The 72089-nt window shown below is 33.2% G+C and overlaps 5 protein-coding genes and 3 pseudogenes across 5 annotated transcripts; 3 read left to right on the forward strand and 5 right to left on the reverse strand.

The window, feature by feature from the left end:
* Window positions 1–4794: 4794 nt before the first annotated feature.
* Window positions 4795–12089, forward strand: LOC145605806 (putative folate-biopterin transporter 4). Its single transcript, XM_081661870.1, has 7 exons — window positions 4795–5047; window positions 7399–7526; window positions 8649–8870; window positions 9077–9535; window positions 10379–10576; window positions 10702–10839; window positions 11535–12089. Exons 1-7 carry the CDS (start codon window positions 4967–4969, stop codon window positions 11794–11796), a joined length of 1488 nt encoding a protein of 495 aa, XP_081517996.1. The 5' UTR covers window positions 4795–4966; the 3' UTR covers window positions 11797–12089.
* Window positions 12090–13627: 1538 nt separating this feature from the next.
* On the forward strand, window positions 13628–20883 carry LOC145603497 (vacuolar protein sorting-associated protein 22 homolog 1-like). The gene is made up of 7 exons (XM_081659412.1): window positions 13628–13799; window positions 13886–13996; window positions 15202–15337; window positions 15511–15665; window positions 16066–16173; window positions 20215–20304; window positions 20396–20883. Exons 1-7 carry the CDS (start codon window positions 13749–13751, stop codon window positions 20504–20506), a joined length of 762 nt encoding a protein of 253 aa, XP_081515538.1. The 5' UTR covers window positions 13628–13748; the 3' UTR covers window positions 20507–20883.
* A 1333-nt stretch (window positions 20884–22216) lies between these two features.
* On the forward strand, window positions 22217–26990 carry LOC145603496 (tobamovirus multiplication protein 1-like). Its single transcript, XM_081659411.1, has 11 exons — window positions 22217–22529; window positions 22884–22974; window positions 23058–23110; window positions 23729–23821; window positions 24206–24277; window positions 25390–25462; window positions 25563–25608; window positions 25695–25758; window positions 26107–26160; window positions 26416–26493; window positions 26580–26990. Exons 1-11 carry the CDS (start codon window positions 22371–22373, stop codon window positions 26670–26672), a joined length of 876 nt encoding a protein of 291 aa, XP_081515537.1. The 5' UTR covers window positions 22217–22370; the 3' UTR covers window positions 26673–26990.
* Window positions 26991–37491: 10501 nt separating this feature from the next.
* On the reverse strand, window positions 37492–38391 carry LOC145603513 (uncharacterized). Its single transcript, XM_081659429.1, has 2 exons — window positions 38279–38391; window positions 37492–37904 (listed from the first exon to the last, which is right to left on the reverse strand). Exons 1-2 carry the CDS (start codon window positions 38325–38327, stop codon window positions 37621–37623), a joined length of 333 nt encoding a protein of 110 aa, XP_081515555.1. The 5' UTR covers window positions 38328–38391; the 3' UTR covers window positions 37492–37620.
* Window positions 38392–42960: 4569 nt separating this feature from the next.
* LOC145606312 (fatty acid desaturase 4-like 1, chloroplastic pseudogene) lies at window positions 42961–43869 on the reverse strand (annotated as a pseudogene).
* A 1814-nt stretch (window positions 43870–45683) lies between these two features.
* LOC145604354 (fatty acid desaturase 4, chloroplastic pseudogene) lies at window positions 45684–47691 on the reverse strand (annotated as a pseudogene).
* An 11464-nt stretch (window positions 47692–59155) lies between these two features.
* Window positions 59156–59947, reverse strand: LOC145604355 (fatty acid desaturase 4, chloroplastic pseudogene; annotated as a pseudogene).
* Window positions 59948–66403: 6456 nt separating this feature from the next.
* Window positions 66404–67559, reverse strand: LOC145605064 (fatty acid desaturase 4, chloroplastic-like). The gene has a single exon (XM_081661079.1). The coding sequence runs from the start codon at window positions 67479–67481 to the stop codon at window positions 66558–66560; it is 924 nt and encodes a 307-aa protein (XP_081517205.1). The 5' UTR covers window positions 67482–67559; the 3' UTR covers window positions 66404–66557.
* Window positions 67560–72089: the final 4530 nt, after the last annotated feature.

Genomic DNA, 72089 nt, shown 5'->3' on the forward strand with positions numbered 1-72089 from the left:
TAAAAAAAAGGGGGTCACTTTTATAAGAAAAAAGGGTACTTTTCGCAAAATGTTCGATATACAATAAAATTATTGTAAACCGGGTGCATGCAAAAGGTTTTGAAATTATTAACCCCACTATTTTAATACTCCAACTACAACTTATCTCTTCTTTTATTTAACTTAATTAAATTGCCTAAAACTATGTGTCAGTCAAACTGTAACATTTAAAAATAACAAGGAGGGAGTAACTTTTAACGATTTTTTTTAGTGGAGCAAAAAGTGAAAATAGTAAACATCCATGATCAATGATCTACCAGTAAAAGGCTAGGGGTACACTTAGTGTACAATATACTTTTGTACACCACTAATCACATTTTGCCAAGTCACTATGTCCCACTAAGTAATAGGAGGGAAACTAAAATTAAGAGAGGGAAATATGAGCGGCAAAGTCTTTGGCATTAGGCGGGAACAAGAGAGTGTAAGCGGGAAACTTAAGCATTGGGAAATGTATTAGGAGAGAGAAAATTATGATCCTCCATTTTTGTTGCTAACCAACAATCAGATTAGCTTCAACTTCAAATCATATTCAATGGTTTCCACCTTTTTCCTAAATTAATCAAATTAATCAACAATTCTTTAATTTTTCTGGGAATTCATTTTTTTTGGGTAATTTTGTTTGTTGTTTTTTGATATTTTTTAAACCAGAAATATGATAGATTGAGCGCTAATTATGTTTATAGCAAAAGCTAATCGGAGACAATGGAAATGTTTATAGAAAAACCTAATTCCTTCTCCACAATTTTCATTTCTAAACCTCAGAATTATTTATTTTGCTGCTGTTGAAGTACTTCTTAATACTCCTTTACCTTCGGATCTGTCATTGTCACAATTGCAACAATTATTGGTATTCAGTCCGTTGGGCGTATCGTGCTATTTTTGACTACTATATAAAGCAGGGGAATAGTTCTTCTCTATGCTACCATATCTAAGCTTTTAATTACAAATTTTTGATTGAATAATTTAGCATAAAGTATAGTATTTTTTTAGAATGTTTTATGATTAAAAAAACATGATTTGGAAATCACCATTTAATAATATGTATAAATTAATGATGATGCACTGATGATCAAAGAGGTGAAAATGTGCTTCAGAGTGGTTGTCAAAGATGCCCGACAGTACATTACAATTCAAGTTTGTGAGAAATGGGAGATTCATGTTGCAGAAGCTAATCGTCAAAGTGACGGTCAAGCTTATATGTTGTACTTCGTATAATTGTATTAAGAATTAAAGGGCTAAAAACAATTTTAAATGTAATTTAAACAAACAAAATTGTTAATGTTTGACATAGCCTTAATTTTTTATTTCTATTTTATAAGCCACGTGTTTATCGCCTATAACTTTAAAATTTTAAAATTTTTGAAATCAAAATTTAAAAAAACATGTATTAGAATTGGTATACAATTGTGACAATATTTAAAGAATCATTAAACACCTTTTAGGAGCATTTTTGTATTTTCTATAGAGATGCTACTGATTTTGAACTTAGCTTTTCTTTTTAACTAGTATCATTTTTAATTTTTTTTTCATCACCCTCCGCTACCTTTACATAACTTTGGTGTATCGTTTAATAACCCTTAATATTAATGGATTAGTTGTCCTATCTTTTATAAAAAATAATTTTGTACCAATAATATATCATGTGGTATAAAATTTATATTTGCAACGTGATGTCATCAACTCAATACATAATTAGCTCAATATATCAAGTGACATAAGAGGCAATGTGAACCATAACTTAGTAGAGAATGAAGCAATGATATGTATATATTGCTAATTTTATTTTCACTTATTTCATATCTAATAAGTTTAAATAAGTTTAGTTAAATACTAAGAAAAATAATTTTTTGTAAAGGTTACCTAAATACAAATTACAATTACTAGTAAAATAAGTTATAATAAGGTCTAATAAATTAAGACTGATTTCATTTACTTTTTTCCTAACATAAATAAACGGTGTTGCTACGTAATTCATAATCACCACCTATAACTTTGAAACGTCATATTTTGAAAATAAATTAATTCTACATCATCAACCTAATTATATATATATATACATATATATATATATATATACACATATATATATATATATATATATATATTTTATATATATATATAACCAATTATAATGAGAACCAAGGCTATAGTAAGAACTAGGAACTAGGAACTAGCTTAGTCTAGGCCCTTAGATCATGTTAATCGGACGGTCAACATGCTTCCCGTATCATTAATGGAATTTTCGTAATATTTCAACTTTACAAAGTGATTTCCAGTTACATTTCTACAAAGTAAATGAAAAGTTAGTAAAGGTAAATGAAACCAGTCATAAAGTAAATGAAATTGCCTTAAAAGTTAAAAAACTGGGAAAATTTTAAAAATTTGCAAAATTACAAAAATGCCATTAATGAATGCGGGTGAGATGTGAGCCGTCGGATGTAGCGCGATTAAAGGCTGAGATTGGTTCCTAGTTCCTATTATTCACTTTGGTTCTCATATGATCTCAATTTATATATATACTTGAGTTTTTCAAGAGCTTGAAGAGAGAATAAACAAATAAAATATATTTGATTTTATCTTTTTTGTCATTTAAACGAAAATATATATTATATTTTTTATATTTTATTTTCAAAATATAAAACAATATGTGTATCGCATGAGCTTCATCTAGTTGATCTATAATTCGACTACATTTACAATAAAGTACTTTATATATACGGTCATTTTTGGACTTAACCTCTCTTTTTAATTAGTATCATGTTGAATAATTTATAACCCTAGTTACCTTTTTGTAACTCTTGATGAATTGCTTGTAATCCTTCACTACCATTTGTATTAATGGATCAATTGACACATCTCATCGCGATCTTACACTTGAAAATTATTTTGTCGCACCTTATGCAATGTGAACTGTTATTAATTTATATACCTTATAAATTTAAAAGTTTATAAGTTGAAATCCAAATTTTAAATTTTGGGCTATTAATTGATCCACAATCTATATCTATACTTATATATTAAAAAACGTTCCTAAAACGGAATACGTGTCACGTGGCACTCTTCACATGTATTAGATATATGCCACATCACCTTTCACAAGTATTATATGCCACATCATCCATCGTACTATAAACATGTTTTAATTTTATTAGGTTTGAACACAAGACCAATAAGAAATAATCTAATGTTCTAACCATCTTTGCTATCTTTTAATTATGTTTCATATTCAATTAAAATATACTAAATACTTTGTATTAAACATCAATATGAGAGAACTTATTTAGTTATATAGTTATTATTGTTCACTTTTATTTTAATTATATGGTTTATTTATTATAGGTCAAATAATATTTGTTAATATTCAAAGTAAAACCCGGTGCATCGCCCGGGATACACACTAGTTGTAACATTATTTAAAGGTTCATTAAACATTTTTTAAGAACATTTTTGTATTTGCAGTATTCATAAGATGTTAAATTAGATTTAAGGCTTGTATAGTTCATCTTGCTCATTTCCGGTTATATTACATGTTTAATTATCTCCTTGCTTATATTTTTTTTATTGTATTAATATATTTCATACTTTTCAATACTTAATGAGTCGATTCATTATATTTCATGTCTATTTTATAAAACTTCATGAATATCATCAAATCAATTCATTTCCGTTACGCATAATGTAGGCGTTTGATTAGTATTTGCTAATTAGAAAAATTAACAATACTTGTCGGCCATAGTCATACCTTAATCATGACAAAAAAAAAAAAAAAAAAAAAAAGAAAGGATATACTATTTGTATTTTACTCCGTATATCTTATCATTTTATCAAAATATTATCTAATCTTAAGGTTATCACAAATATATCAAAGTATCAATTACCGCAACATTCAATATACTCATAAGAGTCATAACATTAGATACTGTTAAGATAAGCATAAAACCCATTCGACTCCAACATACGAAAATCAAGAATAATATGAAGTTACATAATACAGGATACATCCCATAACATAATTTCATCATGAATCCTAGACATTCAATACACATTTTAAGTCGTTTTGGAAGATTTTATATCTACCGAAATTATTATTTTGATGAAACTTATGGATAGATTACACCTATCACCATTTTTGCAATTGGTTGGAGCTCACGCTCAAGTGCTTAACCATAATTTTGTTTATGTTTAATCTCTAATTTAAAACTCATTAACCTAAAAATTTAAAGTAGACGAATTAAAAAAATGAAGCTTTTTTGGAAAGTTGAAAGGAAATGAAATTTTATACGTAGTACATCATACTGGTTTTCATGAAAAATACATGGACAAAATTAATTAATTAAAATTAAATTATTGGAAACAGTAAAATCATTAATAGATGGTTGAGACTTTTGGAATCCAATTAAATTTGAAATTTAAATTTGAAATTTTCAGAAATTGGTATTAAAATTTAAATGAAAATTTAGATATTCCACCAAAAAAAATTCCATTTTAACCAATATAATTAATGGTGTACAAATTTTTTTGTAAACTTAGTGTACCCCAAATTGCTCCCCATAATGTCAATATGTTAGTTCTCAAGTTTTCACGAAGTTGGACCGTAATCCGTATTCGTAACAAATACTTTATGCAACAAACCAATGAAAGTGAGAGAACAACTAACAACACCCAATGATTATCCGCCACGTAATGTTCTTACAACTCTTTTCCCTTTTTATAAAAATAAAAACTAACTTCGCTCGTTATATCGCCAGAAAACAGTTCGCACCAGAAAAACTTCAAATGCTGATGAATTTGACGAGTTTATGAAAAGAATTGTTAAAAAAAATCCCAGTAATTATTACTCGTATTGTTTAATTTTAACTTCTGGGGTTCATGCAGTTATAATCAAAGGTCTAGACACTGATCATTTGGCGCAAAAATAAAATCGACGATGATAGATTGGTCGAAGCAGCTCAAATCCGCCTTTGGGGCTTCTTTCATATGGCTCATTTGTTTGATCTACTTTACCCAGGTTAATATTTTCTATGATTTTCATCATTTTATTCTGGGTTGATTATTTTTTTGGGAAATTTGATTGTTATTTTAACTGGGTATGAATGTATGATGACATTTTAGTTTTAAGAAATGGGGTATGGTTTTATTTTATTTATTTATTTATTTTTTATATTGTTGTTAAATTTAGATATATCTGGGGTAAAGTTGCGATTATGTGGTTCTGGGTTTGTGTTTTAGACTTAGGATTGATAATGTTCATTGTTATTGCTACTTGATTATTAAAGTTGCCAATTTATAGGAAAAGTCGTTGTGATTTAATGATTTTGGCTTGAAGTAGTATGTAGTTGGAGTTGTGAAGTGACATACTTATATTAAGATCATAGTAGATGGCTTATCTACTATAGTTGGCCTATTTGAATTGGTTAAAGTTAAGCAAATCACAGTTAAATCGGCCAATCTTGAGATGGGGTAGAAGAATATATTTTTAATGATTTAGAAAGTATAGGGGTTCAGGAGGTAGAGAGATTCCCACTTCAATTCCCAATTTCCCATGCAACCGCCGTGTTTCTAAAAAATTACCATGGTGGATGTTGTTGGTGGATGGTGGTACTTTTAAATTTTGATGGGAATGTTTGGTTGCTTTTAGATGGGATCAAGACTAGTGGAGATGCATATTCATAGCCTTGTAGGAATATGTATGAAATTGTTTTGAGTCTTGTAGAAGAATTTTGGTTGGTACTTCAATTTAGCATGCTACAATGTTATGTTATTCCATAGCATGTAGAGGGTGGGATGTAATGTTTACAAATGGATACAGTGACTTGTAAACTTAATCATCCTTTGATACTTATGTTCTCACAAAAGTAGTTGCTGGGGTGATAGCTTCTAATATTCTTCTGAAATGAATTAGATTAGACCTTAGGTGATTCCAATATATAGGACTCAACATTTTATGCTTGACTTGGTGACACATTGATGCTTTGGAAGGGCGAGAAATTAGCTGTGAACGGAGGACATTGGCACTGGTAGCTTTGATGTATCAACTATGAAGTGTTGAAGGATTTCAATGATTTGAAAATTTTGATAAGGTTTTAGATGTTTAGTGAGTCATCATAGGGCTTGGTGCATATGTAAGTGTGGCTTGTGGTATATGTCCATTTTTTTTAATCTAGAAACTAATAAAGCTTAGATAGGCTACCCAAATGGGCAAGCTTGTAGTATATGTAAGTCGGTATTGGATTTTACAACCAAGAGAGATGTTGTCATTGGCGTGAGGGTGAAGATGTTGAAGAAAAAGTCATCCTAAGCCAGTTTAGAGGGTGATATTAGGAAATGCAAAAATGATTAATTAAGGCCAGCCCTTGTGTTTGCGAGCACTTAATCTTATTAAGCAGGTTCCTCACTTAATGTTAGTGATGATTAATATATTTTCCCAATTGTTTAATGGTTATAATGTCAATTAGGCCTCATATTTCTATTTGCTTGATAGTTGGCAGAGCTTTGATAATTATAAAAAAAATCTGTATGTATGTAAGGAGATAGTTACTGGGTGTTTGCTCCCTTCTACTAGTGTCCTTGTGGACATAGGTCTGTTGAGATACATATCCCTTTAATTTTCAAGTGTTTTTCACTCTGTCCTTTTATTGTTGCCGTAGCTAGCTCCGCAACACCAGCAATTAGTTGTTAATAACAATATTGAGGCGGTCAAATCCTTTCTTAGTCTGCTCTTGTATGTTGGTTCAGAAGACGACATGAATTTTTTTCACTAATACCAGTTATTGAATAAAGCATGAGCAGATATTTTTTAAAACTTTCTGCTGGTGAGTGTAACCTTTTTGTGAGGGGTACATATTTCTTCTAGGATGATGCCAGTAAACAATTTACACTAATTGCTGATATCTGATGTTTTATTTTGCAGTAGACTTATTTAAAGGTGATATAATGTATATATTTTCTCTCCTTAAGAGTGCAGTTAAGTTGCTTTTCGTTTTTGCTAAATTGATGGTTTTATCAGTTATCAACCTTTTACTCTTTGTATGTCTTCCACTTAGACACAAGAAAGAATGGTGAATTATGTTCTGACAGGAGTGTTCTTTTTAAGCATTGGAAAATAGAGGAAATACAAATTCCTCTTCCCGTTTGTCTGTTTATGTGATTTTGGTTTTCCCTTTTTTTTTTTATTATTATTTTTTTTTTATTTTTAAATTGTGTGTGTGGGTGTGGGGGGATCTTGTAATGTTGGGGCCTGGGACTTCTGCGGGAATGCTGCTGAATCATCTTTGTTGTTATTTATGATCGACTTTTGTCATGTTTCTAAATCCTACAGTTCCTGGTTTTTAAAATATGTCCTTGAAAATGTAAATGCAGGGTTTTAGATCCTTTGTGTGGACAGCAGCTTCTTATCATCTAAAGGACGATTTGAAGCTGTCTCCCTCAGCATCCCAGTTTGTAACTTCTGTAGCATTTTTTCCTTGGAGCATAAAACCATTATATGGGTATGATTTTATCATTCCTTCTAATAAGTATGCTACTCCTATAGAAACTGACTTTGTTGTACCTGTAATCCTGTATATTCCATTTCTACTTGTTTTAGACAAGCATAGAGTTGTTGGGCTGTTGGCATGTGTATATGCATGCTTAGTCAAAGTATACATGTTCATGTTTGCATAGTGTGCCAGGGGTTCCTTGTGCACAAGGTAATCCACGAGGGAATTGTCAATGCAAAACACTTACAATGATTTAATTTTTTTTTTTTTTTTAATTTTCCAAATAAAATGCTGTTTATAATTTAATCGTCCATTCATGCAAGTATTCCGTATGATGAATATGTAGTTTGATCCATATGAAGATTTTATGATGTTTCAGAAAATTTGTTGATAAAGTAAGGATTTTTTTTTGGCATGCCCTTGATTATGCATATTGTTGAAGTGTATCACCACATGTGAGTGTCCCACATTGGTTTAAGATGAGAGAGTTAATCACTTTATAAGGCTAAGGGGCTACTCCTCCTACTGCCATATGGTTTTGGGATGGAACCTCCTTGGACTTGTGAAGTGAATTCTCACTCTTGGTTTGCGGGTGTGGCCCAGGCTCGCGTTTAATATGATATCAGAGCCACGCCCACGGTTTGGGACCTTCAATGGCTTGAGTATATTGCCAGGCCCATGGTTTGGGACCTTTAATGGCATTAAGTATTCTGGGCCAAGTTAAATTGGATCAAGTGATCCTTGAGTAAAAAGGGACCTTACATGTGAGGGGGAGTGTTGAAGTGTATTACCACATGTAAGTGTCTCACATTGGTTTAAGATGAGAGAGTTAATCACTTTATAAGGCTAAGGGGCTACTCCTCCTATTGCCATATGGTTTTGGGATGGAACCTCCTTGGACTTGTGAAGTGAACTCTCACTCTTGTTTGCAGGTGTGGCCCAGGCCCGCGTTTAATACATATAATCAAGAAATTTAATTTTTCCATTAGTAAAGTAATAATTTAGCCTAATTTGATCAAGCAGATTTGGTATCAACTAGTAAATTCCCCAGTTGCTTCACATAATATCATTTGAGCATTCTGTAAAGTTGTTGTTTATGTTGCTGATGCTTGTGGTTGTTCTTATTTGCAGAATTATATCAGATTGTATACCCATAAGAGGGAGGAGAAGGACTCCTTACTTATTTATTTCGACTGTGCTTTCTCTAGTGCCATGGATTATCTTAGGCCTAAATACTTCACTGAGATCGTCCAAAGTGCCACTCATGATTTTTTTAACAGTACAGAATATAGGATCTGCTATGGCTGATGTTGTGGCTGATGCAATGATTGCGGAAGCTGTTAGGTTTGAGCGGTATGTATGTTAATGTCATTGTTTGCTCTAGTTGCATGAGCCAACCCAAATTTAGTTTAAACTCTTTAAAGTAAAGAGCTCTTGTAAGCATCATAATATTTCTCTATTGCTTGCCAGCTTGCTTCTCCCAGATGCAATAAAAACTTGTATGTATTAATGTTTTTTGTCTTAAATCATGTCTCACTTCAAATTTTTTTCATTGATAGGGCTGCATTTGCTGGAGATCTTCAGTCAATTTCTTGGATGTCCATGGCTTTGGGAGGAATCTTTGGGAGTTTATTGGGAGGATATGTACTGAGTAACTTGCATATAGATGCTATATTTCTGTTGTTTGCCATTCTTCCAGCTTTACAGCTTGTGTCCTGGGGTTTGGTTGAGGAGAGTGCTACAAATTCCAAAGAATTAAGTGAAGATATGAATTCAGCAAGCTTGCAAATGAGTAATGGTGATGATAATGCAGAAAATGTGGACCATTTAATGAATGGTTTCTCCAAAACTAGCACTTCAAGGAGAAAGAAGAGCCAAAAGAACAGAAAGAAAGCTTTTACGTCCAATAAATCTCAGAAACAGGTCAAGAATAAGTCGTTAGCATTACAATGGCTTTACTCATTGAAGGCAGCCTGTTACAGTTTATTTAATGCTTTTAGGCAGCCAATCATTTTGAGGTAAGGAAACTGCTTGGAGTAACAACACTATCCATAGCACTTTTAACAAGTTAAACATCATGTATTGAACTATTTTATAAGATAACCGTCAACAGGTTAATGACTTTGATTGTGTGGCTTAAAGATATTACCTTGATTTCTGGGATCTGAGTTGATATGGTTTGGCTCAGTTTTTTAGACAATTGGGTGAAATCTTGGCTTGATTGGGAACTTGGTTTATATAAGTTTGGTCAATCTTGTGTAAATTTACCAGTCCTTGCTTTCCATGGCATGTCTATATCGTTCTCAATTCTCAGAATGGCATGACCAGTAATCATCATTTGTAATGAACTGACTTAAAGGGGAGTTGCATAATAGGTAGTGCATTATAAGTTTGTTGGGATTAGCTTGGAGAGGACGCTAGCAGTGAGCTTGCTTTTATAAGGGAAGATGAGGGATAGGGGGTTATGTGGAATATTGTTAAGAGTGGAAACACTTAGGAGAGCTCCACCCCTCGAATGTTGGTTAGGTATAGAACAAGCCTCTTGAAAGCTTGTACTATCTTTCTTATTTTTGTAGTGTAATGCAAATTCCATCTTCTTCCTTTGAATTGCTGTTTAAACTTCCAGTTCTTAAGGTTTATTAGTCAAATTTCAATTTCATCTCTTTAGAATAATTTGTGTATGCTGGTGCATTACACCTTTTTTTTCCCAGTTTACCATAATGACTTGATCAGATCATATTTAGTGTCAGTACTTTAGTGCTCATGTGGAGTGACTAGAGTGAATCATGTTGATATCTTAATATCATTATGCATGATGTATGTGTTCAACCTCTAATCATTGTTTTCAACTGTAAGGGTAGACCCATGGCTTGGTTTTTCTTGGCGCACATTACCCTCCCCAACATCTCAACTGTCATGTTCTACTATCAGACTGAATCGTTGAACTTGGATGCATCCTTCCTGGGAAATGTACGAGTTGTGGGCTGGTTAGGCTTGATGCTTGGAACTTCCATTTACAATAAGTACTTGAAGAGAAAGAAGTTACAAAAAACACTTATGTAAGTAGTTTGTGAATATTATTAACTACATGCTTATTCTTGTTTATTGCACTCTTCCCTTTCTGTAGACATACTGACTGTTTGTGTGATATGTCTAATGCTCTGATTCTCAAAATGCTATGCAGGTGGGCCCAGATTGCATTGTCTTTGCTAATAGTCATAGACATGGTTCTAGTTTCTCGAGCAAATATTGCATATGGGATTTCAGATAAAATGCTGGTCTTATGGGGGACTGCAATTGCAGACGCAATCAACCAGTTCAAGTAAGCTTCTGTTTTTACTTGCATATTAGAACCTGCATTATCGTCTTTGCTATTTTACTCTACATCTTGGGTGACTCATTCCGTCATTGCATTATATATTGTATTTTGTGTTGTCTATCTTTAGTTTAATTCCTCCAGTCACTAGAGATCATATATAGTTACTGCTTGTCCCCATATTTTCCAATTGGGAGGGGAGAGATGCAGTCACATAGCCAGTCAATTGTAGTTGCATGGGACATTGTTATACTCATATTCCACTTTGAATATTTTACTTTTGATTACAGACTTTCTCCCATAGTTTTGCTGTCTGTTGCAGTCACATTGGACAACATTATACTCTGATTTCACTTTGAAATTCTTATTTTTGATTTTGGACTTTCTCTTGTAGGTTTTTTTTTTTTTTTTTTTTTTTTGGAAGGAACTTTCTCTTGTAGTTTTGCTTTCATGTGATGCTAAATATTTGTACTGCGTGTTTGTTGGGGAAAAAAAATACATTGTTATTTTTGCTCTGTTTCTTATCTAGTTTCATTTGTGGGGAAAACAATTCAGTTGAGATTGATGGAGTACTAGTTGTGTCAGTAATACCTATGCTTGTTTGTTAATTTAGTGATTTCTTTTCCTCTTTTTTACATCTTTAATTTAAATGTTATGAATCTTGTGATAATGACATAGTTTCATTTCTGATGTGAAAACAGGTTGATGCCATTTCTGATTTTATCAGGACAGCTGTGTCCTCCAGGCATTGAAGGGACTTTGTTTGCTCTCTTCATGTCAATTAACAACTTTGGATCCACTGTAGGCTCATTTGTAGGTGCTTGGTTGGCATCGATTTTGAACATTTCTTCAGGCTCTTTTGACAACCTACTTCTTGGCGTTGTTATACAGTTCTTTTGTTCTTTCATCCCCCTGGCTTTTCTCTTTCTGATACCTAAGGATGCCACAGGCTTATCCACATAGATAGGTTAACTTAGAAACTTAATATTCAATACAGGGTAGACATTCATCAATGTCTCTTAAATTTCATTCTCACTTGCCTTTTGTTATCTCCCTTTCCAAAGCTAGCACAGTACAAAACCGTTATTATTTAGATTGTTGAGAGATCACAATATACCAATATACCATAGAAAATGTAGAGTTGTAGTCTCATAACTCTGGCCTAGAGCTAGATTTTTATTCTTGGAAATTTTGTACAACGATTCGTTGTAAATTATTGAGGTTTAGCTATGAGAAGTTGCAGCCTGGCTGTTCTGCTTTTCACTGGAATTCTATTGATTGTTTTATCATTGTTCATGGACAAGTAAATTGTTCATCAGATGTAGCTGTAACTTCTTCATGCATAGTGTGATGCAAGTAATCACAGCATTATAGAAACTGATGCAGTTGCGATAATCTAAGCATTTTTCTTATAAATTATTTACGTATTTATTAGCTAGGATTAATTTGAATTAAATCCATATGAGCTCAAACTAAGATAAGTACCTGTTTATACTCCAATTGTGCTTCCTCTTAAAAATAAGACTTCAAACCATGTTAAGACACCAAGAATTTTGTGCATACACAGTCAAATGAAGCAAAGAGTAAGATTGTGATGAGACTAATGCTTGTTACAACGACATGGAAGAGGATTAAAGGCTTGATTTAGCGAAACCTTGGCGCTAGAGAGCTAGAGAATCACAATGCGGAGAAATTTCCTGCTTAATATCATTCATTGGGTCATTTACCGTAGTTTTTCACCTGAAATCCCTAAACTATCCATTACATTACTTAAATTACAATCGAATTTCATTGTTCCATGCATGGTTTACATCACACATAATACGAATGGATACTGAAACTGTGTATTTTTTTTTTTTAAAAAAAATAAAAAATCTACATAGCTTGATTTACATGTAAACACACATTAGAGCAACTCCAATGGTTGTAGCTAGGGACTTGCTTGCAATTTCAATAATTCCCTAACTACTAGCTTGACCATTGGAGCTAGAAAATTCAATTAGCTTGGCTAAGCAAATTAGCTTTGCCAAGCTAATTTGCTTGAGAATTAAACTTTCCAAAATAAAATGTTCATTGCACCAATTAAGCTATTTCCATGTATTTTCTATCCAACACCTACTACTAAGCTAATAGCTAGCCATTGGAGCAAAATGTAGCTAAAATGATAATTAGCTTAAAAGCTTATGTGGCATGGCAAGCTAATTTTCAAATTAGCTTGTCATTGGAGTTGCTCTTAAGAATATGTGATATTATATTTTTCAACTACTCTCTCCATCCCTTATTGACAAGTTTACTTTCTGGTTTCAAAATTATATACCTATTTATATTTTAAGAATATATTTTTTGACAATATTCCCTCATTTTTAATGAGTTGTCATCAATTTTCTTTTGTTTATTTTGTACTCCGTATATTTTGACATCATTTTCTCACTTTCTTTCTCTATCTTTTCAATAATTACCAACTACAGTACTTTTTATTTCTTTATGTCTCTCTTTAAACCCACATACACTTTGTATTTCCCGATCATAAGTTTTAAGGAATCTCTCAGTTCCTTAATTCCCGTGAAAAATGGGAAATAGGCATGTAAAATTATAAATAAGGGACATAAGGATTAAGGAGTACAACGGTACAACCTAAATGATGATAAATTATAATTACGCCTAAATTTGTAATTTTAATTCCTTCAAAAAAAAAACTATTTATTTATAATTACGAAAATGCCATTGCGAGTTTTTGTAAAACAAGAGGAGTCAAAAACGTTGTCGACTGTTTCCTCAAATTAATCATTCGTTGGCATCAAAATCAGACTGGTAAAACCGTAAAACCGGTAAACTGAACTCACACACACATTCTCTCTCCTCTTTCTCTTTCTCTTTCTCTCATCGGCGTAAGAGTGTGATATCTCGCCGGAAAAATGAGGCGGCGACCGGGAATCGGAGGTTTACAGTCATCTGCTGCTACTAGGGTTAGACCATCATTCAATTTTCTTCGATTAATTTTCACAACATCCAAAAAAAGAAATTGAAATATTAATTTTGAATAATATTGCAGAATCAATTTCGAGTGGTTGGAGAAAATATTGCTTCCATGAAAACCGATGTTATGAAGGAGCAATTATCCACTTTTCGCTCTCAGCTCGAGGATTTCGCCCGCAAACATAAGGTTTTTGGTTTTCTGTTTTTAATTAATTTTAGATATTCTTATTAATTTATTATAATTATTATTTTATCAACAATTTGTGGTATTGTTTGAATTTCTTTGATGTTCTTAGTAATTATTTTAGCAATAATTTATGGTATGATTTGAATTACATTTTGTTTTCCCCATTTCTTGATTTTTATCTTATTTGTTTCTGGAATTAGATGGAATTAATTGGAATAAATTGGGATTTTTAGCATTGAGTATAAATTTTGTAATTGTTTATGTGAAGATGAGTTATAAGATGAGCAGGGGAATAAGCTACCTGCAATTGACTTACTGGATTGTCTAGATACTGTATATAGCTTAAAATGTTATTCCTTCGAAATTTCGGACCCCATCAGAAAGGAAAGAAAGATGCTAGAAAGTATGACATGAAGGTAATTTTTGGAAAAGATGAGAAATTTTTTCGTTGTTTATGAGTTTTAGAATTATTATGATAGATAGAGAAGTGCCTTTAGCTGTCCCGACCTTTCCCGACTACTGCTTAGTTTGATGGGGCTCCAGCAAGCTAGGGTGTGGTATAATGCTGCAAGTGTGGTGGGGTGATTGAGAATGTGCAGGACCACTTCGATGAGTTGTTTCATGTCTTGAATGAACTGAAAGTACCCAAATTATTTGCGGTTATGCAAAAGATTTGAATGAATTCATCTACAACACCATTTGTTGATCTCCTATGTTTTCTAGGGAAAGGGATCAAGTTCTTGTTTCAGAAGCTTCCATTAATCTATAATCTCTTGGATTCAAATCTGATTTCTCGAGTCAGATGAAGTGACGTAGTATGATATGAAAATTTGACTGGATATACTTATACTAGATATTGATTTTTACTGAATAGTGAGGCAGATAAGCTAAGGCGCTAAGCATTGGAGTATATGATAGTTCATATGCGTGTGCGTGTATTGAGGGGGGTGGGGTCAGGGTGATGAGGGAAGGGCATGTTGGCCCCTCTCTTTAACATTCACTGTCATTGATTGACGAAAGACACTAGGAGTTTAGGACTACTGGGTACTTGGTCTTGACTCTTCAGGTTTAGTATACCACTAAGTTTGTACTTGGGACCTTGAACTATCAAAAATTGAATGCTAAAGGATCCTTCTAAAGTCTAAACAGTGCAAATTGGCATAAAACAGAGCTGATATTGTAATTTCATTTTCATTTGTGTGCAGAATGATATACGGAAAAACCCGACATTTAGAGCCCAATTTCATGAGATGTGCTCTAAAGTAGGGGTGGATCCTCTTGCCTCAAACAAGGGTTTCTGGGCTGAGCTTTTGGGGATTGGTGACTTTTATTATGAACTTGGTGAGTGTCATGCTATCTTAGCTCTTTTGTATGATTCATATGTCGACCATTCAATTTAATATATTTACTGTAGCTTTATCAATTATTATAGCTGCCTATGCTTTTGGTGTGATCATAATGTATTTTTGATCATGTCTAGTATTATCTGATACATCTATTTGTTGCCTAGAAAGGGGTGCAAATTGTTGAAATATGCTTGGCCACTAGATCGCTCAATGGAGGCTTGATAAACTTGCAGGAGCTATTAGACCTGCTACGTTTGAAACGGAAAAATGCCCGTGAACCTGTATCAGAAGATGACTGTTTACGTGCTATATCTAAGCTGAAGGTATTGAAAGTTGCTTATATAGCTAGAACTTGCCCTTTTGGTCAAAATGTGTAAATAAAATGCATACATGTACTTATGATATTGTGCAGCAAGTGCACATGGCTGTCGATGTGAGCTTCAACATTATTGTTTTTTTTACTTGATTGCACTTGTTATGGGAACTGTCCTAGCTAATGCAGCATGTATAATTAAAGTGGCTTTTATCAAAATTTGGTATTAATTTAAATAATTACTCATATGACTGTTGATTTGAGCATTCCATCCTGTCCTGATGAAGGACTTCAATTAACTTTAGTTATTTAAGGACTTCAATCTACTCGATTGTGCTTTCAATTTGTACATTTCTACTCATAATGCAGGGTGATTGCAATAGTCTTACATGTGTCATGCCCATTTTTAGGTTTTAGGTAGTGGGTTCGAGGTGATATCTGTTGGCAAGAAAAAGCTCATTCGGTCTGTTCCAACTGAGTTGAACAAGGATCACAATGAAATCTTGGAGCTTGCTCAGGTTTTTTTAATCGTCTTTTTCTTGCAAATTGCTTATTTTATACTATGTGTGATTTTATCGTTTAGTCTACAATCTACACTTATTACTCTAAAATTTCCTTTCGTTCATGTAATATTGTAAATATGTTGTGTGTGGATACTGATATCAAAAGCCTACCTATCAGAGATTTGCTTGTAGGACTGTATACCTGCTTGAAACTTGGAATTGTACTTTGATACTGCTAATTTGTTTCATGTGTATGAAATTATTTTCATGATATAGTCTATAATGGCAGTGTATAATTGACTCTGGGTATGGATTGATGGTTATCTTCCCCTGGGACCTACTTTAGAAACTGTGTTATCTCTAACTAATAAATAATATATTGAGAAGCCTGGAGTGAACAGTAGGAGATGGTGTATTTGAACAGACTGATTTTTTAATCAAATATAAAGTAGGCAGAAAGTGTGTACACTTCCTTGCTTAGAGAATATACATCAGAGCTTTTAGATTTTGAATTCATGGGTTCTTTTATACTAAGCAATAATGGAGACAAAGACGCAGGGAGGGTCTCTTCCACAAGGATCTCTGCCTGATATGTTTCTTATCTCTTGGAGTGTTGAGAACCATGAAATGGAAGGGAAAATGTTGGTGTCAATTTGAAGAGTCTTATCATTGTTAGAGTTCTTTCTGAGGAAAGGGAATGGAAGAAAGTTAGAAGAGCCAATTTGGAGATTCCTTGGCATTCTATGTGCTCTTAAAAAGACAAGATAGAATATCTCTTAATTTCCTGCCAACACATTCCAAAATCGCAATTCAGTGCATTTTAAGGATTTTGACATTTTCTTACCCATTTAAATCATCCTGCCATTTCTAGCTCAGTAGGTTAGATATGCAAATTTTTTATGCCTCACACTCTAATGGAGGCATGGAGCATATGATAATATCCTAGCTATGCCCAATGTGGTTCCAATAAATCAATAATAATCAAATTTGTATGATATAGGTGTTAATTTACAGACTGGCTTTCTTCCACAAGTTTTAAGTATAAAATCATGGTCTTGTATTATGATTGATTGCAGTCTGTCTGGGGTTTTTATTTTGACTTCTGACTGTTCCGAGCCTTCTTGTGAAGAAACAACGTAAGACTAGTTTGCAAGAGCTAGAGAGGAAGGGAAGAGGAGAATGTAAAATATTGATGGGGTATTTCATTTATGGCCAGATTGGCTACTTAATTCACTGTATTTAAATTTATTGTGCTCAGTTGTTTGGAGCGATAAATGGTACTCAATTACTCATCAGATGCATTATTAGAGTTCAAATGAGGAAGTTTGAAGAAAGTCAGGAGAAAAAAAAAAATCTCGCAGTTTATTTGACATCAAATATCATAGAAAGAGACTTTCTATGGACATATATGAACCAACTCATTAGGGGAAAAAAAAAACAAAATCTCTTTTTTGGGAAGTAAAACAGGATTGTGGAATAAAAACTCCCCTTAATATTTTTTTATTTTGTTTACTCAGGGCTTATAAAGCTAAGATGTTGGTTACTGCAAACTAAATAAGAATTAATGATTATAATTGATTTGGATCTTAGAAGGTATTACAGCTATGGTCCTATACAGTGAGACACATTGTTCTTAGCAGTGTTGAAATGGAAAAATTAAACATTTAAACTTACCTATCACCCATTCACTGGAGAAAGTGTTCATAGTTTTGTAGAATGATGTTCTATAAGACTGCTGGACCACTGATATATCTATATTTTTGCTTAGATTTTTGATAAGTAAAATAAATATGGAAAAGGAATTAATGTTGGCCTAGGAAATTTTGCTTTCGGCAATGTCCTACCCTTGCTTCTCCACATTGTTTTGATTTCCAAATTACTCCCATGTGATGTATACTTGCAATTATCAGCATGCACTCTTTCAAAGCTTGGTGATAGGTTGACTAGATTTGTATCTAGAGACTTGAATGTTTCTCTTTATCAGTCTCCCATAGATTTGGCTAACTTGATCTGGTTTTGTCTACCTGTTTGAATTTAGTCCTCACTTCTACCATAGGCTTGAGCTCTATCACCTTGTAGGGAAACCTGACTCAGAAGTACATACAGCCTCATTCCTTTCCTATTCGTTCAATTGGTAACTGATATGAATTGATATGCCTTTTCCCTCTTAGACTGCTGATTGATAACGAGCTCTACAATATAATAGTCAAGGTTGCAAATGTCTAGTGTGGATACATCTGGTGATGAATTGACCATAGAATGAACTATGGTTGACTTCATAAACTCATATTGTTCCTTTTTCAAAAAATTCTGAAGCTGTAGCTGTAGTGCTGTACTTTTGAGTATTTGACAAACAAAATTTCAGTCAGAGAACCTGGATCTTAAGTTGTTAGAATCTTTTTAATTTTAAATGGTTCTTTTTCGTGGTGCTGTAATGCTGTATTATTGGTAGGGTGGATGTATTTCTCAGGATTCATAATCTCAATTGTGTGAAATCCTTATATCCTTTTTATTTGGCCATATCATGTTAGAAGAAAAAAACCTGACCTGTCATTAACATTTTAACGGAGAGATACACTCTTTATTTATGCTCTAATCTGCCCTTTTTTGTGTGTGTGTGTGTGTGTGCGGGGGGGGGGGGGGGGGGGGGGGAGTGGGATGTTAAAGGGAGAAATGAGATTTATTAGGTGCTATGACAGCACTAAAAGAAGTACTTAAAAAGTATGCTATCTTATGTGTTTCTTCCAAGGGCACTAATTACCTTTTTGGTGGTTAAATGCAACTTCTACAAAAACAAAAGACTCTTTATTCTGGTGTTATTATCTATTGATTCACGCACTTATTGTGTTTGTTTATCGTTGGATAATTCATCTCCCAACAATGTTCTTTCTGGAATATGTTATACTTAACTCAGCCCAGAGACCCCAGGGGAAGCTAAAAAATTTCCCTTTTTCCCTGTGTCTCATAAAAATTGTTAAAGAAGAAAATTACAAGGCATGTGTAAGACTAGCTAGTTCATCACCTGGTCTTGCCTGGTTCCTGGGGTGGGCCAGTCTGAATTGCAAATCCTGTTTCAAAACCCATAAATTAATTGTGGTCATTATTAAAGTTATTACATTGTCTACGCCCATAAATGCTGCTAGCTAGCCAACCAACAAGAAATTTGATTCACAAACCATGATACAAGCTCTCAAACTATTATCTGGACTCCGAGATTGGTTTTGAAGTTCATGAGAAGGGTAACTACACTAAATCATCAGTTGTCATAGCCTCTTCTATTTTAGAATGACACTTTACTTATCTTCAAAGTGATAATAGCTTCTGCATTGAATTTGCTGGTAGAGCCTTCTTAGTTGCTTCTCCCTTACAAAATCCTTAAGTTTATATTATATTGCAGATTATGCCTGCACTAATTGTCGTACCTAGAGATAATATTTTACGTAGTATTTATTTTCTCTTATGATTCCAAGTCTCCACTATTTTCTGGTATGCTCAATCCATCCCTGTCATCAATCAGTTTGGGGAATCTTGTGCTTTTTAGTATTTTTACTGGTCCTTCTTTGGCTTCTGTTCATGCTGCCTCCTGTTGTTAAGGTGGATAGATCTAGCATCATTAAGATTCTACTTTGAAGAGGTGTAGATTAACAGTTCTAAAATATTAACTTGAGCTGAAAACATTATATCCTGTTATCATCCTATTTCATTGCTGTGGAGGTTTGTGTTTGTTTTTCGTTTTATACTTTCTAGGTTACATATATCTTAACACTGTTCTGAACTTACGTTTGCATATTCTTCCTAGTTCGGATTTAGAAACTTCTTGATAAATAGTTGCATCTTCATATGCCTTAAAGAATAAAAAGGCAGTGGATAGATAAAGCATATGAATGGTGGTCATTTTATGTGTTAGTTTCAGGTAGCTGATGCAAGTCTTACAATCATGTAAAAGTTGTCAAACTGAGATGGCTGAACGCTTCATCTCATCTGAAAAGCTGTGCTCATATAAATTTTATGTATTATCTAAATGACTGATCAATTTGTATTGTATATCACTTTTAGGCTCAAGGTTATGTGACCGTAGAGGAGGTAGAAAGGCGACTTTCTTGGTCAGCAGGGCGTGCAACTGATGCTCTTGATACATTGTTAGAGGCAAGTCTTTATTCTTTGCCTTCTGATCTCAGTTTTACTTAAGTTACAAAACTTTCAGCTGGTGCTTAGGGAATTGTGTTTGTGATTGCAGGAAGGTCTTGCAATGATTGATGACGGCCACAAAGATGGCAAACGACGATACTGGTTTCTTTGTGTGTCTTCCATCTCCGCTGTTGTGGAAGCGGATACTATCGCAATGTGATCTCTCAGTATATTTCAAGGGGAGCACAACATCAACATGGATAATAGCCGTCATAAAACATGACTGGGGCAGCCTTCTACAGTTCCACTTATTGGACCCTAACTTTATAACATCAACTCCTTTTTGATGTGAATGTAAAATTTGTGGTATGCTCAACTCTAAAGTGAACGTGGTTGTCTCCATTAAGGATTGTGGTCTTTTAACGATGTTACGGCTGACATTATAGATGACCCAGTCCTAAAGCCATCGTACCATCTTGTTCGCCTTTCAACAATGTAGCAACAGGAGTTAGTATTGCCTTTTCTGGGCCTCCATATACACTACATAATACTTCATACTTCGTATAAATCTATAAAAGTCAGACCTTTGTCATCTTACTTCTTTCTCACAAGACCATGTCTTTTCTTCCATTGTTTATGCATTAAAATTGTCACAATCTAGTAAAAAATGGCATGTATGTATACAGCAGATTAAAAGTGCTTAAATTGGAGGAATCTCATATTTTGTGCAAAAACTCTCTTGTACATTTCCCAAGACAACTTTTAAAGGGGTTAATTACAGTGGTAAGAGGCAAATTAAGAAGATTATTAATCACCGCCATCCCACTACATGAATAGCGACAGCCACCCTCTCACCACCAATACCAACAACACCCACCCATCCACCCTACCTGCCAGAAACTCACCCACCACCCATCCTTTTACCAAAAGCTCACCCTAAACCAGCCACACAGCCACCAAACTGCCAAAATTGATCCAACATTCACCCCACTCGAAGTGCATAATTGAATGTGGTGGGATACTGGAATGGTTGGGGGTTTCATGAGGAACTTAGTTGGAAGATCTAGTATTCCAATCTTGGCTGGACTTGTTGATAATTAAAGATACTAGTATTATTATTGATGAAGGATTAGCATTAGCATATGTGTCTATAAGAATTGGAGCAATTAATAAAATAATACTTTTTATATATATATTTTTTCATTTACAAATATTTGCTCATTTACCTAGACTTGACATGATGAACGGATTCGTGATCCGAAATCGACCCGAAATCCAAAATTTTTCCGACTTTACCCATACTCGACCTGAAGTGGGATTGACTCGATATTTGACGTTGGCCCGATAACCGAAATGATCGACCCAAAGTGACTTGACCCGATTTTAACTCGAATTAAAGATCTGATACCCAAAGTGACCCAAACTAAAATTACCTTATTCCTAAAATGACCCAAACCAAAATAACCTAAGTAAGCTGATAACCAAATGACCAAACTGATTTAAGCTCGAATTACTTAACCCAAACAGACCCAAATCTTGTACAAAGTAATAATAATGACAAAAATATCAATGATGTACTGACAAATAACAATTATATTTACGACTTCAACTAACAATTATATTTCCTCAAAAAAAGTAGTAATATTTATAACAAAATAACAATAATAAATTTGCAAATATTGAATTTGAGTCGAACATAACCTGTGTTTCGATTAGAAAATTAACTCAATCCGAATTGACCCGGCCCAAAATATATCTGACCCAATTATTGACCTGAAATTGACACGAAACCAAAAATAATCCGACCCAGCCCGATTATTGCAGTTTGTCAGGTCTAGTTATACGGCTTATACCGAATTCTATATACTTACGGATTGTATAATACGGAGTAATTAGTGCAGTAAAACTCCTTCATATTTTGATCTCCCCCTAATAATTCAAATTTCTCTGTCTTTCTATCTTTCTCTGCAACGTGGGAACTACCCATTGGCATTGGTAGGACCCTTTCTTTCTCTCCCTTCCAGAATCATCATCAATCATCATCTTCTTCCACTCTTTCTTGCTGTTGTTTGCTGGTGTCAAAAATGGCGACTTTGGCACTCAATTTACTAGGGTCAGTTGGATTCACACGCCCTGTGTTCGTGTCGAGTTGGTGGGACGAGATCAACGAGTCAACTCTGTGGCAAGATGGCATCTTTTTAACCCTTTGTGCTATCTATGCCATCGTTTCTGCTGTTGCCCTTGTAATCTTTCCTCTTGTTCAATTTTCTGCCAATTCTACTTATTTTAGTTGATCAAGTTTACTTCTTTTACTTTTAATTAGTAGGTCTTGCTATAATTTGATGTTATTAGCTAAAGCTTAATCCTTTGACTTTAATTGAGTTTTGGGAATCTGGGTTTTTGTTGATTAACTTGCTCAGATGATTGTATTTTGAAATTGAGCTGAATTTAGGTTTAGTCATGGTTTAATTTGACTTTAATTAGCTAATTCCAATGCTTTGACTTTGATCAAATTCGGTTTGATTGGAAATTTGTTGATTAAATTGATACTAATGTTGAAAACTTATTTGGGTTTGGTTGAATTTGATGATGAGCAGATTCAACTTATAAGGATTGAAATGAGAGTGCCTGAATATGGTTGGACAACGCAGAAGGTTTTCCATTTGATGAATTTTATTGTCAATGGAGGTGATTGTCTTTTGCTTGCTTATAGTATTTCTTGCCTTTTATGTAATTACTTGGTGTTAAGATTGGGAAGTTGCTTGTTGCAGTGCGTGCTGTGATTTTCGGGTTTCACATGTTTGTATTCACTTTGAAGCCCAAGGTGAGCAGTCCTTTCGGTTATTCTTATTCTTCATGAAGTTATATTTGAGCCTTTATTGTTAAATCCTGTGTATTTAGAGTCCAAAACAACATAATACAACAATGTTGCCAAGTGAAATTCTCACTGATTTAATATAATGTGTACATTAGAATGCTTAATGGAGTTCGTATCCAAGGGAAGTGTCGTACTTCGAGTATTATGTAGCTTTATATGTGTTATTTTGATGATTTAGTAACCTTTGAAGCTCTCTCCAGTGACTGATTTGACCACGATGTTGGTTTGCCTTTGTTAATCAGAGTATTACAAACATTGTCATCATTTAGTGCACATCACAAAGATAGTATTACATACACTAAAACAGCCCTAAAGCTGGAATGTTCAAGATTTTGGAAGTTTAAGCTGTTACTGTCTGTCTTTTGGACCCTGAGAATCAACATGCTTAAGCATATTCCCAAGAATAGCAGTGCTTTGATTTATCACAAACGACATTGTGTGTGGAAAGTTGTTATGTTTGGTCATTATATTCATTCCTTTACATCCTGATGCTGATATATTACTTTGTTGATATAAATGTGTGATGTTGCTCATGATAATATTCTTATGTTATGCTTTACACAGGTCTTAACATCAGTGTTATTGGACTTCCCCGGGCTGTTATTCTTTACGACATACACACTGTTGGTTCTTTTCTGGGCTGAGATATATTATCAGGCAAGTGTGGAGGTGTTCTGATCTATTTTCTGTACCACTCTGATGCATTTTCTTGTTAAAACAATCTTTTTTGCTCAATGAGTTGTGTATGGGGTATATTTTTGCTTGTTTTTTTTGTTATGTTTGTGTAGGACATCAGCACTACTGAAATGATTATTGTGAACATGAAACAACTGAATTGCATTACTGAACCATACTTTTACGATGTAAATTATGTTATTTCACATAATTTCAGTGTCCGGTTTACTGATATTGTGTATTTTTGCATAATCCTTTATCTTGCTCATACAATTATTTGAGGGCTAGTTCTAATAATTTAATGTATTCTTCAATCATAATGCTTATGCATGTTTGCCTGATTTTGAAATTCTGAATCTTTAACAGGCTAAAAGTCTTTCAACAAATAAGCTCAGGGCCTGGTATATTGCAGTTAATTGTATAGTCTATGCTACACAGGTCAGTCTTCTTTATCCTCTTAGTAGATCTTGTGAGAGCGGGTCAGAGCCCCTTGGGAGAGGGGGTGACTTGGTACTTTGTATAATCAGTCTTACCACTTTATAAATAATGTATCTATTTTATATTATCTGTTTTACTTACCAGCTTATTTCTTATTCCACGCTATTTATTACTTTATGTCCAATGCGGTACTATGTGTCATGTCAAGATGTCAAGGTTCAAACTTCAAAGTATCAAAAGATAACAAATACAACAATCACCAAATGTTTGTTTGTGTGTGTGTGTGTGTAACCTTGAAAATCAAGAATTATGAAATGGTATGAGTGTTCAGGATTGAAAGCATGTATACTTCTCTAGCTATATATGAATACGTAAAACCAGCCAGTTAAGGTTTCTAGAAGTTGAAACAAACATTACAGGAGTGTGAACTAAATTAGAATATCTTTCAGTTTTTAAAGCCTTCATGTCTCAGCATAATGAAAAATGACTTTGATTGTATCATACCTATACCTTTCTCTAAGTGTTGTAGATTAGTTAACTGTATAGTGCATGCATTCTTGAAGCAGAACAAATAGGGCTATGGGGAAGTAACAAGATTTATGAACCACGAAGGAGGCCCTTGCATTCCTGTTGTTACCTCAGATAGAAAGGCCAATGTTATCTATTTTGTGTCCTATTAATCCCCTTTCCTTGCCCTCAATTGAAGCCTCAGAAAGGCACAAGGGCAAGGATGATAGGAAACTTTTGAATTTTGATGATCCTAACCCTGTATGGACTTCATATATGTTTTCACTTGTTAAGTCATGAACACTGCTTACTCATTTGAATAATAAGTATAATTCTCCCTTATTACATTTTTGTATAAGTTGGAACTACGAAGTATTTAATAAGGTCAAACATCTTGGCAAATCATGGGTTTGGAAATGATAAGTGATATATGCGCTTACGGTGGGAGAGATTGGCACTGAGGCAGGTGCTCTTATGTATGTTGAATAATCTTGCAGGGGCAGGGAAAATAGGGTGATCATGCTGATCAGTATTTGAACTGTTTTACATATACCTTTTACACTCTTATTAATTCTGCAATGCACTGAGTGAATCTGGCATGACAGGCTTTAATCTGGATATACATATGGATACATGATAGCAGTTTTTCGGAAACCATTGGACAAATATTTATCGCAGGTTTGTTGTGCAGCTTAATGTTTTACAACACTTTGCTTTCTGTTTATCTTATCCGTTGTGGATTGTTAATTTATCATAACACTATTTTTTCTCTCTGCAGTGGTGTCCTTTATTGCAGCACTTGGTTTCCTGTCGTACGGGGGAAGGTAGACATTAATCTTCATTTATATTTGTGTGCATAAGCATAAAGTAAAATCTAGAGAATTATAATTCTTGTTGCTTGGTTTCATAGGTTATTTAACATGTTGCGGCGCTTCCCAATTGAATCAAAGGGGCGAAGAAAGAAACTTCATGAGGTTTTTTTCCTATCCCAATGACAACATTTTGCACAAGACATATTGCTTGTACGAGGGTAGATTAATTGAAAAACATCTTTCCGCTGTGTTTTATATATCTATTTTGTAGCTTCAACTAAAACAATCATTACAAACTTTTGAAAACTAAAGCACAACTTTACTACCCAAACTAAATGATAGTTGAAATTCGAGAATTGGAGTTTGAGGGTGTAGAACTGTAGATATGCCACGAGGAAATATTGATTGTACGGTTCGTGTTGTATAGTGTGCCTGTGAACGATCAAGATGTATCAGTGGAATAGATGATCAAGTTAGTGCCAACATTCTGACTAAAACATATTATTGCAGGTTGGATCAGTTACAGCAATATGCTTCACCTGCTTTCTCATTCGCTGTGTTATGGTAAGCCTGGATCTCGGCCATCTGAATCATATGGGCATGTTTAGCTTTTCTGTTGTTTCTGATGTTATGGTTCAATTATTGATGAGATCATATGTTTGATGCCATGACCCTATCTTCTGTTTTTGCCTTTCACCTGTTTCTTCACCATATGCTAGTATGATCTAATGTGTTGAACTTGTCACGAGTATTCAGAATTAGTTGTCACATGCTTTACCTGCTTGACAATGTTCTCATTACATTAAAAAATGGTTACAGGTTGTAGTATCTGCCTTTGATTCTGACGCATCTCTTGAAGTCTTGGATCATCCAGTTTTGGATCTCATATACTACACGGTATATTTTATTATCTATTTTTGAACATATCTACATCTATGATCTGAACACAACATATTTATTTCTTACTTATATTGGAATATTAGGTCGTTGAGATACTACCTTCCGCACTTGTCCTCTATATTCTGCGAAAGCTTCCTCCAACAAGAGCATCTGGTCAGTATCACCAAATCCAGTGAGCTTAAATTATTGCCATTTTTAGAATCTTGTGCGATTCATTGGCCTAGGATTGAGCTGTCTTTTGGATCGGAGATATCATCTGAATGCCCAATGTACTGTCTGTGCTGCCTGACAAGGAGTATATCCTCGTACTCGCCCCATCTGTGTGCATGCATCTAGTTTGCAGTTTTTTTGTGCCATATTGGTTAGAACTAGTTCAGGTGTCTCTATCTGGGGCATGGTGTTACTTCATTTATTTGTACTAAACTACTATTAGATCTTAAAAAGGTCCCAAATTGTATAAAGTTCCATTCAATTTTGATACAGAAATCTAGTCATGTACTGTGTGTTTCTCTGTCGAAATCACCACCTTAAAATAAGCAACGCTCAAATGCCAACTGCTGCTTCTCTTTATTTTGCCATTCAATCACATGGCTCTTCAACTATGAAAAACTTGTTCTGATTTCGGCGTCTTCCATCTAGTTGCATCTTTGGTGTTTCTATACCACCTACAAAATAATGAGTCGTATTGAAAATTTACAAAGATTGAAGTTAAGACTTCTAAGATGAGCATTGACATGAAAATTATCTTACAAATTACATAAAAATCCATCAATAATATCACAATTAACTACCTATGCTGTTTTGGCCTGGATTATCAGGCCATGATTATCATTAATACTCAGGTTGTATAATTTTGTATTAGATTAACCTAACAACTATGGCACAGTGGTAGTGTGGGCCAACAATGAATTATAAGTTTATAACCAATAAGTCTATTGTGCACCCATGGACCACTGGTGATTGTTCAGATTTTTTTACCAAATGTTTAAAAGTATGGGCATGGTATAGTGTTCGTATTTTTTTTACTAAATGTTCAAATTTTGCAATTGTCTAGTTTTTTTTTTTTTTTTTTTTTTTTTTTTTTTTTTTTTTTTTTTTTTTTAATGTTCAAAAAAAAAAAAAAAATAGGCGTGATACATTGCGATTGTTCATATGTTTTTACTAAATGTTCAAAATTTGCGATGTTTGGATTATTTAACTAAATGTCCAAATTTTCAATTGTTCAGATCTTTTTACTGAATTTTCAGATATATTACGATTGTTCAATGTTCAAAATTTTCGAAGTTCAGATTTTTTTAAATAAAAGTTCAAAATTTGCAATTGTTCATATTATGTTTACTAAATGTTTAAACGAATCAGGTAATCGGTCATAATAGATTACGAATTGAAATTGATCGAATTAACTTTAACATGTTCAATTGATATTAGAACAATGATTTCATCCACAATTCATATCAAAATCAGAAAATACATACAATTTAATACAAATTAATGAGAACAATCAAATTATTGAAAACTATAAAAACAATCAAATAATCAATCATAATTGATCACGAATTGAAATCAATCATAATCGATTACAAATTGAAATCGATCAAACAATTTCAATTGATATTAAAATAATGATTTCATCCTCAAATTCTTCTCAAAATCAAAAATAAATTAATATTGATCACAATGAATTCATAATAACAAACCTGGATTGATATCTTCGGGATTTTGAACTAGTTCCATCACGTTAAATGTAGAATTTTAATGGAAAAAATAAATGGGATAAAACATCAAAGAACAGAGGAGAGAGAAAATAAGAATTTGAAAAAAAAAGAATGAAGTAAAATCAAGAAAGAAATAAAAAAAATGGATTAGATTAAAAAAAAAAAAAAAAGAGAGACGACATTGTGATTATGAAAGACAAGTAAAGATGGCAGGAAGAAGAAGAAGAAGAAGAAGAATGAAGTTGCGTTTTATTCATATAAGGGTGAGTTTTAGTAAGGGTCTAGCTATTTTAGATGGACTAGGGTCCGTAGAAGAATTTGTAAATCATAACCAGCCCACTTGATCCACACCATGGGCTAGACTACAAATGGTGAACCAGACTTAAGTCCGATTTCAGAATGATATCGCAAAGTTCACACTTGATAATAAAATAAAAAAAGTAATACCTCCATTTAACAATGGATACAACCCTTACAAGTATACAAAGATACACAAAAATATATAATTTTCATACATATATAAAAAAGTGTAGTCAAAGTTAATAGATGAATGATGTACAAAGTCAAAATATTGCATTTATTGTGAAACAAATGTAGTACTCCTTCATCCCTTGATAACATTCCTGCTTTCCTTTTTCGGTGTCTCAAAATTACAATTCAACTTTTCCTATTTAGTAATTGAATTTTTACCAAATATCCCCAAATTATCCCTAAATAGTTGTGATGTGGCATTACTTTAATTATTTTTCTGTTTTGCAATTAATGGTTGCCACTACTAGAAAAAGGCCCATTTCCGACGGAATTTTTCCGTCGAAAACACCTTGAAATCCGTCGGAAAAGGTGTTTCCGACGGAATTCCGTCGGAAAAGGTTGTCGGAAATGCCTTCGTAGGAAATACCACCTTTTCCGACGAAAATTCCGTCGGAAACACTATTCCGACGGAAATTCCGACGGAATTTTCCGTCGAAACACAATTTCTGGTACCTGCGAATTCCGTCGGAAATTTCTGACGAAATTGGAAATTCCGTCGGAAACTATTTTCGGGAATTAAAAAAAATCCGCCGTGCCACCACCGGCACGGCGTATCACCACCTCCAACCACCCAAAAAGGCCTGTCAACCCCAACCAAACCAACCTTCTCAAACCCTAACCCTAACCCACTGCCACCACCGCCACTACAGACCACCACCACCGCCACCAGAACCACCAAATTTAAAAAAAAAACTTTAAAATTAAAACATAAAACCACCAACGAACCACCACAACCACCCTAACCTATCCACAACACTAATCAAAACCCTATCCTCACCCATACCCAGATCCACCCACCTAAACACCCTAACCCAGACCCGACCGAACCCGACCCCACCTAAGCCCAGATCTCACAGCCACTACAAACCACCACCACCACCGAAATCCATATGTAAAAAAAAAAAAATCGAAAAAAAAAAATCATAAATTAAAACATAAAACATACCTTAAATTGATATATGCTTCGAATTTCACCACGGAAACGGTTTAATAAGGCCAAATTCGTCCATGAAAAGTCTAGATCTAGGCTTTTCATGGCCGAATTTGGCCTAAAAAACCTTTCAAGTAGTTAACCTTTGTTGTTGTTGATGTCGGTGGTTAGTTGCTGTTGATGTCGTTGGTGTGTTGTTGATGACGGTGGTGTGTTGTTGATGACGGTGGTGTTGTTGTTCGATCTTGTGGCGGCGGGTGGTAGTGTCGGTGGTGGAAAGAGAAAGGAGTGAGAAGGAGAACGAGAAGGAGCAGAGAAGAGAAGGAGGAGAAGAGAAGAGGGGACGAAGAAGAGGAAAGAGAAGGAGGAGCAGAGAAGATGAGAGAGAAACAGAGAAGGGGGAAATAAGAGAAAGGGAGGCGGAAATGAGGAGAAGGGGGAAATGAGGAGAAGGGGTGCATTTTAGGGTTAATCAGTTTTAAATTTTTTTAAAATTATTTTACGACGGAAATTTCCATCGGAAATTGTTATTTACGACGGAAAATTCCGTCGGAATGAACATTTATTTCGACGGATTTTTAATCCGACGGAAATTTCCGACGGAAATGTTTAATTCGTCGGAAATATACGACGGAACAAAAATCCGTCAGAAATTTTGCTTTTTCCGACGGAATTTCGAGTCCGTCGTAACCAATCCGTCGAAATTAGCCTGTTTTCTAGTAGTGTGCACAAGAACCATAATTTTCCCACTCATAACATTCTGAATCCATGTGCAGCACTATAATTGAATATATTTGGTCCTTTTATTTTTCACAAACAAATGTGATTGGTCCTTTTTATTTTCAAAGGATTGATGACTTGTGCTTCATTTAATATCATTTTATCTTTGTTTTATTCAAATACAACAATAAATGTCTTGTAATTCCCATTGTACTTTCTAATCTTGGGTTTTAGGGTTATTCCTAGTTCCTTAATTCCCGTGTAAATTTAGAAATAGGATTGTAATTAAGGGACGGAGGAAGTATATGATTTTAGGAGACGGTGTTAATTGAAGGGTGGTCTATTCGTAATTTTTGAGTGATGAAAGAGTGTATTTTAAGATGATGTACGGAATTAAATTTTAAAATTGATAAACAATATTGTATTTTAGGATTTCAGTGTGGCGGGTCAATTAGGAGACCTATCCTTTCTAATGGGGCGAGGATGAGTCTCATTTTGACAGGTGGTGGGGGCGTGGGGCAAGGAGTCGAGGATAGAGATAAAAATCATACCTGTCATGGGTGATGGAGTAAGGTGGAGCCTCATTCTACCGGTCCCACTTCGTACCCACCCCATACCCGCATTCCTTTATTCAAAGAAAATAAAATATATACTTTATACCCTTTTAATTATCAAGTAAAATAAAGTAGTAGTAACATATATAATACTTTGTAACAGACTTAAAGTCGTATTATAAAGATAAAAAAATTGTGGAATAACTTAATATGTGATTTTTTTAGTCATAATTTATATTAAATAGTATTGTTGTATTTTGAAGATGGGTATTAGATGGGTGCGGATATTCAAGTGGGAGTGGGAGTGAGATGGGGAGGAGAAGGTCAACATTTGTTTTACCCTGCCCTATTGACATCCCCTTATTGGATTAGTAAATCCAAGATAGAAACAAGCAATATATCATTGATAAGTTTTAGTTAAATAGACAAATAATTTTGGATTTTCAAAATTTATATTTATTGCTCATGATTACAACAAAAGGGCTAGTATGTACATACATGCCCTTATCTCAACCATTAGTTAACAATGAACCATCTAATAAACCTTTGGTGAAAAGTTTAAAAGATTCGGCGCCATGCCAGGAGAAGGTCCAGAATGAGATGGTTTTACATTGGTAGTTGCTTTAAAATCTGAAAGACTCGGTGGTGTGTCAGGAGATGGTCCAGAGTGAGATGGCTTTACATCGGTAGTTGCTGTAAAATCTGAAAGACTCGGTGGCGTTCCAGGTGATGGACCAGAGTGAGATGGCTTTACATCGGTAGTTGATGTAAAATCTGAAAGACTCGGTGGCGTGCCGGGAGATGGTCCAGAATTAGATGGCTTTATATCGCTAGTTTGTGTAAAATCTGAAAGACTTGGTGGGGTGCCAGGAGATGGTCCAGAGTGAGATGGCTTTACATCGGTAGTTGATGTAAAATCTGAAAGACTAGGTGGTGTTCCTGGAGATGGCCCGGAGTGCGATGGCTCTACAACGATAGTTGATGTAAAATATGAAAGACTAGGTGGTGTTCCTGGAGATGGTCCAGAGCGAGATGGCTTGATATCAGTAGTTTGTATAAAATCTGAAAGACTCGGTGGCGTTCCGGGAGATGGTCCAGAGCGAGAAGGTTCTACATCAGTAGTTATTGAAAAATCTGAAAGACTAGGTGGCGTGCCGGGAGATGGACCAGAGTGAGTTAGCTTTACATCAGTAGTTGATAAAACGTCGGAAAGACTCGGTGGTGTGCCAGGCGATGGTCCAGAGTGATGTGGCATACTATATAGCTCACGAGCCGATGTTGTTCCTTTATTTACCAAAATCACAATAATAAAGAGGTTAAATATAAATACACATTTACTTTACATATTATCGTGCAGTAGTGTTAGTTATAAATGATTACTACTAACCATATAAATAATTTGACTCTCAATCACAATTACACTCTTCTAATCATCATACTTTTGGTGGCTCACTTTTTTCAATCACTAAAATTAAGGTTTTTCATCCTTTTTTCTACTTAATATATTTTATTTTAGGAATCAATCGATTTTTGTAATTAATTTTTTACAGCAACCAAAGAGACAAATACGATATTCATCATAGTTAAAAGAAACATCATGTGAATATATATATTGTCAATTTAGCTTTTAAAAAATAATACTACGTACAAAGTATATGACCAAAAAAATTAGGGTGTTCATAAATTAATTATATCTTTTTTTTATATATAATTTTTTATTTTACTATAATCGTGATTAAAGTTTTTGTGTGATGTCAAAAATCACACCATTGAATTACTATACATAGACATTGATTTTTTATTTTTATTTTATTTTTGATGTTGAACTTTATGCTTTCTATAAACAACATTTGCATTGCATGTATAAAAGGCTAGTAAAATCTAACACATCATGGTGTACAAGTTTTAACTAAAAAAAATACCATTAAAAAATATTCTGAAGAGAAAATTAATTGAATTATATATTTACCCGAAGAAGCAGCAAGGAGTAAGAGCATTAGAAGGGGGAAAGAAGCCATATTATTCACCATTTTAGACCACTGTAAATAATGTATGAAGTTATGAACTAAAAGTTTTAACTGAAAGCTAGTTTGTGGCCTGGATTGTTTATATGTGACAATGCTTTATCAATGACCTCTTTTTATAGTGGAGAATTGGTTACTAATTAATTGTTGAGATCATGTTTGATATCATATCTTAGGATTGTTTCCTTAAATAATATAGCATTTATTAGGATAGGATTATTTAATCTAGGGTATCTTGAGATTTGATCTTATCTTATCTTATCTTAATTATATTGTATAAGATATACAGTTGTAGGAAAATTTTAGGTTCTTCTTAATATTTTAACTGGTATCAGAGTCAGGCCCATGATTCAGGAACCATCCACTAATTGAGTAGACAATACACTGGGCTAAATTTGAGTGGATCCATCACTACTACAAAAAACCCCTAATAAATCGGTCTTTTAGAGTCACCTGTACATAAGGTGCGACTTATAAACCTATCGAGTCGCCTCATACTTATTAGGTGACTTGTTAAGTTGGGGTTAAAATCAACAAAGCACCTAACGATGAGTCGCCTAATATATATGAGGTGACTTGATAAGTTAACAAATCGCCCTATATATGCATGCGACTTTATAATCCGACTTATTTGGTGGTTTAAATTAGACTTTCAAAGTAACCTGTACATAAGGTGCGACTCGAAAACTCGTCGAGTCGCCTTATACATATTAGGCGACTCAATAAGTGAGTTTTGTTATCTATGACTCTCACCTAATGAGTTGCCTAATATGTATAAGGCGACTCGATAGGTTAATAAGTCGCACCTTATATACAGGTGACTTTGAATCTAATTTAAGCCACCTAATAAGTTTGGGTTATAGAGTCACATGCATACATGGTGCGACTTTTAAACCTATCAAGTCACCTGATGTATATTAGGTGACTCATTAGGTGCTTTGTTGATTTAACCCCAACTTAACAAGTCGCCTAATAAGTAAGAGGCGACTCGATATGTTTACAAGTCGCACCTTATATACAGGCGACTCTAAAAGTCCGACTTAGCTTGTAGGTGCTTTATTATATGACCACTACCTAATAAGTCCCCTAATACGTAAGACGCGACTCGATTTACAATATCATAAATATATGAAAAGTAACTTTGGCGTAATGGCAAGAACTTTAAACTTCCAGGCATAAAACCAGAGATCAAGCATGCTCAGTGTCATAAACACGTACTGACATTATATGAGCTAATAAAAATAGTTGGAAAAAAATGTTGATTTTTTACATATCGCCTATTTCAACACAAGCGATACAATAGATGAACCTATGGATCGGAGTCGCCTCTTTCAACACAAGCGATACAATTGCTTAACATGTAGAGTCGCCTAACGACTAATAGGCGACTTATATAAAAGCTATCGAGTCGCCTTAAAGGCGACTTCTAAAGTTAGAAGCTATTGTGTCGATGGCTATGGAGTCGCCTTTAAAGCGACCCGTTAGGTCATTTACAGGAGACTCGATAGGGCTTTTTTGTAGTAGTGCATGTAAGGGAGGGTGTAAAATGTAAATACGCTCAAGCCCCATGAAACATCTAATGTGTTATGTGACAGAGTTAATGTAACCCTACATTTGAGGGAAAGTGTTGAAATACAACATCTTCAAACAATACGTCTAAGTATCCCATAGTGATAAAAGTTGTCTTAAACACTTTATAATGATCTTCTTATTGCCATATTGTTTTAAGATGGAATTTCCTTGAACTAAATTGTGTGTTCAGTTTTCTTTGGACGATCTGGATTAAATTACCAGGATACATAAGTCAAATAAATCAAACCATACGGCGAGTTTGGTCTACTCTAGATCGTATGTCCAGTTTTCTTTGGACAACCTGGATTACTAGGAAAAATTTGAGGTTCAAATGTGAGGTTTATTCTCTACAGTTGGTGTTCGTTATTGCCGATGGTTAGGTTGGGCGGAGTTTGGAGGCTCGTGAGTTTATTACTTCTCACCTTTTTTATTTCTTGTCCGCCCAGGTTTGCTAGTCCCCTTGTCATTACCCCGTCCGCGGGGGATGTTCCTGCGGAGTTTAAAGTATGTTTGGTGTTATCTGGGGGCTCATAGTGCTGGCACATGTTGGTATTTTACTAATATTTGTACCTCCCATGTTATGGGGGGAGGGACTTAGGCTTGTGTGACTAACTCCGCGTTTCAGGCGAAAATGTTGGCCTTTTTGTTGGGACTGCGACATGTGCGTGGTTTAGTGAGGGTTTAGTCGGGTTTAGGTTTTCACTGATTGTGGTTCTATTCCCGGAGTAATAATTGGTCAGCATTCGCGTTGGTCGGGACATTTATGTTGTCTGGATTAGACAAGAAATTCAGGGTATTCTTTATGATCTTAATGCTTATCGGGTTTAGAATATGTCACGAGCTTCTATTTTTATGGCACATAGGCTGGCTAGCTTTGCGCATAGTCGGTCTTTGCTTTGCTTTTGTTTTTAGTTTGGTTGTTTTTTTTTTAGATTAGGGATGGCAATCCAGTCCGGATCCGACCTTACTCCACCCCGATCCGAGGTAAAAAATCCGCTCCGAGTCCGAGAAAAAAGTAATCCGAGTTCGACTCCGTTAAAATATTCCGACTTCGAGTCGGAGGAGGGTTGGAGTAGGATCCTACAAAAAATCCGAGAAAAAAATCCGACTTCGACAAATGTCCGACTTTGGCGGATTATCCGACTTCGACTCCAATAGATAGTGGATTTTTGGGTGGGTTATGGTGGCATTGGGTGTGGGTTGTAAGGCCCAAATAGCCCAACATCTCAAAGTATATTGAATAATGAAATAAACTCAAATTCGGGTCGGGTCGGATCGGAGTCGGAGGTCGGATATTGAAGTCGAAGTCGGTGTCGGATGTCGGAGTCGGAGTTGGATTTAACCTCCGACTTCCTGTCGGGTCGGAGTCGGATTTAGCATAATCCGCTCCAAGTCCGACCCGTTGCCATCCCTACTTTAGATGTATCCTTTGTAAAAAAAAAACAAAAAAACAAAAAAACAAAACAAAACAAACAAAACAAAACTATATATTTAACACATGATTAATTGAGGATATTTAGTGAAAACTACCTTTTAAACTCTAGATTTTGCGAAAAACTACCCTAAAAACAAAATGTTGTAATTAACTACCTTATAAAGTATAAAATGTTGTAATTGACTACCTTTTATCGGAATGACACACTTGACTTTTATTATTTCCCGACGTTGACCATGTCACGTGACCCTTTAATGACTTAATTCCCCCTTTTCCCCCAAATTTTCTCGCTTTACACCAATTCAGCCCATATAATTATAAAGGGGTTGCAAATAAGCAGTTTAAAATATGATTAATCATATTGTTAAGGGAAAAAAGTTGGTGTAAAGCGGGAAAATTTGGAGGAAAGGGGGGAATTAAGTCATTAAAGGGTCACATAACCCTCACGTGACATGGTCAATGCCGAAAAATAAAAGTCAAATGTGTTATTCCAATGGGAGGTAGTCAATTACAACATTTTATACTTTATAAGATAGTTAATTACAACATTTTGTTTTTAGGGTAGTTTTTCGCAAAATTCGGAATTTAAAAGGTAGTTTTTCAATAAAAAAAAGTCTTTAATTAACTTGACTAATTCTTAACAAACTAAGATATTAATCTTAAATCTAATTAAGGAAGGTAATTAACCACTAAATTGAAGATCTAACTTCGCTTCAACATTAACCTATGATTTTAATTTGAGGCTTCTGAGGGCCTGTTCACATTTACTGAACTGAGCAGAACTGAACTGAACTGAACTGATTGGAGCTGAATTGAACTGAACTGAACTGATTGGAGCTGAATTAAACTGAACTGAACTAATTGGAGCTGAATTGAACTGAACTGAAGTGAATTAAACTAAACTGAAATTAAGTAAATGTGAACCGACCCTGAGTTTTAAAATTATCACAAAAGTTAATGTCTATCTCTTTGATCACGAGAGTTTAGTTGTAATTTAAGACCTTTAGAAAGAAAATTTTACATTTTACTAGCTAGTATGTTCTTTTCATTTGAGGTATATGTTCACTACATTAAATGTAGTCTCTTGTATGCTTGTGTGGAGGCGTGGAGCTGTATCATGGTCAGGCTAACAATGAATCATATCCGGCCCACTTAATCCACACCATGGGCTAGACTATAAATGGTGAACCGGACTTAAGCCAGCGGAACCTTTGATCTTACACTCCGATCCGTACCATTGTACGATGTGCTGGATGGAAGCTAATTTGACTAAACTCTTTCATAACAACATTGCAATTAAGGTTCACACTTAAATTGATTTTGATTTTAGGAGACGGTTTAAATTCAAGCGTCATTCGTGATCGACTCCACGATTTTTAATCTAGTAGTGATGGATCGGAGGAGTCGTCTTTTAAGATGATATACAAAATTAACATGCAACATAGCATTGATAGGTTTTGGTTAAATAGACATACAATTTAGAATTTTAAATTTATTTTATTGCTCAGGAAAACGAAAATAAAGGACAAGCATATACACTTGCCTTTTTCTTGAATATTAGTTAACAAAGCATCATTATCTAATAATAAACCTTTGGTGTAACGAGTCAAAACTTGGTGGCATTGGCTCGCTATTGGCGGCGTTACTCGTTTCTAGCAGTGTTTGGTGGCCTTGGCTCGTTTCCAGCGGCATTCGGTGGCATTGGCTCGCCTGCTGTAATCAGTGGCATTGGCCTGCTTGCTGTAATCAGTGGCATTGGCCTGCTTGCTGTAATCGGTGGCACTGGCTCGTGTCTGGTGACATACGGTGGGATTGGCTCGTTACCGACGGCATTGGCTCCAATAGCTGGTGGCGTGGATGGTCCAGAGTGATGAGGTGGTTCAGAGTGATGAGATGGCTTTATATGAATCTCACGAGCCGATGTTCCTATATTTAGAAAAATCACAATATTGAAAATAAAATGAAATATATATATAGATTACATATAGACAATTAAGTAAAAGAATCAACAAGTATTATAAGTAAAATTACATATCAATTCAAAAAAAAAAAAAAAAAAAAAAAAAAAAAAGTAAAATTACATACATATATATGAAGTATGGAAGTAGTGGTGTGCAAAATGTTAAGTCATACTAGTATCAAATTACATACAGTAATAATCAATTTCGCATAAAATAAAATAAATCTAACACATTGTGTACTTGTGGTGTATGAGTTTTTACTATAAATAATAATAAATAAAAAACCAATGGAAAATATTTATAAAAAAAGATTTAATCGAATTGTATAAACTTGTATACCATAAGAAGAAGCAAGGAGTAAGAGCATAAGAAGGGGGATAAACGCCATATAGAGCACTGAATGTATGAGATAACAGTTTTGAATAAAAGCTATTTTGTGTTTATGAATTGCTTTGCTTGTGAGTTGTGACAAATGTTGCTTGAATATAACCTCTTTTTATAGTGGAGAATTGACTACGTATTTCTGTTTTACATCAGTATCATTGTGTGTGTTAATGCCACCGAGTGAGATGACTTTAATTACCTAATGAAGAATGAAATTTTAAAAGTAGATGAGTGGTCCAAACTTTCAATATATATGATTTACATAAGTGGTTTCGAGTGAGATGGCTTTACTTGATGAAGAATGATGTAGGGCCTGGAAAGAATGATAATAGAATCATGGAATTTAATTTGGAGAATTTTAGGATAGTGCTTAAAAAACCACCCGACTATACTACTTGTTGAATTTAATAACCCTCATTTTTTAAAAAATTAAAAAATAACACCAAAAACGCAAAATTATTATGTATCTCCACCACCTTCTCTGTTCCGACGTGTTTTTCGATTGAGGACCACTGCACGTGTCACAAACTTATTGATCAAACATAATAATATTAAACAAGTTCAAAAAGTACAATTCTTAAAAAAAAAAAAAAATCTCCAACCATCCCTAGATAGCCACCCCTCCCCTTTCTCCTGCCACCCCACTGAAACAACCAAACCCATCCCAACCACCCACCAAACCACACCCACACCAACCAACCACCTCCCGGCACTATTATTTGTATTGGAGGGTAAGTTTTATTAATTTTAGAGGTAACTTATGATCATTTAAGGACAACTTTATTATAACAAATTTACAACATATATTGTACACACGATTTTTTAAAAAAGTTTGTGTTAAATAGCGGGTTGCTAAACGCAATCTAGGTTTATTTTTTGATTTTTTTTTGGGCTTTGGGCATTATTATTTTAAAATGTTACTTAAACCTTTTTTCTTTTGGGTTGATGGATACTTGAAACTTTTTAAGATTCGGCTCAACATCTGTTTTACAAGTACTAAATTTTATAATATTTGTTTTTCGATGATTGAATATATTAAAATTTAAAATTATGCATGACAAAGTGACAAACATCGCTAAATAAAATGTGTCAACTAAAATAAATATATAGGGATAAATATTTTTTTTTTCTTTCCGAAAGAAATATAGGGATAATGTTACTTACACACATTAATTAATTTCTAAAAGTTGTTGTAAGATATTTCAACTATGTTTTTTTTTTGGTGAAGCCGAGGGGCAAGCCCCATACAAAGAAGAAGCAACTAGAAAACTAGAACAAAAAAAGAACGGAAAAGAAGCAACAAACAAAGCAAAAAGAAAAAAAGACAACGAAAATAAACTACAACTTATTCCTTAGACCAATGTCTACGGTCTACCCAGCCTCCTTCTTCACGAACCAACCTTGCTAGCGCCACGCCACTCAAGTCCTCCAATATATAAAACGGCACGAAGATCCTTCATGACCGCCTCAAAGATTACCAATTTTTGCTTCGAGGAAACTCCAAAGTTAGCCAACCAATCAACAACTCTATTAACTTCCCTATAGCAATGGCCGATCGTGACATCCTAAACTTACTTGTATGTAGTTTTAAATTTTAAATTTGTGAGTTATTGACATTGTGGCGTTGTTTTTGCATTGCCTTTTCAATTTAATTTTTCTTCTTCTAAAATTTCCTTCTAAGAAAAATATGTTGAAAATATGGTTTACTTGTTTATATTTGGATTATTGGATATGCGTATATTATATAAAGTACATACGTGCATGGAATGTCGTTATAATATTAATATTATTGATAAGAACAACCACCCATACTATTACTTCGTATTAGTTTATTTGAGACTTTGAATCAACGTTTGGGAAAGTCACGTGTACGTGATAAACAAAAAATTGCATGTATTACAATAGTTATTTTCATAAGACATTAAAAAGAAACATTATTGAATGAGTAAATAAGTTAGATAAAGGAATAATCAAGTATATATTATTGTTGGGGCTTGCCCCTCTCTTTCACCCAAAAAAAAAGTATACATTATTGTCAAAATTAATCATATTTTATCTCATAATAATACAAAGTATATATAATAAGATCGATATCATTTTTTTTTTTTTTTTTTGGAAACCATATTGATATTACTGATAATATTGATATTAAATTTAAGTGTGTTGTAATTATAAGATAAGATGTATACAAATTACAAAATTACGGAAAAAAAAAATTTATTAAAAAAAAACCTACAAGTACTTTATCTAATAATTTATGTAAAAAATTACAAAATTATTTAATATTCGAAAAGGGAAGATAAAATTGAAGGGTTCACCTACTCAATTGCCTCAATCTAATGTAGCAATTTCCCTCAAAACATATAAGATAAAGCCAGCTACAAAGTAGGCTTATTGACTATCATTTATATATATAATTTTTATTATATGATGATAATTAACTAATTAATTAATTAATCAATTAATTAATTAATTATTCCTAATGTATGTGTTTACATACCACAACAACATACATTTTTACCAGGAACAGCCATGCACCCTCCATCTTGACCATAAAATGTCTGGCAATTTTCATTGCATTTGTCGACATCACATTCACCGGCGGTCTCCATACAAGGCGGCTCACCTTCACCATCGTTGCCCACGGGTGCTTGGCTTGGAGCGTCACCAAGTTGTTGTTGTTTCAACATTGGTTCCAAAAGAGGTAAGAAATCTGCATAGGACTGAGCCAAACTTGTGCCTGTAATTTCATTAAAAAGACAAAAGGGTTAATTAATTCATAATAATTATTTAATATTGTTTTTTATATGTATAATTGTGAAATAAATGAATAATGAAAGTATAAAATTATTACAGCAAAAGCTGAAGAGGACTATTGTAGCCAGGAAAACTGCTGATCCCTTCATTGTTGATGATCTTGATTGAATTTTAGAGATTTTTGTGATATTAACTAGATTATTGTATGTGATTATTACTTAAAAACTAATTATGAAAAGATTGATGATAAAATGTCAATTTATACCTAAGAGGCATTTCAAACTTTAAGACCTTTGCATTATTTTTTGGAAAATTAAGAGGGATCAAAATAGTAAATGGTGTTTAACCCTTTATTTTTAATGGTGTAGAAAATTAAGCTCGTCAACGTCCTCTCATATTTTAGCATGTGAATTATCATCGAACATTGAATGTTATTAAGTTGTACAAATGTTCATAATATAGAACTCGATTTATCTATTATTTAAATTAAGTTAAACCTATTAATACGAGAAGAGTATGAAATCAAGTTAATTATATTCAAACCATTTTTTAGGGATAAATTTCGCTAATTGTACGTGTTTCCTCTATATATACCTCCATAATTTTCTTATTATGTACACACTTTGTGCAAATATATAGAGGTTCTTATATATATGGTATATATGTTATTTTATTTGACTACAATTGAATATAAGTATGCCAAATTAACTAATTATCAAATCAATTTTTGTAGCTAATAGATAAAGTTTACTGTTGGTGAGTGGTAAATAGGTGATTAATAATTATATCTGTAAAAATTAGTGATCCTAGAATGACACACAACATGCAAATTGTATATTATGCACTAATGGACTCTCTTTCAATTAAATGTAATACTTCGTGTGCAATAACCTTTTCTCCTTAAAAAAAAAAAAATAATAAAAACAAAAAATAAAAACAAAAAACAAAAAAAAAAAAAAAAAAAAAAAAAAAAAACAAAATTATTTGTATGTATAAAAAATATTGAACGGAGAACGAACTTTATACATATTATTATTCATGTACCTTTGTTTCTAGGAAAAAAAAAGAGCATCCACAGTTATTTGATTTGATGAACACTTATGGCCTGTTTACATTAACTGAACTGAGCAGAACTAAATTGATTGGAGCTGAACTGAACTGAACTGAGCTAAAATGAATATTTTATGAGAGAAGGAAATTAAGAGCTCAACTGAATTGAACTGAACTGAGCTGAAATGAATATTTTATGAGAGAAGGAAATTAAGAGCTGAACTGAACTGAATTGAACTGAAATTAAGCTGAAGTGAACAGACCCTTAGCAATGTAGATTTTTTACCATAACTTTATATCTTACTTCCTCTGATCTAATTTCTTCTACTTGCAACACTTATGAAGATGTGAAGGAATAGATGATTAGTAACTTTATCAAAATAATTTTTACAATAGCATATGATGAAAAGATTAAATACGAAGTGTATTTTGTTGCAAGTTATGAAAACACACGAGTATACGTTATGAATAAGGCAAGCAATGCTCTTTCATACATATAGTCATATATATATGTAAGAAAATATATACCCAAAGCTAAACTATGAATGATATAAAAGTCAAAATGATATTTAATTCAATAACAAACAAGGAAGTACAACAAAAGGAGAATAACATATGTACAAAGTATGTCACAAAATAATTGTACAAATTAAATTGTATTTAGAAAGTTCATAATTACACTATTCACAAATTTTTGTTGCTAGTTATTAATACCACCTTTGTGTAATACTACGTTTACTACTTATATACAAAATTAAATGATTTGAGGTTAATTTATGTTTTTAGTAGTAGCACAAGACCTCCAAAACATTTAAGAAGGCGGCATAGATTTCAGGAAGGAGATGCAATATTATTCTACCCATTACATTTCAAGCTAGCTCATTCCAAGACCTTGGCTTAACTCCAAACCAAAAGAATATAACCTTTTCAAATGCCTCAAAAACCTTGGTTTCATCCAAGAATTTGTTCCAAATTCCACTTACTATGCAATAGTTACTATTAAAAGGAGCATGGTGATGGGCAGCATGTTGTGTGCGTGACACTAGCACCCCCAAATTTTGTAAGGCCACAACTATTGGGGGTAATTTGTTCTTTGTTGTGTGGGACCATGCATGGAATTGTTGGCAAAATAAGACGCCGGTCGAGAGAGATCCGACAAATGCTAATAAAATCGGGTTATTGTAAATTAGGTTAATAGGTAAGAAAACTAAGGTAATCAATTGGGATAGTTCATAGAGGTTGGTGGCTATATGTTTCCTAGTGATGATCCATGGCTTCTCATGGTGCCCTTGAAAACCCTCGATTTGAGATCCAAATATTGGGGTTTTGGCATCTCCATAATTGTCAATGCTCCAATGGTAGACTCCAGTAATAAGATCCGAGATAACATACCCAACTAAGCTAGCTAAGAAGGGTTTCATCCATATGTGGGAATTAATTGAAAGGATTATGGACTTGACTAGGCCAATAAGCACGGTGATGCACCCAATTGCTAACCATGCTTGGTGGATCCATTTGGATTTTAGGGTTGGATCATCGGGCTTATGCTCGTTTGTGATTTTAGCTTGAGCTCGAATAACTGGAGTAGTGCTCGGTTTGATGTCTGGGCATGTTGAGCCAAAATTTGACATTATTAAGGTTATTAATCTAGGTTGAAGTGTGGGTAGTAAATCAGTAATTTGGTAAATTTTAATTGGATTTTTAATGGAAGTTTGAAGAAGTTTTGTAATGATAGAGGATTTATGTTGTACAATTACTTGAACTTGTATAATTAATGGATATGGCGAAGATATGTATATTTATAATTAGTTGGCATAGTGGAGATAATGTATATACTAAGCTAATTAAGTTGCGAATTCTACTTAGATAAGATAGTTTTGCGAGAGCTTGTACGTACACGAAAGAACATAATATTACAAATTGATTGCCTTTGATTTCTTGTTAAATCCAATACACTAATAAATATGAAGCCAGACTATCTAATTACATGATACTCCATACTTATGAAGTATTGAGTGATGTTTACGGATTTGCTAAGTCAACTCCCAACTCAAGGCATAATCCAATTTAGAACTTGTTCTCTTCATCTGAAACAAGGATATCTAATCTAATTTTAATAAAGTCTGATTTAAATTTTAATGATTTGGTCTGGTATGATCTGATTTTGACTAAACTTTGACTGCATTTTAATACTAATTTATAAAGAAAAACATCATCATTATATATGAACTTTCAAATATATAATTTTCTTAATTTTTTTAATATGCAATTTACGATATTTAATAAATGATCATAATTAAAAGTTCTGGCCTGATCTGATATAAAAGTTGGTATGGTCTAATATGATCTGAACGTATACTATATATATTCATTATTCAACGCAACAGCTTCACCAAAATTCATAAATTCTTACGTAGAAAATCAAGTCATGCTTGTAACTTGGTATATTTTTATTCCTTTTTATTTGGAAAATTTGATTGTAGTCTGCAACAAGAACTTTCTATTCTAGGTAAATCCACATTAGCTTTGAGGAAAAGTACTTTTATGTCATCTTATCGAAAAAAATTCTGTATAAAATTCTTTACTACTCCCGAGTATTTATGTTGGGAGTGGATGGGAGCCATTACGAAATGTCCTTAGTTCCTTACATTTATACTTCCTTCAATTTATTTTGCTTGCAATAATATTTATTTTTACTACCTCTTATAACTATAACGTCATATTGTAATTTATACTTAAGAAAAAATACATCGCTTGTAATTTTGTTATATTCGTCTCAATTTAGATTTATTAAAATATAACCTTTAACAAAATACAACTAAAGATATTGATAGTTTAAATTATACTAATATATGATAAACGTGAAACTCTTGGTGTCGTAAAATGGAGTACCGAAAGTATTTATAAACTCTCAGATGGACTAGTCTTCCAACTTAAGTTAAGTCAATCTTTAAGAGATTTGGACCGGCCCATTAAGACAATCTCCTTACCTATGAAACTAAAAAAGGTAACGTGAGGAGGCAAGTTGACCCATGTGAAACTCTAGTATGATAGGATAATTTTATCTTGCAAAATACACACACGGAAGGACATTATACAAAATGATTGCCTTCTTGTTAAATCCAATACACTAACGAATAATGTATCTTTGTTACACATCATCAATAACATAGGAAGAAAAGGAATAACATTCATATGATTTCGGAATGAGGAAGATACTTGGATGGAAGGGACGAGGGGCAAAGTGAGGTTTCATTGACTATCTTAAATAAAGACTTTTGAGGCGGTTTATCATTCTCCATAAATACCATGCATGGAAACCAAAATGTGATGTAATGAATATACACATTATGACTCATCAAAAAAACATCTTATATCGCACAAATAATATTTATTTATGTTTGTATTTAGTATGAAATATACTTCAATATTTCTGTAAAAAAAAAAAAAAAAAAAGAAATATACTTCAATATTGAGGCTTAGGACCTGTTTAAATTTACAGAACTGATTGAAGCTGAACTGAACTGAATCGAATAGAGCTAAAATAAATATTTTATGAGAGAAAGAAATTAGGAGTTGAACTGAACTGAACTAATTGGAGCTGAACTGAACTGAATTGATTAGAGCTGCATTGAGCTGAATTTAACTAAAGTGAAGTGAAATTAAACTGAAGTGAACAGGCCCTTAATCATTCAGATTCAAGAAATACAACAAGGGGGAGATTATCTTATACATCACAAATTGTTATACAAACTCCATTATATTTAGACCGTTCATGATAGAAGTAATGAATATAAACATTTTAACATTTAAGAAACTTCAATTTTGAGGTTTGTTCCAAGACATACATTGGCTTCACTCCAAACCAAGAGAATATAACCTTTTCATCAAATGCTTCAAAAACCTTATTCTCATCTAAAAATTTGTTCCAAAACCACTTATTATACAATACTTAGTATTGCTAGGAGGTTGTTGGTGATGGGCAGCATGATGTGAGCGTGACACTATCACCCCCAAATCTTGTAAGGCCAAAACAATTGTGGGTATGTATTATGTAACTCGCTCTTTCTTGAATATGACCATAATACATGGATTTGGTGGCTAAATAAGAGGCAAGTCGATAAAGATCCAACAAATGTATGCCAATAGGGTCGGGTCATTGTAAACAAGGTCAATAGGTAATAATGCGAAGGTTATGTATTGGGATAGTTTACGGTGCCTTAAATCTATGTACTGTAGTATTTTGTGTTAAAAGAGCTCCAAGGGGTCATACTGTAGATATGGTTTAATCCCAATCAAGTTTTGAGTAACACCCCTAGAACTAAACCAATCTAGCTTAGTAAGTTAATTATTGCTTCTTTCAAAAAAAAAAAAAAAAAAATAAAAAAAATAAAAAAAAAGTTAATTGTTGCTTAGAATTTTATTGATGTTTGTTGTTTTTATTTTTAAGGAAATCAAGTCTTTTATCTGTAAAATGCAACATAAAAATTATTAGGGTGATTAGTACTTTAAGCTATACATATTATATATACCAGTAATAAAAGGTTTTATGTTCAAATCTCGTTCCTTTGAGTTTTATACCGTTATAAATTATAAAATTATCATCACAATTAATTAAGTACACTTACATTATTTGCACGTGCATTACAGTGATTGTACGGGTTTAAAAGCTAGTTACAATACAATATATAGATCTACATATGCATCATCAATTGTACAATACATACTACATGATTTAAAAAGAACTTCATTATTGAAGCTAGGAGGGCGGTGTGGAATTTTCCTCAATCAATTTTCACGCTAGGCTCATTCCAAGACCTTGGCTTAACTCCAAACAAAAAGAATATAACCTTTTCAAATGCCACAAAAACCTTATTTTCATCTAAAAATTTGTTCCAAATTCCACTTACAATGCAATAGTTACTATTATAAGGAACATGGTGATGGGCAGCATGTTGTGTGCGTGACACTATCACCCCCAAATCTTGTAAGGTCACAACTATTGGGGGTAACTTGTTCTTTGTTGAATGGGACCATGCATGGAATTGATGGCTAAATAATAGAAAAGTTGATAAAGATCCCACAAATGCCATTAAGATTGGATCATTGAAAATGAGGTGAATAGGTAAGAATGTGAATGTTGTGAATCTAGATAGTTGATATAGATTTTTGGCTACTTGATACCTAGAGATGATCCAAGGTTTCTCATGGTGCCATTGAAAGGCCTCAATCTGAGACCCGAATATTGTGTTTGTTGTTTCTCCATAGTTGTCAATGCCCCAATGGTATATTCCGGAAATGAGATCTGACATAATGTACCCAGCTAAGCTAGCTACGATGGGCTTCAACCATATGTGGGAATTGATTGAGATGGCTATGGATTTGGTTAGGGCTATAAGCACAGTGGTGCACCCGATAGCCAACCATGCTTGGTGCACCCATGTGGATTTCGAACTTAGGTCATCGGGTTCTTGATCATTAGTATTTTTAGCTTGATGAGCTTGAATGGTTGGAGTTAAGCTCGGTTGGACTTCTAGGTGGGTTGATCCAATGCCTGACATTATTGTATCTAGATGAGCTAGAGTACGTGTGGCTGATAACTTGGTGGTAGCTAGGTTTTCTAGGCGTATTGGTATGGGATATGAATAGTATCTTTATGGGAAGATTGAATTATTGATTTATGTTGATAAAGGATTGATAATAGACAAATACTTAAAGGGATACTTGAGGATAATTAGAGGGTAGTGTCGTAATTTAAATAACTAATGTTTGGTATGTACATTAGAACATAACAAGCTAATATTGACCCTTTTTCATTATTATTTATTTATTTATTTATTTATTTATTTGGTGTTTAGAGAGCCACAAGGGGGAGTGAGAATCGATCCTAGGATCTCCCGGAATCGGGAGGAAACCTCTAATCACTTGAGCTATCCCTTCTCACTCTTAATATTGGCCGTTTGTAAAGATTATACATTCTTTGCAACCCAGGGTTTTGATTTACATTATGCACACTTTGAGGATGGAAACTAGGATTCCTTACTCTTCATGCCTATTACTCTCAAAATGTCTAACCTATTAATTTGTGTTAGCTTGACCTATATAATAATCTATAATATAATTTAAGAGTTTTTTTTTTCCAACTTTCATTCACAACACTCCAAATTCTCATCCTTGCAATTCTAGCCCTTCTATTTTTTATTTTTTATTTTTTTTGAAAAAAATAACCAATAACCACCATTTTAACTCATAACTACCCATATCACTTATAAAAAAATAAAAATTAAAATAACCACCATTTAAACTCATAACTACTCATATCACTTAAAAAAATAAAAAATAAAAAAATAAATAAACAATAACCATTCTTTAAAACTATCACATTTACCAATTTTTTCTACTTAAATATATATACTACATATATCCTGTGCATGAGCACGGGTACACTTTTACCATTTTTTTCCTACTCATATCACTTAAAAAAATAAAAAATAAAATAAATAAATAAACAATAACCATTCTTTAATAACTATCACATTTACCAATTTTTTCTCTTAAATATATATAATACATATATCTCGTGCATGAGCACGGGTACATTCTAGTTTGAACTAATTATACAGTTTTTCTTATCTTTGATAAGTGGTGGATATACGTATACGGAAGAACATATATTACGAAATAATTGCTTACATTATGTTAAATTCAATACACTAATAAATAATGAAATAGACTACTCAACTAATTTTACACAAGTGATATTAACGTTATGTGCTAAGTCAATAACAAATTCAAGGCAAAATCCAATAATTAATTAAACCAAAGTACTCATACAAGTAGAGTTATAATTTAAAGTCATTAATTATTCCATCTCCCTCCTATTATTTGGAGTGATGCTACACATACAACCCTGGTTGTATGTGGGCTACCACATACAATGCCATTGTATGTATGCCACGTCAAAAGGGAGTAAAAAAATAAAAGGAAAAAAGGTGGGCCCTAAAATGCAAACCAATTAAATGTTGCTCACATACAACCATTGTATGTGTAGCCTTTTCTTATTATTTGGGATAAAACAGTCCTACACGGTTTCATCAATCATCATTGCAGTGACAAGTGAGACCAACACTTGCCTGTTAGGGTAATACGATGTAATTCTAAATTTATCATTTATTTGTTGAAAATCAATTTTTGATAAATAACTGTAAATTATCATGCTATTATTCCTGTCAAAAATAGTATAGTATAAATGACAAATTTAATTAAATTCTGTCTTTTCAGGGATTGGTAATATTTTTCTTCTCCATATTGAACTCATGTGAACCTTCTTTTTTCTTATCCTCCCCAACCCCCCCCCCCCCACCCACCTTTTTTTTTTTTTTTTTTTTCTATTTCTCATATTAAAAAGTATACTACCTCCGTTTCTTTATAGTTCACACGTATTCCTTTTTAGGAAGTTTCTTTTTAGTTGACACGTTTCCTTTTTGGGTAAATTTTTTACCTTGCATTTACAAGCTACCCCACTTGCTTTTTCATTCTCTATCACTCTCTCTCCCCTCCTTAATATATGTGCCTAAATCAAACGCGTCAACTAAATAGAAATGGAGGAAGTATTAATTAATTATTTATTTGTCTTTAAAAAAAATATGTAATTATGATGTATCCTTTAAAAAAAACAGTAAATCATTAATTATTTAATTATGATCGATGATTTAATTATGATGTAACATTTTTATTGTCTTATCAAAAAGAGAGAAATGATGGAATTTTCGGGCCCTCCAAATGAAAGGGGGTTGCACGAAAGGTATTGCCTAAATTAAGTTCAACTAGCTTTTGGACCCGTTCTACGCACGGGTTATGCTTAAGTTATATATTTATTTGAAACTTTACAAATTATCTTGTCACAAAAAAAAAAAAAAAAACCCTTTTACAAATTATTTGAATGAATTTATTTTATCGTCTTTTGACATATTATAATATTTTATGAATTTATGGTAATAGACTAATAGTTGTACAAAAAATGGCTTAAAATCATAAAATCATATCTCTATCGCATGATATATTAATCAACAATTTGTATAAAAAACTACTTTGTAAATACCAAACACTTATTATAATTTACAATTTTTACATCAAATGTGAAGACATTATATTCTTCTTTAGCTTTACCAATATATGTCTCTTATATTGCGCTTAATATCTTCAAAATTAAAGCCCCATGACACGCAAACAATGTCATCCTATGGAATTTCCATAGTATTCTTGCCACCTAAATATTTCCCTTTTCAATCATCATCCTCATTGTTGTAGAAATTTCACATAGAATTTTGAGAGATATACTAATTTTTTAGTTTTTGAAACTTAATGAGTGTGAAAAAATCTTTATTAAAAATTTGTATTTATATAAGAAGAGGGGGAAGATAAGGGGTCAAATTAAAGAAATGAATTATGAAGTGAATAAATTGAATTGATAGATGGAATAATGAGAAGAGGAGAAGGTTTAGGAAATTTAATTTGTTATTGAATTAAAATAAAGATTACAAAATATAAAAGTTATTGAGAAATAAAGGGGGAGATGAAGAGAGAATTTCTTTGAAAACATAAGGAGGGAGAATGAATAAAGAAAGGTGAGAAAGAATGATGACATGTGTCAATTTTGGTTTGTGTTTTTAAATACTAAGTATAGATTAGCCTTTTGGCCCGTACAATGCACGAAATGTTTATAAATTTTCATAAGTGTATAATATCAATTTTCATTTTATATTTTAATTGGAAAATGAATAGTTTATAAAGGAGAATAAGGGTGAAGATTGAATCTAACGGTAGAAGATGTTAAATTGGGGGAAAGTGAATCAAATAACATTAATACATGTATTGAATTAAAGCTAGTTCTTTTTTTTTTTAATAAAAGAACTAATTTATGGGCCCGAGCGTTGCCCTGGATTTTTACATGGAACTGATCATCAATATATGTTAGGGAGATAATTTATGATTCAATTTTCTTGTAATGAAATTTGTTATTCATATTGTCATTTACTACATACGAATATTTTGTATTCGAAAGATTATTTAAAAAATTGCATAGCTTAGTGTTAAGAAACTTGGTTGTAGAATTAGAGGTTTTAAGTTCAAATCTTATGGTGAACTTTTTTTTTTTATTATAAGTGAACGACATATAATGAAGACAAATGGAAGGGAAAGCCACGTGAGTAGTTACATGGGTGATATGGCGTAGTAGGGTAACTTACATGACACGTGGACGTTGTTAGAAACGTCTTTTAATATATTACTGTAGATAGATGGGGATTAAAAACAAAAAAAAAAATAATGAAAAGAGGTGACATGTGGCATTGGTGAAAAAATAAAGTTACATGTGGCATAATTGGGATGATGGTTTGTATTTTTAAATACTAGAAAATTCAAGTTTATCAATATGATAAACATGAGTTGTTTATCAAAGGGTATATTGGACTATTTACTCATAAATAGTAGGGATAATTTTGCCATTTAATATTTTTGTTAGGCAAATTCAACTAACAGCGTTAGCCTTGTCGTTAGTCAAAATTTACAAGCAAATTCATCTTCTTCACTAGAGAAAGCCAGCGAGTCGACCAAACGCCAGTGAGTTTGTAAGTCGATTTTCTTCCAATTTAGCGTATGTATAATGGAAAAAATTCAGAAAATTATAATGGAGAAATTCAATCTTCAAGCCCAATTTTAGCTTTAATGGAGGACATGGTCACCCTACCCTTTGGGGTTGACCATGCCCTTAATTTCACCCATATTTCTAGGGTTTTTCGTTCATATCGGCGCCGGAATGGGGTCATCTTCAATGTCACCGTCTTCAATGGTGTCGCCTTTGATGTGAGCTTCAATGGAGGAGGAAAGAGGAAGAAGAAGGATGATTATTGCAATTGACGACTTCATTGTTGCAGAAAATATGGTGATGAAAATGGTATCTTCCTCCATTGTTGAAGGGAGTAGCTGGGTCTTCTTTCTCTTTCTTCTGTTTAGATTCCGCCGGTTAGGGACCAATCTTCAGCACGTGATTAAAAGAGGGTGAAAATATTTTTTAATTAGCCAGCACGAGATTCAATGCAATATAATTACCAAATTGCCATTTGATAAACATTTCAAGTTTATGAAATTGATACCCCTGGGCTTCATCTTTAAATACTTCCTCCGTTAATGGTTATTTGCAACAAAAGGGTATTATTTGTGAGATATAAAATATTCCTTTGTTGCAAATAACCATTAACGGAGGAAGTACTAAAGTATAGATATAAATATAAATTTTTGATAGATAAATTAAGTTCATTCAATATTTTATTTTATTTTGAGGTAAATCAATCTATATCTATACTTTAGTATTTAAAAACACAAACCATAATTTTTCATATGACACATGTCATCACAAGTCACTCAATACCACATATGACACATGTCACCCCTTTTAATCTTTTTGTTTAAGTCTTAATGTATTCCATAACTTGCAAATTCAATTAAGAAAATGAAGTGTTTCATTTCCATCATAATAAAATAAAGTTGAACCAATTAATATGCTTCACATAAACATATGAATTGAATTATATAAAAATTGTCTTTTTAATTCCTAAACTTAAAACATAACTTAAACTAATATGTCATTTCATATCCTACAATCTTCATGTATATATACGTAACTAAGTTTCATTATCTTTTTCCATTGATCTACCCTCATTCTTTTTTTCCCTTTTAGTTTTAGCAATGAAACAATTACTTCGTATTTCATATCAAAAGTTTCAACTATTGAAAAACATACCTACATATGAACTAACTTAGGTAAGAACCCGTGCATCGAACGGGCCAAAAGGCTAGTTAAGTTCAATATGGCACACCACAAGTTCTTAAAAAATACTAATGCTAAATTTAGGCAAGAAACAATTCTATTCATTCCTACATACGTGATACGATATTAATGATTTAAACTATGCCTCCTTAGACTACTGTTGACAATATGCATCATAAGTAGATTTACCAAGAATCCTTGTCAGTTTTCATCTATCCTAACAAATGTTCTCGTGCCATTTGGCTATCTTTCATAAATGAAGTCCTATTTCTTCTCGTCAAAAAATAAAAAAATAAATAAATAATATTCCCATGTCTGGTTGAATAAATGACATGAGTATCCAAAGATAAGGAATGTAACTGGGAGCTGAGGAAAGTTCCTTTACAATATTTTAGCTCCCCTTTTCTCCTAATATTGGAGGAATTCGACTACAAAGAGAAAAACAAAAATATTATACAATACTGGATATAAATTTTCTTTCTCTTCCTTGCATTTTCTATCATTAACCAAATTTGGAAAATAAAAACACCTTCCTTTCCCTTCCTTTCTCTTCTGTTCTTATACTAATATAGTAATAACCAAACATCAATAACTAAGGGCTTGTTTGGCATCGTTTTTGGTTTCAGTTTTCTATTTACAAAACAAAAAAGGTGTTTCTACTTTTTAGTTGCCAGTTTTCAAAATTAACATGATTTTAAAAAGTTTGACTAATTTTTGATACATTTTATGACATTTAACATATGGTTTTGAAAAATAAAAAAAATAAAAAAAAAAAAACAAAAAACTACATTAATGCCATACGAGCCCTAAGTTTATGGATCCTTTGTAGTGCATAAATTGATATTATTATCGATCGCTTTCTCCCCTTTAATGCATAATATATTTTCTAATTTGCACCCAATCAACTCCTTAATTTGCTAGGATTAGCATGTACTTTATTTGACATACAACTACTCCGCACTGTATCATGTTTACTCTTTTTTTTTTTTTTTTTTCCACTTATGATTGCAAGATTATGTGATTAACATTCCACAATCTTTATTGCATGAGATACTTTTATCATTTTGATAATGACCTATTTTTTAAAGAAAATACATACTACGTATATTTGAATACATAGTCATCATATGAGATCCTGTTAAATTCATCTCGATTTTAGGTTTGAAATATACATATGCAAAAAGAAAAAAGCTTATTTTGTATTATATTAGAAAATATGCAACATTCCAAATGGTAAAATCAAAATGAACATGTACATAGGGGAAGACGATCCTCCATCCCCACCTGTGTATTAGTGTATACTATTGTCTATGTCTAGCTCTACGCTACACTGCCCAAAAAAATCTATAGTTCATTAGATTTAGAGTAGTCATGCTAAGAGAGAACAAATTTTTAAAGAACCAACTCAATGTAATCAAAAGTTTAAACTGATGGTTGAACTCCATGTTGAGTTTATATACGTTGTGTATATATAAAAAATAAAAGAACGAAGATCCTAACTTGAAGAAAGGAGGAGAAGAGGGAAATCGGAGGTGGATTAACAAATAGCAATGTGGTGGTATTCATAATTAACTTTTAGAAGATGAAATATAATGAGATATGTTTTGAGAATGAAGTCAAGATAAAGGATAACACATAATAGAGTAAGATGTATGAAAGACTAAAAAGGGTACAATTATAATAGTGAACGCGCCACACTATTACAAGTCGGCACATAATAGAGTAAGATGTATGAAAGACTAAAAAGGGTACAATTATAATAGTGAACGCGCCACACTATTACAAGTCGCATACTTCCTCCGTTTCTTTTTAGTTGACACGTTTCTTTAGTCACGTTTGCCAATGCACTTATTCAATCATTAATATCTTTAATTGTCGACAAGCAAAAATTTTGAAAAGTTGATATTTTGAAAGTATATAACGCGAATCTAACAAGATCCCTCATGACTATATTTTTCATTACGTATAAAGTACAAAATACGGTCAAAGGGAGGTGGATGAATAGTAGAGCTGGGCATGGGCCGGGTCAGCACGCGGGCGGCCCGGGCACGGCCCGAGGATGGCCCGGCACGGCACGGCCCGCTGAGTGGCCCGGCCCGGCACGACGGCACGCCCCTCATGCCTCGTGCGGGCTGCGTTAAAAAAAACAAAAAATGGCCCGGCCCGGCACGAGCCCGTGATGGCCCGCCGGCACGGCCCGCAGCACAGCCCGTGGGTAACGGCTAGTTGGCAGCAGCTCTATTTCCCTCCAACGGCTATAAACGGCTATAAACGGCTCTATTTTCACCTATAAATACCACCCTCAACTTCCAATTCTTTTCACAACTCATCTTCTCATCTCATTCTTTTACTCTCTTATTCTCATATATTATAATTTATAAATTATAATCTCTTAATATTTCTTAATCTCTTATTCTCTTATACTAAATTACTAATTAAGTAATAATTAAGAAAAAAAATTGGGTTTCGGTTTAGTGGAAAGCTTTGAAGCACGGTTGTAAGATCTTTCTTATCTTTATCTTGTTATTATTAATATTATTTTAATTGTTGTTTACTTGTTAATTTGTTATTAATATTGTTATTAATTTGTTAGTATTACTAGTTATACTTATACTTGTTAATTGTTATAATTTGTTATAATTTGTTACTTTGTTAGTGTTATAAACTTATAATTGTTAATTTGTTATAATTGTTAATATTGTTGTTAATTATTATTTATTAGTTAATAATCTTAATTAATCATGACATCAAACCCGAACCAATCCTCCTCTAAAAAAGCCAAATCTAAACGATCATTGGAAGGCTCTTCTATGCCCCTCCCTACAATGCAAATCCCTACTATGCAAATCCCTACAATGGCCAATCCCACCCACCCCGGGTTTTCTACCGGTTTTCCCACCGGATTAGATCAACAAGGGGCATTCCAACCATGGCAAAGGACCCAATCTCCACCTTATTATGCCTCCGCACATGATATGCCTTTTGAATTTAACTATCAAACAACTCAAGCAAGCAACACACAACCTGCCGGCTCTAGTGACCCATCCGTCCAAAATACTATTCCCCCATCTGATAACTCATTCATTGAATGGTACACCGAAGAAGAAATGACCCTTTTGAAAAACCGAAAGAGTAAATGTTGGCAATATTTCTTGTTAAGTAAAGATGGTGAAAAAGCCAAGTGTAAAACTTGTGGTAATGTTTATTCGGCTCCAGCCAAAGGCGGTACGGGGCACCTAAACCGACACAGTGAAAAATGTGGTGCCCCTAGTACTGACCCAACTCAACCAAAAATTTCTCAATTCCATCCTTATGGCTTCACTTACAATTATGAGAGGGATAGGGATGAACTTGGGAGAATGATAGTCCAAGCCGAACAACCTTTTCTTTTTGCTGAAAGTGATCCGTTTAACAATTACATTAAACGAGCACTACAACCCCAACACAAAAAAATCTCCCGAAAAACCGTTAAAACAGCTGCCATGAAAACTTACTTAGAATACAAAATGAAATTAATTGAAGAACTTAAAACTCTTACTTCAAGAGTTTCTATAACTTCTGATGCATGGGATGGTGGTTATGGTTTACATTATTTGTGTGTTACTTGTCATTGGGTTGATAGTGAATGGTTATTGCAAAAACGTATTATTTATTTCAAAATGCTTGAATACCCCCATACGGCCTTTAATATTTCTAATTGTATTATGAGTGCTCTTGATGAATATTGTCTTAGGGACAAAATCATGTCCATGACGTTTGATAATGCAACATCCATGACAGCTAGTGCTAATCTAATTAAACCAAACTTGCATAATGTCATAATGGATGGAGATGCATTACATATTAGATGCATTTGTCATGTTTTAAACTTGTGTGTTAAGGATGGACAAGAAGCAATTGGTCCATACTATTCCAAAATTCGAAATGCTGTTTTGTCTATTATGTCTTCTAGCAGTAGGTATCAGGAATGGAGGCGATATCTTAAGCAAAATAAGATAAAGCCTATTAGAATAAAAACGGATTGTCCAACTAGGTGGAACTCCACCTATGACATGTTGAGTCAGGCAATTTCGTATAGAGTTCCATTTTCATTGTTTTACAATAATAAGTATCCACAATTCATGATAGCAGACTCCGATTGGGATAATTGTGAAAAATATATGCAATTTTTACAATTATTATATAGTATGACTCACTGTTTTTCTTCTGTTTATGTTCCTTGCATTCATTCTTTCCTTCAAAATGCATGTTTATTTGCTCAACTTCTTTCTCAACATCGATCACAACAAGATTACAATGATTATGTTCCACAAATGGAGGCTAAATGGCGTAAATATTACACTAAGCTTCCTATGGTTTATATGTTTGCTTCTATTTTAGATCCTAGATCAAAGTATGATGGCACATTTATGCTAATTGATATTTACTATGAATGCATGCAACTCGGTGATGGTGCCGAAGAATATAAAAATCATGTGAAAGATAAATTTTTTGAGTTATATAGAGTTTATGAATCTAAATATGGAACCGTCACTCATTTTGCCCCTTCTCAAACATCCAAAAGCGTAAGTAAAACGGGCAAAAGTTTGGCGGCCCAAGCTGCTAACATGTTATCTAAGTTTTCAGGTAGTGGATCATCATCAAGGCGAACACAAAGCGATGTTTCGGAGTTGCAAATGTACTTAAACTACGACTTCATGAAAGGCTTGGACGAAGATTCGAGGTTGGGGATGGACATCCTAGATTGGTGGAAATCCCAAAGCACAAAGCATCCAATTTTGGCGGCAATGGCACGTGATATTTTCAGCATCCAAGCCTCCTCCGTTGCCTCCGAACGAGCTTTTAGTGCTTCGGGAAGGGTTCTAGACGATAGAAGAACAAGTTTGTTGCCCGAAACACTAGAAATGTGTGTTTGCTTGAAGGATTGGATGGATGCCCAAGAACGCATCCAAGATCGTACTTTTACGGCCAACGACAACATCGATGGTTCCGATCGTTCTGGTTCAACTAGCTCCTCCGCATTAGCTAGTGAACATGAAGCCGAAGATGAAGACGAAGAAGATAATGAAGACCTTGATTGAAGATTACCAACAACTCGAGAATTAATATTAATTAGCGAAAATTCTAGTATTTCCTATGTACTCTATTAATTAGTGAAAATGTTAGTATTTCCTATGTTGGCTATGTACTCTATTAACATTAGCCGTATAATAAAATAACAAAATAAGTTATTCATCAATTATTGTTAGTTGTACACTTGTACTTCATATTATCTTTTACTTAATAAATTTTTATGAATGAATTTTTTCAACTTTTAATTTTATGGAATATGTTATATTGTTATTTAATTTTTGTCTAATACTTATATAGTTATATGAATAATATGATATATAGTAAATTATGAATGAACAATAAATATTAATATAATTTAAACAATATTTAATATAACTTAACTCCATAAAAAATTTAATAATTATTAAATTCAAATATTAAATTGTATAATTATTCAATTCAATTTTTTCTTTCATAAAAAAAATTCAAGTTTTTTTAAAGTTTTTTTTAATTGTTTTTTTTAAAAAAGAAAAAGAAAAAAGGGTAAGCCGTGGGCCGGCACGGTGGCCGGCACGACGGGCGGCCCGGCACGGCACGACCGGCACGGTGGGCCGTGCCGTGGACAGGGGAAGCTTGAAGGCCGGCACGGCACGGCACGGCCCGCCTCCACCGTGGGCCGGCACGGCCCGGCACGACACTGTTCATGGCCCGCCTAGGCACGGCCCACGGTAGGCCCGGCACGGCCCATGCCCACCGCTAATGAATAGTGCTAAAGTCAAAACGTGTCAACTAAAAGGAAACGGAGGTAGTATTTGCTAGCTTAGACTTTGACATACTAAGCTTCAAGACTTCAAGTTACTTATTGTATCTTTGCATTTTGCGAAATCAATCATTTTTGTTAAGTATTATACTACATAAAACACAATATCTATCATGCATATTTATGCATGTTTTTTAATGTTATATTCACCAATAAAGTATCTTTTGCATTGCATGAACCTGAAAACTATTGTATTATAAAGAGATCTACTAATATTTCCTTCATCAATAATACATAGATTACATTATTTAGATTGTTCATACTAATTTAAATTCATTAAACAAATACAAAATAAGTGATTTAAAAAGACACTTTATGATTGAGACTAGGAAAGAGCTGGTGTAGAGTTCTCCTTAGTCAACTTCAAGCTAGGCTCATTCCAAGACCTTGGCTTAACTCCAAACCAAAAGAATATAAACTTTTCAAATGCCACAAAAACCTTATTTTCATCTAAAAATTTGTTCCAAATTCCACTTACTATGCAATAGTTACAATTAAAAGGAGCATGATGGTGGGCAGCATGTTGTGTGCGTGACACTAACACCCCCAAATCTTGCAAGGTCACAACTATTGGAGGTAACTTGCTCTTTGTTGAGTGAGACCATGCATGAAATTGCTGGCTAAATAAGAGGCAAGCCGATAAACATCCAACAAATGCCATTAAGATCGCGTCATTAAAAAAGAGGTTAATAGGTAAGAAAATGAAAGTCGCGGCTTGGCCTAGTGCATGAAGGTTGTTTGCTACTTCACGTCTTGTGATGTACCAAGGCATGTCATGGTGCCCTTGGAAGTCGTCGATTTGAGCTCCAAATATGGGGGTGTTTGCATCCCCATAGTTGTCTACGCTCCAATGGTAGACTCCAGACATGAGATCTGCAACAACGTACCCAGCCAAGCCAGCTATGATTGGCTCGACCCATATATGGGAATGGATCGAGGCCACTATTGACTTGGTTAGGGCAATTAGCACAGTTGTGCACCCGCTAACTAACCAAGCTCGGTGAACCCATGTGGATTTGAAAGCCGGATCATTGGGCTTAAGCCCCTCGGTGATCTTAGCTTGAGCCACCATTATGGGTTGAGTAGAGCTCGGTTCGACTTTTGTGGAAATTGACATTATTGGACACATTCATGTTGAAAAGTGTTTAACGGGTGGTACCTTAAATAAAAAAAAGGACATGGTGGACATACGTACACGGAAGATCAATAATAGAATTAATATAAACTAAAAAAAAAAAAAAAAAAATTGTTGCCGATTTTGGGCAAACTTGCCAAACTTGTGGAGGACAAAATAAAATTATACAATACTTCCTCCGTTTTCTTTTACTTGCAACACACCTTTTAGGCACGCAGTTTTAGGAGATGATCACTACTACAAAACTTGGAAAAACGACCCCTAATTAAAGACCCGTTATTTAACCAACGGGTCTGTTAGATGTAAAAGATCCAATTTTAATTATAACGGGTCTCTTATATGTATGAGAAAAAATAAAATAAAAATATGAGACCAGTTATCAAAGTTAACGGGTCTCTTCATTTTACTAGGTCCCACATCTCTAATGAGAAAAGAAAAATAAGGGGTCTGTTTCTTTTTTGATGGGTCTCTTAACTTTATTTGCTCCTTATTTATCATTATATTTCCCTACAAACCAGTTCACCTACTATCTCTCTCTTCAAAGCCTCCGTCCAAGCCCAACCCCAACCCCTAATAATTAAAACCCTCATTTTCTCTCTGGGAAGCCGCCGTCACTTCTTCATCCCTTCTCCATTGAATCAAACCAGTGCTCCTTCATCCCTTCTCGCTACATTTACTTTAAGAATGGTAAAAAGGGGATCTTTTCGATTACTCTACATTTATATATCTTTTTGAAGTTCGAGTATGTCGTTAAGGTCCGATTATAGTTCGATAATAGATCTAAAAATTATGAAGAATTGTTGTTTAATTGATGACCTAACTTCGGTTAAAAATTGAGGTAATTAATCTATCCATTGAATTTTCAGTTTAAATTTTCTTGATATTTATAATGTGGTTGTTATTAAATTTTTGAATTGTATTTAATATAAAGTTTACAACTGCTTCCATCTTCATTCTAGTTGTATTTTTGGATCTCTCCTTCGGGGTCATTTCTTTGCATAATGGAGGTTTCTTGGAGATTAATGTTGTTGTAATTCCTGGGAGTTATTTTTTGGTATTAGTTAAATTTTAAGTAAATCATGCAAACCCAAAGTGCTTACTGAAATTGGAGTTCTAATATATACCAATGCTCCGATTTAATCAGCTTTTCCACAGAGAATTTTTATAGTTGGAAATTAAATCCCTCCTTTGAATGAGCAATCGTTCGGTTTCTTCCAGCTTGCGCTTTTTCCAGCTGTAGCATATCATTTTCTTAATGAATGATTGTTACATAATTAATTAGCTTTTTTATTTATCTTATTTAAATTTTGTTGTATCACCAATTTGAGTGTCAGAATTTTTATACTCTTATCAATTTCATTAACATTAATTTGTCTTATATTTTTGTTTTGGCAGATTTGTGTGATTTCGTCCACTAAATCCTCAAACAAAGGACTAAAGGAGATAGAAAATGGAGTATTCAAGTCTGGTTGGTGTAATTATAATAGTAAAATTCAAGAAAATCATATACGAAGTATATTTTATATTGCAATTTTATGTTGGACGATTTTTTTTCTTTTTTGTATTACATTAATTTTAATTTAATCCATTGTTATTTTTTGTGGATCATTTGGACGAATGATCCGCCAATTTTTATGAACAGGGTTCAATTTCAAAATTCATATGAAAATCTTTCAAATAATACCAAAAATAAAAAGCAAAATTTTTTTTTTATTAATTTTTTTTTTTTTTTTTTTTTTTTTTGTAAAAATAAGAGAACAAAGAGACCTGTCGTTTGACATGGTAGGTCTGTTTGATATCACTAAACAGACCCCCTACCTCAAATAACGGGTCTCTTCTTTTTCTAAATTATTAAATTCATAACCTACATAACAGACCCGCTATCACCTACACCGGGTCTCTTTGTCTTCATAAACAGACCCCCCATGAACGGGTCTCTTTATCAAACAGACCCCTGAGATAGAGACCCGTTGTGAGGCGGTCTCTCAGGCATATTTTAACGGATCTCTTTGCCAATTTTTGTAGTAGTGGATTAGTGAGGGTAAACGAGCGATTTTATCAATATAATTTTGACACGAAGATTAGAATAGGGTTAAGTATCATTTGTAAAAATTATAATGAATAATTTATCCGTTTACATTACATAAACCCGACCTCAAAACACGTGTCACAAGGCTGTGTTGCAAGTAAAAAGAAACGGAGGAAGTATTACAGTTTATCTTGAATAAGCTAATCAAATCATACAATATTCATGTGGATATATATATCTCTAAGCTAATAGAGCCTATTACAGTTTATCTTGAATAAGTTAATCAAGTCGCGCATTATTCATGTGAAAATGTTTTTATTTTTTTTTTTTCCTTATAATTCTTTTTTTTTCAACCATTAAATTAAAATACTCCGTATAATATAAAGTATAAACCCTTTGTTCTAACCCTTTTATTTTTAACAAGATATTTGAATGTAAATGAATGTGACAAGAGATACTAGAGAAATTTATCTATAATGAATGTATGAGAGCATGAAATAAAAAACCATAACTTTTGATAGTGGAGTTTAGGACTAATGAGGACTGAGGAGGAAAAGGACTCCATTGAGCTTGAGGGTTTACTTTCATATGGTTCTCATTAGTAAATTAAGAAGTTGATTAAAAACGCGCTTAATTTAGGAGCTTTAATATTATTATCAGAGTAACATTCTCTGTGTAAATCGTACTATACTATTTTTTTCGGTTAATAGTTTATACAAATAAAATATCGTAGCTTACTAGATTTGCTTTATTTATTTATTTATAACAAAGAAAACTAATATCTTTTGCCCTTTCTATCACGTACTGTTTTTTGATTAATTCCTTATTAATACCGAGCACTTTGCCTAAGTCTTTAATGTCAAGTGTCTTGCATTTTTTTTTTTTTTTCAATTCTTAGAATTGTCAAAGATATCTGATACGCTCATATAATAAATTATATGCCACATCCGTTCAAAAAAAAAAAAATTTGTATGCCACATGTTTTTTGATCTATACATTATTTTCAAAGTGGAAAACATCAAAATAAATAATCTTGTCCTCTTCATTATTTTTGCTCCTTCAATACAATATTTTTATGTGATGAAAGAACTATAAGACTTATCTACCACGGTGGTGTATTGAAGTCAGAAGTGTGTATTCAAAATGATTGAATAATAATAAATAGCTTCGGTCCTTTATTATTATTATTATATCAAAAATCAAAACCTACAGAGTCAATCAATTTACAAGAAATTGGTGGGGAGCCGAGATACAATCTGGGCCCCCACCCCTCTAGCTATAGCGAACCCTATCCTGCTGAAGATGTGAGCAGCTGCACGAGCACCAATATCCTGAGTCTTAGCGAAAGCCTGAACCCGCTTTAGCAACGCAACAACATCCTTCTCTAATTCCCCCAACGAAGAAAAGGAGAAAGGAAGAAAACCATAGCCAATAGCCCTGCAACGCGTCCCATACTTGTCCCGCTTCCGCTGAGCCACCGCCGACACAGCACGACCAGGAACGAAGTCAGACAACCCCGATTGCGTCAAAGGTGAAGAGCCCGAACCTTATTATTATTAAAATTATTATTATTATTATTATTATTATTATTATTATTATTATTATTATTATTATTATTATTATTATAAAGTTGGTAATTTCATATTTGCCAATATACATTTTTATCATTTAAATATCTTAAATTATATTTTTGTAAAAAATATAAAATGTTGGTATTAAAAAGGGGGGAAAATTAAAATGGCTTATACTCGAATTTTCATATATTTTGGAGAAGAATGTAGTGAGGGTACAGGAAAAGAGGGGAAAAAATTAAAATTGCTTATACAAGCATATGGGCTTTCATATATTTTGGAGAAAAAGGTAGTGAGGGTAAAGGAAAAGAGGGGGAAAAAAATTTAAGTTCAAGTAGTAATATTAAGAGTTTAAGAAGGAATTTTTTTTAAAAAAAAGGCGGAAGATTGTTGATTTATTTACGAAAATGTCACTAGATAAACAAGTTTTGTTTATCATGAAGATAATCTTGTATTTTTCCGAAAAAAGGGAATAAATAAAATAAAAGGGCGAGGCTAGAAATCGAACCTCAAACCTATGAGGCCCAAGCGCACAAACTGAAACCCTTGCTACTATTGAGCTGCGCTTCTTTACCTATTTAACTTATGCACACATATTCTATTTATTCTCTTTTTTTTTCTGATTTTTTTTAAATAATTTTTTTTTCCTCAAAAAATCAGTGAGTTCAATGAACTTATTGTGCATCCGAAATGTTTATAGCTGTATACAATTAAGGGCTTTTGCTTTCCTTTATTTTGTAGGTATTGTGTATGAGATAATAAATGAACCCATACAATATTCATGTGGATATCTTTAAGCTAATAGAGCCTATTACAGTTTATCTTGAATAAGTTAATTAAGTCACATTATTTATATGAAAATGGTTTTTTTTTTTTCCCTTAAGATACATATTTTTTTTTTCAACTATTAAATCAAATACTCCATATAATATAAACCTCTATTCTAATTAATTAATTGTCGTATATTATGAAGGGTTGCACAAATTAAGTTTAATTGTAAGAAGATATTTTAATGAGAGGGGGCATGAAATTTGAAATTAAATCATAACTTTTGATAGCGGAGTTTAGGGCCTATGAGGCCAGGAGGAAAAGAACTCCATTGAGCCTAGTGGGTTCAAATGGTTTGCATAAGTAGATTGAGAAGTTGATTAAGAAAACAAGCATAATTAAGGAGTTTTGATATATTTTACGGAGTTAAATTCTCTATGTAAATCATACGAGTACTATTTTTTCGGTTAATAGTTTATATAAATAATAAAAAAAAAACTTAGCTTTGCTTCATTTATTTATAACAAAGGAATTCTTTTGACCTTTTCTATCACTGTTTTTTGATTAAATCCTCATTAATACTTTGTCTAAGGGTCTATTCACGTTTACTGAACTGAGTAAAACTGAACTGATTGGAGCTGATGAAATGAACTGATTGGAGCTGAATTAAACTGAATATTTTTTAGAGAAGAAAATTAAGAGATGAATTGAACTGAAATTAAGCTGAAACGAATAGACCCTAAGTCTTTAATGTCAATTGTCTTGCATTTTAAATTTTCCAATTTTTAGAAAATGTCAAGGATATGTGATATGCGCATATGTATGATAATATGCCCACATGTTCTATACATTATTTTCAAAGTGGAAAACATCACAATAAATCATCTTGTCTTTTCCATTATTTTCGCTCCTTCAATACAATATTTATATGTGATGAAAGAACTATAAGACTTATCCGAAATGTGTATACAATTAAGGGCTTTGCTTTCCTTTATTTAGTACTCCCTCCTTCCCTTAATACAATGTCTCTTTCTCTTTATTATGTGAGGAATAAATGCTCAAAAGAGGCATTGTATTAAGGGACGGAGGGAGTAGTTATTGTGTATTTGTGTATGAGATAATTAATTAGCATAGCTACTTGTAAGTAGAGCAAGAAACTTGGATTGATAAAGAGCAAGAGAGTACGTAGAGCTGGCTCCTTTTTAAGTTGGGCTTTTAACTATGTTGATTTTTATTGGGCTTGTACTGGCGGGCTAGACCATGATGGGCCACCTTGAAGATCTGCTCATAGCCAACTAACAATACATACAGGAATAAAAATGTCATGCTCAATGCATAAGTAATGAATACTTCCGTTGTCCCTTTTTTAAAAAGTGACTAAGGAAGTAGTAGACTAGTAGTTACCTTTCCCCTCTTTTTGGTACTACTCAACGATAGTTTAATTGGATTCTTATTTAGGTTTCTTCAAGCTATAGTGGACGGAATAAGGGTATGATCACATTTACTGAATTGAGCTGAATTAAATTGAACTGATTGAAGCTGAACTGAATTGAATTGAGCTGAAATGAATATTTTATGAGAGAAGGAAATTAGGAGTTGGAGCTGAACTGAATTGATTGGAGCTGAACTGAACAAGCCCTAAAACTGTACTTTGTATTTGTGACAAAATTGATTGGGCTTCACAGTTCACCATACTTTTAAGTAATTAATTTAAAGTTAATGTGCGATTGGAATAAAAAAGCATGAATCTATCTTCATGATAGTAATTTTTGTGTTAAAATTATTTTAAATAATGCTTTTTAGAATAAAGTCATGATCACTTTACCTATAAAAAATTAATATTTGGTTAAAATAATTTCAATTTAGTAAAAATAAGTATTGAAAGAAGAATTATAATAAAGAATCTACATAATAGGGCTGTAACGATATAACACTCTGTGTAGTCCGTAGTACTGAGACTAATTGACTTTGCTGGTTTCCTAATAAGACATTGTTCTTAAATTCTCTTCCTCAGCTATCAAACCTTTGAATAATCGATCTATACACACAAAAATTAAAGAATAGTTTACGTAACGTATGCAAAAAAATTTCTTCCATTATTAATTTCTTGTATACAATAGAATGGAGAAGATTTTTCACGAATTGTTGTACAAACTAAATATATTGGAGAACAAATGTTTAAATAAAAAGTATATGAACAGAAAATATAATAGAAATTTCATCATTAAGGCAAGGAAGAAGGTATAGAACTCTCCTCAGTCCATTCCAAGCTAGGTTCACTCCAAGACCTTGGCCTAACTCCTAATTGAAAAAATATGACCATTTCAAGTGCTTCAAGAATCTTATTTTCATCCAAAAATTTGTTCCAAATTCCACTTACTATGCAATAGTTACTATTGTAAGGAGAACGATGATGATTAGCATGTTCTAATCGCGATACTAGTACCCCCAAATCTTGTAACGTTACTACTATTGGTGGTAACTTGCTCTTTGTTGAGTGTGACCATGCATGAAATTGTTGGCTAAACATGATGCAACCCGCGAAGGATCCGACAAATGCGAGTAGGATCGGGTCGTTGAGGACTAGGTTAATGGGTAGAACCGTGAAGGTTATTATTTTGGCTAATGCATGGAGGTTGTTAGCAAATTGGCGCTTTGTGATGGTCCATGGCCATTTGTGGTGCCCTTGGAAGGCATCAATTTGGCCTCCGAATAACGGGGTTGTGGCATCCCCATAGTTGTCGATGCCCCAATGGTAGACTCCGGACCCTAGATCTGCCAAAACGTACCCGACTAAGCCAGCTAAAATAGGCTCGGCCCAAATATGGGAATCTGCTGAAACAGCTACAAACTTTGCTAGAGAAACTAGCAAAGTTGTGCACCCACTAGCCAACCAGGCTCTATGGCCCCACGTGGACTTTAAGGCCGGATCATCCGGCCTAGGTCCTTTAGGGGTTATTGGAACTTGAGCCGGTGTAGGTTGCGTAGAACTTGGTTTGACTACTAAACGGGTTGGACCAAGGTTTGGTTTTACCGGGGTGGCGGTGCAACGAACCCGAGTTCGAATGATGTGGATAATTTGGTAGTTTTTGTTAGCATGTTGGTAAGGACTCTTAAAGAGGTTCTTTTGTTGAGGTAAGATTGACATTGGACATTAAGGGAGTAGACTTGCAGGGGTGCCTAACGGGATCAATATGATAGAGGTTGGTATTTTATAAGTGGACAATATATTTTGTAAATGCATTTACTAGATCGAAAATAATAATTAGAAGAAAATAAATAAATTAATGTGGTTGGAGTTGATGAGAAGGGACTTGTGGTGGATGAGAAGATAGGAAAGATAAGTAATGTGGTATGGAGAAGAGATGCGTGGGACTATTTGGATGCCTCAATTTAGAAACTTTTAAGATGGTGATATGGGGGGTCACTTGTTTATACTACGTATTAGTTATGACTTATGATCATGTCAATTAGTTAGTACTTCGTATTAATTAGCAAGTCATATTTGATATTTTGGTATCAAGCTTGATATATTTTCGATTGAAAACTATTTGTAATTCATTAATTAATAAAAATACGTGGGGCTATAAAAATGCTTCAAATAACAGGATGGATCATATATACAAGTATTTTTACTTTTAGGATAAAATGAGGTTGGTAGAATGTAATGTACGTAGAAGATAAATAAATAGAATCAAAAGTTGTTTTAAAAGAATAATGTAATAATAAGTAGAATTCTAAAAACGTGTAGAAAATGAAAGTGAGTAGAAAGATTTGAATATGTAAACATAATTCTATCTATAAATTAAAATGTGAATGTCAACAATTTTAGTTAGTGAAAGTCTTATATATACGATAGTATTAAAGGCATAATAAATTCAAAACTAGTATATATCATAATCCCTTTATGGCTTTTTTCCAACAAATTGATAAAAAAATTGTATTAAGGGTTGAAGATATATAGAAGGAATCAAGCTAAGGAACAAGCTCAAAGAATTACTCCGTTGTTAGTATTCTGAAGTAATCAAACTTCCAACTCATTTCTTTTTCTCCTAATTATTTTCCTCCACAAATTTACAAGTATTGCATTTTGCAATTCAATATGCCAAAATTAAAGGTAGAAGAGAAAAATGATATACGGAATTGGTTGTCAAATAGCTCTTCTTTGTTAGAAAGGAGCTAGTGCGCCAAAATAGTAGGCAAATAGCCGTATATTCCAAGATGCTACTAAGAACATGAGGCAAATATGTGTTCAATAGTGTCTATGGAGTACCTTTTTTTCTTTTTCTTTTCAATTTCGATTCTAATTTCACTAATAATGGCCCTCAAAAAAAAATAATAGACTAATGGTGATGGGCTGATGGCTAATGGGCCCGGTGGCACAACTGGTTACGCACATAAATATAATAAACACCATCAAATTAAACACTCGAAAATAAAATAGACATGTTGATAAGTTATGACAATCTTTTTTTTTTTTTTTTTTTTTTGACACTAAGTTATGACAATCTTAAAACAAACTCTCTTTTCTCTCTAAATTTTTTTTAAAAAAAGAAAATTAGAGCTAGCAAGTCAAAAATAGTCAAAATTTATTCAACATTTTGGCTATTTCCAAGTTCCAACCCTATATATCATTTTAAAAGCGCAACTTGTATGTCCTCTATAGTGTATTTAATTTGTTCGAGTATAGTTGAATTATATGAGTTTAGTATTATACAAAGTTAATATTTTTGGTAAAAATTTATGCGGGATAAACTAAAGAGGTTAATTTTTAGATACAATAATTAGGTGAATTATACGAAATAATCATAAAGTATATAACAGATCGATTGACCTAGAAGAATGCTATAAAATACAAAAAATGTTAGAGCAAAGGTATAAAAAAAATTAAAAAAAAAAAAAAAAGTTGATATGCCACGGGCGTAGCTTTGCAAAAAAGGAGGTTTTTATTATTATATATAAAAAAAGGATAACACAAAGAGACTTTAATTTTTTTTCACCAACTTTTATATGTGGGCTGGCCACATTGTATGGCTAGCTATTATTAGGGTTACTTCGTCAGTGTTATAGGAGTTGCTCGATCAGTGTTATAGGGGTTACTTTGTCAGTGTTATAGGAGTTACTCGATAGTGTTATATGAGTTACTTGGTCAGTGTTATAAGGGTTATTCCTTCATTATTACATGAGTTAATCAATTAGTGTTATAGGGTTTAATTTGTTCTTTTACAAGCAGTCATATAAATATATAATGTAGCCAGCCGAACACAAGACGCATTGTAATATATATATATTTTTTTTTTCAGATGATCTTTGAGAAACTAAAAATAAAGGTAAAAAATCTAAAAATAAAATTTCTAGTCATTACAACAACAAGAATTCAGCCCTGGGCCAACCCTAAAGCACTCATCTTTTTCGCAAGGGGGGGAGAAAGTGCATCCGCTGTCACATTTTTGAAGCATATAACATCTCTGATGTTGATCGAGAATCTCTGCTTGAGGTTTCAAAGCCAACTCAGAAGGATCTAAATGATCTTGATTTGATATCCCTATAAATTAAAAAAAAAAAAAAAAAAAAAATCATAGTACAACATCTTAGTTTCAAAATAAATTGGCTAACAATCTAACATAAATCGTTAATGATAATAATAATAATAATAATAATAATAATAATATTATTATTATTATTATTATAATTATTATTATTACTATTACTATTTTTTTTTGTCGGTTGTGTGACTTTATTTTTGAGATATAATAATAATAATAATAATAATAATAATAATAAATCAAACTACAAACAACCACAAATAATGCTCTTTAAAACTTACCATGAGAAGCGACAAAGAGTATCACCAAAAAGAGGGACAACAATGTAGAAATTTTCATGCTCAAGAACTTCACAAACAAATTAAATGCTAATATTCAAAACTAAAAAAAAAAAATTGAACACTAATGAATGTGTGACGCGATATTCTATTAACCTGATTTTACATATTTAAATATACTTCTATTTTATGATTATTTATCTTATCTTATCTTATCCAATCTTATCTTATCTTATCTAAACTTATATGCAACCTTATTAATTTTTATTATAATTGTACACATAATTGATGGGTAACCTGGCCTAGAGGTATTTAACTACAGCCCGACCCACAACTCAACCCAATTTGGTCTAAAAATTGGGCGGGTTTGGACAAGCCTAAAAACACATCCATTATTAGATTAAAACTCAAACGTGCCCGAAAAAACCCCAAAACACACTTTTTCACGACGAATTTGCCACTTTTTTGCATGTTGTGCATGGGATATGATGTTAAGGCCCAACTTGGCCCAAATTTTTGATTGCCTCTAGGTAACCCTAATTTGAATATATTTTTTGTTGTACTTATCTAATCTAAATTTTACTAAAATTATCTAAACTTATTTGAACTTATTAATTATGAAATAAGTGAAAATATGTTGAACATAATGGGAGCTAGCTTAAAATGAATAGGCGATATTTTGAAAGTAAACTTTGTAAGGATTTCTTTCACATCTGCTACTGAATTGTTTCAATCGAATTCTCATGTACACCGACTGTTCTGTTTGATATCCCTGTTATCTAAGCTAGTTCAAGGTTTGTTCCTGTTTCTGCGAGATGGTTGATCTGTGATATCCAATTTATTATTTTGAGCCTTTCTGTGTGCAGAATTAGGAAGGTCCCTCGTCCTTGGGTTACCCCAGCTCGTTGGTTGGCCATGACAGCAAGATGCCGTCAACTTTTATATTTTTCCTTTTGAATTTTGTTTGTTTTACAGTTCTTCTTGTCAAATAAATAAATAAACAAATAAAGTATCAAAAAGCTTGACTTTTGTCTTATTTCATTTCTTTTTTAGAAGAAACTAGTTGGTCAATGTGTATAATTTATTACTTTAATGATTTTAGCTTTTGAATTTATTTTTTCATATTTATTACTCCCTCCGTCCCATAATATAGTTTCAATTCCTATTTTGGAGATCCAAAATATTGTTCATGTTCTATTCTGGGATAGTATGTAAATACTATTATACCTTCAATTATTTAACTTTATTCATTGTACTTCTTAAATAACCCTTAATTTTTGTACATGCCTTCATTGCCTTGTACTTTTTTCCACTTTCTCTCAAACTTTTGTCTACAAATAAGCATTAAATATCTTTTCTTATTTGATACAATACTCCCTCCAATATTAAGTACTTGCTCTAGTTTCCATTTTCGACCATGCTTGCTCCATGCATTTTCTTATTTGAATAGCTTTTACAATATTTAGGGTCTGTTCACATTTATTTAATTCAGTTCAGTTCAGCTCCAATCAGTTTAGTTTAGTTCAGTTCAGCTCCAATCAGTTCAGTTCAGCTCCAATTAGTTCAGTTTAGTTCAGCTCCAATCAGTTCAGTTCACTTTAGCTCACTTCAGTAAATGTGAACAGACCCTTAATTCATTTCTCTCAACTAGTGGGGCCAACGTAAATAATACTCCCTCCGTCCCCTTTATTACGTGCCTGTATTCCTTTTTGGAGTGATCATGTCAGTTTCTATTTATAGGTTGTACTTTTTGCCAATATTATTCTTGTTTTGATGATTTGTCATTATTTTTCTTTTTCTTTTTTGTACTTTACATCAATTCCCAATACTTTCTCTCTCCTAATTCTCAACCACCTTTTTCTTTCTCTCTATCTCTCTCTAACCCCACATGCATATTTGTACTCCCAATTTTTAGTTTTAAGGAATCTTTAA

The sequence above is a fragment of the Chenopodium album genome, chromosome 22, assembly GCF_948465745.1.
Source record: "Chenopodium album chromosome 22, dcCheAlbu1.1, whole genome shotgun sequence".
Classification (NCBI taxonomy): domain Eukaryota; kingdom Viridiplantae; phylum Streptophyta; class Magnoliopsida; order Caryophyllales; family Amaranthaceae; genus Chenopodium; species Chenopodium album.

Coding starts and splice junctions, on each gene's coding strand:
- LOC145605806 (XM_081661870.1), top strand. CDS start 4,967: ATGATAGATTGGTCGAAGCAGCTCAAATCCGCCTTTGGGGCTTCTTTC. Junction 7,527..8,648: donor AGCATAAAACCATTATATGG/GTATGATTTTAT, acceptor TCTTATTTGCAG/AATTATATCAGATTGTATAC. Junction 10,840..11,534: donor GACGCAATCAACCAGTTCAA/GTAAGCTTCTGT, acceptor ATGTGAAAACAG/GTTGATGCCATTTCTGATTT.
- LOC145603497 (XM_081659412.1), top strand. CDS start 13,749: ATGAGGCGGCGACCGGGAATCGGAGGTTTACAGTCATCTGCTGCTACT. Junction 13,800..13,885: donor AGTCATCTGCTGCTACTAGG/GTTAGACCATCA, acceptor ATAATATTGCAG/AATCAATTTCGAGTGGTTGG. Junction 15,666..16,065: donor GTGCTATATCTAAGCTGAAG/GTATTGAAAGTT, acceptor GCCCATTTTTAG/GTTTTAGGTAGTGGGTTCGA.
- LOC145603496 (XM_081659411.1), top strand. CDS start 22,371: ATGGCGACTTTGGCACTCAATTTACTAGGGTCAGTTGGATTCACACGC. Junction 24,278..25,389: donor GTATAGTCTATGCTACACAG/GTCAGTCTTCTT, acceptor CTGGCATGACAG/GCTTTAATCTGGATATACAT. Junction 25,463..25,562: donor TGGACAAATATTTATCGCAG/GTTTGTTGTGCA, acceptor TTCTCTCTGCAG/TGGTGTCCTTTATTGCAGCA.
- LOC145603513 (XM_081659429.1), bottom strand. CDS start 38,327: ATGGCGTTTATCCCCCTTCTTATGCTCTTACTCCTTGCTTCTTCTTAT. Junction 37,905..38,278: donor ACTCCTTGCTTCTTCTTATG/GTATACAAGTTT, acceptor TTCTAAATATAG/GAACATCGGCTCGTGAGATT.
- LOC145605064 (XM_081661079.1), bottom strand. CDS start 67,481: ATGTCAATCTTACCTCAACAAAAGAACCTCTTTAAGAGTCCTTACCAA.